The sequence below is a fragment of the Nicotiana sylvestris genome, chromosome 1 (assembly GCF_000393655.2).
Source record: "Nicotiana sylvestris chromosome 1, ASM39365v2, whole genome shotgun sequence".
NCBI classification, from domain to species: Eukaryota; Viridiplantae; Streptophyta; class Magnoliopsida; order Solanales; family Solanaceae; genus Nicotiana; species Nicotiana sylvestris.
Genome location: NC_091057.1, coordinates 144,224,105 through 144,285,052, shown reverse-complemented (window position 1 = coordinate 144,285,052; position 60,948 = coordinate 144,224,105). Strand labels below are relative to the sequence as shown.

The following is a 60,948-nucleotide window of genomic DNA, read 5'->3' as shown; positions in this document are numbered from 1 at the left end:
AGAAGCCGAACCTGGATCAGAACCAGAAACGGAACCAGAGATAGAATCAAATACAGAACCAAATCTGGAATCAGAACCTGAATCAAATTCGGATTCTGTTACTCATGAACCTACATTGAGGAGATCTAAAAGAGTCACGAATGCTCCAGATAGGTTAACTCTCTCTCTTCACTATTTACTTTTAACTGATGCTGGAGAACTAGAGCATTTTATTGAAGCAATGCAGGTAATAGACTTTGATAAGTGGAAGCTAGCCATGAAAGAAAAGATGAGTTCTCTTCAAAAGAATAAAACATGGATACTTACGGAGTTACCAAAAGGAAAGAAGGCATTGCAAAACAAGTGGGTGTACAAAGTCAAGGACTAGCATAATGGTAAGAAGATATACAAAGCACAATTAGTAGTAAAAGGGTTTCAGCAGAAGGAGGGAATTGACTACACCGAGATCTTCTCTCCTATAGTCAAATTAACTACTATCAGGTTGGTGCTAAGTATCGTAGCTGCAGAAAATTTGCATTTGGAGCAGCTAGATGTTAAAACTGCTTTCTTGCATGGTGACCTTGAAGAAGACATCTACATGAAGCAACCTGAAGGTTTTCAAGTTTCTGGTAAAGAAAACCTTGTGTGTAAGTTGAAGAAGAGTTTGTATGGTTTGAAACAAGCTCCCCGACAATGGTACAAGAAATTTGATGGATTCATGCATAAAAATGGTTTCACATGATGTAAGATGGACCATTGCTGTTATATCAAAAATTTTGATGAATCCTATATCATTTTACTGTGGTACGTTGATAATATGCTAATTGCAGGATCTAGCATAAATAAGATCAATTTGGTTAAGCAACAACTGGCGGAGGAGTTTGAAATGAAAGACTTAGGACCAACTAAGCAAATGCTTGGGATGAGGATTAGCAGAAACAGGTCGGAAGGAACCTTAAAGTTGTCTCAAGAAAAGTACATACAGAAGGTACTAAGCAGGTTCAGTCTTCATGATGCAAAGACCAGAAGCACTCCACTCGGAAGCCATCTAAATCTGTCAAAGGACCAATTACCTAAGACAGATGAAGAAAGGAAGTACATGTCCAAAGTTCCATATGCTTCAGCAGTAGGAAGTTTGATGTATGCTATGGTTTGCACTAGACCTGACATAGCCCATGTAGTTGGAGTTGTGAGTAGATACATGTCAGATCCAGGAAAGGAGCATGGGGAAGGTGTAAAGTGGATATTGCGATATCTCAAAGGCACCTCAGGTATGGCACTTTGTTTTAAAAAGAGCAATATTATCTTACAAGGTTTTGCTGATGCAAATTTAGGCGGCGATCTGGATAATCGAAAAAGTATCACGGGCCACGTGTTCACCTTGGGTGGTACTGCTATTAGTTGGATGTCCAGACTTCAGAAAAGTGTTGCTCTATCTACCACTGAAGCAGAGTATATGACAATCTCAGAAGCTGGAAAAGAGATGATTTGGCTTAAGAATTTTCTTAAAGAGCTAGGTAAAGAGCAGGACAATTGTGAGCTTTTCAGCGATAGCCAGAGTGCAATTCATCTTGCCAAGAATCCAGCGTTTCATGCAAGATCGAAGCATATCCAGTTGAGGTATCATCATATCCGAGAGTTGATAAATGATGGAACTCTTTCCCCGCAGAAGATACCAGGATCAAAGAACCCGTCAGATATGTTGACCAAAGTTGTCGGTGTTGACAAACTGAGGTTGTGCGCTGCCTCAGTTAGCCTTCAAGACTGATAGCGTGAAGGCACCACCAGAGAATAGCAATTTTTTTTCTTTCTTGATGTAACATAGGTTTGAGGGGGAGATTGATAGGAGCAAACCTATTGTTGTATGTGAAAGTAGACAAAACAAAAGAAAGAAAAATCAAAAAGAGATGAAAATATGATGTAAGCGTTTACATCGACATTCTTGTGTTGTAAGCACTTACCTCAGCATTCTTATGATGTAAGAGCTTACATTAGTATTCTTATGATGTAAGCTCTTACCTCGGCAGGGCATTCAAATGCCTATAAATAGGGGTCTACATTTTCATTTGTAGATCATCCCAAAACTTCTTCTTTCTCTCTTCAATTAATAAAAAACTATTCTTTGTGTGGCCATGGAGTAAGCAAAAATTTCCGAACCACGTAAATCTTGCCTTGTCTTGTGCAATTTATTGTTTTTCTATCTTAAATATTCTTTTTCTTCTATTAGCTTGACACGCTTCCTAACACCCTCTTCTTAAAGTATAGGTTCGCCTCTGAGTCTAAAAGAGTATAATTCTTGATGTCTCAATCTTTTGATTCTTGCATGTATCTTTATCTTTTCTCGCTTAGTAGTTAAAAGTAGAATCTCTTATTTGCAACATCACCAAATACTTGCACTTCAAAAGTTGAGCATTTCAGAGAAGTCACATTTCGCAGAAATCTAACGATTAGTCTATTGATAAGTTTATATAGTCGATTGAAGTTTTGATATATTAAAGAGCATCCAATTCACCCTCCACTCTTATGATTTTTATCACCAATAACCACCCCTTTTTCTGCAAACTGGTGCAGCTTCAATTAGCTTTGCACTTTAGATGTTGGCTCCTCAACATCTTCAGACAATCTTCTAGGAAGAGGACATCCTTGATAGAAATTGTTATCCTCACAATACCATAAAAGCTTCTGCCAGTAAATGTCCTGCAACAGTAAACAAGCAATACTTTTAAGTTTAGTAATGCTCTGAAGTGAAAAGATTAAAACTTTCCACTGTTGGGATCAAATCATAAGCAGAGATATCATTGCAAGGTCCCTAAAAACATACTGAAGACACTAAGATGTTATCTTCAGTAAAAACATAAAGTCGCGGGTTAACTCTAAAACAAAAGAATTTTCCTTCTTCAAGGATACTCTCAGGGTGTGTTTGGTACGAAGGAAAACATTTTCCGAAAAATATTTTCCAATTTTCCCATATTTGGTTGGCTTAAATATTTTGGAAAACATTTTCCTCCAATTGGAGGAAAATATTTTTCTTATCAAGTGAGGGAAAATATTTTCCAAAACTCCTTCTCAACCTTCCCCATCCTATTCCTCCCTCACCAACCCACCCCAAACCCACCCACCTCCTCTCTCCAAAAAGGATTTTTTTTAAAATTTTAGTTTTTTTTCGTCACCACCCACCCTGCTATCCCCCGCCAAAACCCCACCCTTACTGCCCCCCACCTCCCTCCCAACGATTTTTTTTTATATTTTCAGTTTTATTCTTTTTATCTTTCGATTTACAGGTTCGAAATTTTACAAGTTCCAAAATTATGAGTTCGTGTATGTGTTTGGAAGTCTACGAGTTTAGAAATTATAAAATTTATGGGTTCGAAAATTCACGGTTCGTAAAAAAGTAAAGCATCACATTAGTTCCTTTGGGTTGTGTCAATTTTTAGAGACTTCGGGAAGGGGTAGGGGAGGGGAGGGGTGGGGGGAGGTGGGAAGGGGAGGAGGAAAGGGAGGGGTGAGGAGAGTTGCATAAAAAATATTTTCTACTCTCTAACCAAACAATAGAAAATATTTTCCACTTACCAACCAAACAAGAGAAAATAAGTGATAAAACCACTCATTTTCCATGAAAATATTTTCTATAATGTAACACAATTCATTCTTCAAGAATCAATTTGACCGAGTTTCAGATCAAGTGTGGGAACATTGAGTGGATCTTATTTATGTGCAGATACTGGACTTAGCTTCATGCAGGAACAAAGATTACTTCCAAACTCCAAGAGAAAATAGTACTCAAGGATGCAGCAATATGGGAATAGTAGGAGAAAGCGAAGTAGCTACTTCATTTTTGGAGTGGGGTGTTAAAGAAGAACATACCTTACAGATTATGTGTGGATTGCCAACAATAATGAACAATGATTTGGGCCGTGTAATTGCAACGTTGAACCTCCTGGGATTACTGACGAAACCAATGGAGTAAGTTCTGTCAAACTCATTGTGCTTGACTGTGGATCGGACAATAGACACAATAATAACATCTCTTTCTTGTCTTAGAAACGGCTCAACACTTCCAACTTTAATATCAAATATCTCTAATGTCTCAAGGACCTTAGATATCTTCAGTACTTGTTGTCGATAGGGGGCTATAAAACCTATATCAGTTTCTTTAACATCTGCACTTGCTGTGAGCTTTTTAATAAGATCAACTACCTTGCTTACTTCTATTATGTTAAACCAGGATGGGTTATTTCCTTCTCTCTCGTCACATCCTTGAATGCCAACAAAGAGTATCCGAAAATCTTCATTGGGAAGAAAGTTGTAGCAATGATTTCTGATACGACTGTAGACACCTGATTTTTGTCCCTCCCCGAGAATTTTCACATTTTTTAGCATAAATATGTAATTTAGGTCTAATATAGCTATTTTTGACTATTTTACTTTATTTCGTTGCAAAAAGAAAAATTACAAAAGTATATATATAAATTTTAGTTTATGTATTTCTCATAAACTTGAAAAAATACAAAAATTGTACTTTATTTTGGTACTTTATATAAATTCGAAAATTACAAAAAATATATAATTCTATTAATGTTTTGTAGTCATTTTAATTTTGAAAATTACAAAAAATATATAATTCTATTAATGTTTTGTAGTCATTTTAATTTTGAAAAATACAAAAAATATTACTTTATATTTTATCTTTATATAAAAAACGAAAATTACAAAAATAGTTTTATCAATGTTTTGGAGCTATTTTAATCTTGAAAAAATATTAAAAAAAAGATATAGTTTTGTTTAAATATTAGTCTTATTTTGGTAGTTACTTTGCTTACATAGGATTAGTCGAACAACGTCGTGTTCTTATTCTCGAGTCCGGGCAAAAGAATAATATTTGGGTTTTAACTTACCTGCTTTTAGGCCTAATTTTCGGACCTAGCCCATAATAATCCGAGTCCACCATGCGTGGGGAACATGGACGGAACACCGTACACGGGGAACCCCACCACGCGTGGGGACACAAACCTTGAACCCCACCACGCGTGGGGCTCATTTTTCTTGGCATGGGGTATCAAATACACGGACTTGGAAATTTTGGAAAGGAGGCTTTTGAAAAACCAACTGGGCACTATTCATCTTCTTCCAAAAAGAAGAAGAAGAACGAAAAACCAACGGAGAACTTGAAAAATTTGGGAAGGAGAGGAACTGTTCATCTTCTTCATTCTTTGAAGAAGATAGAAAACCTAACGAAACCGGACTGTCCAAAAACTCACGTCCGAAACAGCCCAGCTACCCCATGAAACCACCTGCACCACGACCCTTCCACCCCTGTTAACGACCCCGACGCCATAACCACCACCCTTCGACGAAAAAAAACCAGTCGCTACCAGCCCCTCGTCGTCCAGTCCTCGACCCTACTGTCCAAACCACCTACTGCCTGCAGGTCCAGCCATGAACGACCACCCCTCCTCCTCCTAGCTCCAACAAACCAGTCTGGCACTCCTCCATTGAAGCCGACGACCACAGCTGTTGCTGCTGCGTCGTCACTAGCCATTAATCACTGCCCCCTACTCCCTCACATCCAAAACGCCACCACCAATGTCCGTCGACCACCAGCTTCCCCCCCTCGTTGTCACTGTCCCCCAGCCTACGTCCGAACGCCACCACAAACGACGCCCAGCTCCTGCTGCGTCGTCACTGTCCAAACGATCCCTTCTGCTCCATCTCCTCGTATCAGTCGGACGCGTCGAAAAATACAGCAGCAACCAACAATCTCTGGTCGTTGATAGCTTTGGGTCCGAGCTTTCTGTTTCCATCGAGGTCGTCTCTAGTGCGTCGAGGTCCGGTACGTCGAGGTGTTTGTCCGAGGTTTCGTCATTGTTCCTCGTCGAGTGAGGTCAGGTTCGAGTTCCGTCGGAGGCACTGTTTGTCGTTCTAGGATTGTCGAGGTTCGAAGGTTAGTGTTCTTCGTCCTTTGTTTCATTTCATTCGTTTTGCATATTATGGTTCAAGGCAAATGAGAATATTCGATATTGATGAATGTCAACAATACAATTTTTTGTTGTTGTGTTAAAAATGTTTATTATATGTTTAGTTACTGCATGCTTAAAGTAAATGTGAGCATATGAACGGTTTATGTGTCGTCTTTGTTAAATTTCTTTGTTTTTTTTTTCATTTTTACCATGGATATTATTACCTGTTAGAATCGTTGTTTTTTTTGTTTAACCTCGGACGACTTCATTGGTAGAAAATCGTAGTTGTCTTAAGTTTGCCCTCAAATAATAAAAACGAGACGAGCTTCGCCACGTAAAAAATGTACAAATTGCGGGGCCCTCACAAAAATATATGTATTAAATACTTAGATTCCGGGACGGGCCGTTTAGCAAATTTCATGGCCCTACCCAAAATAAATGATACGCTAGTCGCTTTAGGCGCGCCTTTAATAATTTAATTTTCTTAAACTCGGGTGCACATTTATGTGACCCAAATCCAAATCTCAACGGAATCGAAATGTGTCTCTAATCACGGGTATATTGATTATGGCGTGACCCGAGATGCATTTCCATGACGTTGCAAATTCTTTAATAATAAATGAGACGAGCCTCGACAAACAAATGTACAAGTCGCGAGGCCCTCTAAATGTATGTATTAAAATACTTAGAATTCGAGGACAAGCCGTTTAGCGAATTTTACGGCCTTCCCAAAATAATAACACGATAGTCGCTTTAGGCGCGTGTTTAATAATCTTACCTTCTTAAACTCGGGTGTGCATTTCATGCGACCCAAATCCAAATCCTAAAACATTGAATAAAAATATGTTCCGGATCGCGGTGCATTTCATGTGACGTGGTTCGAGATATATTTTCACGACGTTGCAATTCTCGTAAAAAATAATAATAAAAGCGGTCAAGAGTTTAAAACTTGCACATAGGTTTAACATGTATAAAATCAGATAATCAAGCCAAATATAACAGTTGAGCGACCGTGCTAGAACCACGGAACTCGGGAATGCCTAACACCTTCTCCCGGGTTAACAGAATTCCTTATCCGGATTTCTGGTACGCAGACTGTAATATGGAGTCATTTTTTCCTCGATTCGAGATTAAAATTGGTGACTTGGGACACCCTAAATCTCCCAAGTGGCGACTCTGAAATAAATAAATAAATCCTGTTTCGATTGTCCTTTAATTGGAAAAACTCCCTTGTGCCTCGCGGGTGCGGAAAAAGGAGGTGTGACAGCTCTGGCGACTCCGCTGGGGATAAATGACCCAGAACCACTGGTTCAGGGTTAAGAATTCGAGCTTAGAATAATTGTTATTATTTGGCTTTAATTATTATCTAATTTTGTTACATGTTTTAAACTCAATGTGCTAAATGATGTTTTTACCGCTTTGATATTATTTGAACTGTATATAAACTGTGCCGAAACCCTTCTCTTCTTACCTCCGGGGAGAAGCTCTCTGGTCGAGACTCCCTATTCTGTTAGTGTCATACCTTGAAATAAGAAAGAGGTCGGACAAGTTACAAAGTCGGACGACCCCGCGGGTCCCCGATACGTAGCCCTCTCCTCGGCTCGAGCTGTCCGCTCGGGTAAGCCAGGTCTAGAACAAACACCTAGGTTCTGAACCTAGTATAACAAAGCCACATGCCGGATCCCTAGTAGGAACGTTTATTTGCATCATGTGCATTTGACTTAGGAGACTCAACACAGGGGTTGAGTCCGTCTAGGACAAGCAACCTGAAAATAATAGACCATTTTTTGGCATCTTATGTGCTACATGTTGTACTTATTCAAGGGTGAATTGTTATGTTGATCACGTTTAATAAGAAGGCCGCACGTTTTTCCAGCATGGTCTTATTTTAATCAAAAGCATGGGGAACATTTGTGGAATTCAAGAGTCCTTGGTATTCCATATGTCCCCCACGCTTTACATTTTGGGAAAAGCACATGGGGAACATTTGTGGAATCCAAGAAGTCTTGGAATTCCCTATGTCCCCCATGCTTCATTTTTGGGAAAAGCACAGTGGGAACATTTGTGGAATCCAAGAAGTCTTGGAATTCCCTATGTCCTCCATGCCACATTTTTGAAAAAATACAATAAATATATTTTAAAAAAAATAAATAAATATATATATATATATATAAAGAGCATGAAAATTCAAAAGATTTTGTATGTTGTCATCATTTTCCATAAATTAGAAAATCGTGAAAAAGAGGAGAAAATAATAGTGTAGAGATATAACTACTTATTTTTAGAAGAAAAAAAAAACCAATGTCCGAATAGTATCGAAACTCTGCCGAAATTTTAAGAAAATGAAAATAAAATGTCTTATTAGTTTGTTATATTAAAAGCAAAGGAAAAATAGAAAAAAAAAGCATCATTGTTCTGTCTTGTTTTTTCAGAAATATAGAAAAGAAAATAGTTTGTTTTGCCATTAAATGAAAATGAAAAAAAAAAGTCTGGTTTTTAAATTGTTTTTTTGGTTTGTCTATGAAAATGGTTAAATAAAAATAAAAAGAGTCGGGCGTTGAACGTGATTTATTATCTGTTCCAAAATAAATATATATATAATCCAAAAAAAAAATCAAAAGAAAATTCAAAATTCAAAAAATATTTTTTTTAAGCATTTCTTGTATTAAAGGTAAAAATTCCAAAAAAAAAACATTTTTCTTTTTTCTTTAGAATAAGAAAAACAAATGAAAAAGAAAGGAATGTTTTATGTTTTACGTTAGTTAGTTTGTTTGTTACGAATGAAAAATAATAGTTTGTTTGTTTGCTATAAAAAAAAGGAATAGAAAATGGAAAAGGGTCTTCTCAAAAATAGTTTATTGGCCCGAACTATGCGGGTTTGATTCTCACCGGATGTGAGATACGTAGGCAACCCTCATCGGGTCCAACCCCCATTTTGCTAAAAAAAAGCCAAAAATAAATAAATAACAAAAAATATATGTCAAATTTTAATTTTGGTGATGTTGTTTTGTCATAAATAGCCGAATGTCCCCGAAAGGGACGCCGAAAGGCTGACTTTGCATAAACAGCCACCTTCGGGTCATTTTTTTAAGATTTGGTCCGGTTGACCCACATAGCCTTAAAAACCTTCATCCCCGAGACGTTGAAAGGCCGTATTTGCAAAATTGAGTTTTCTAATTTGGAAAACGATAAAAAGAGTCATGAATAAGTCAGGTGACACTATTTTATCAAGACATAGCCGAATGTTCCCGAAAGGGACGCCGGAAGGCTGACTTTGCATAAACAGCCACCTTTGGGTCATTTTAGGATTTTGATCCAGTTGACCCACTCAGCCTTAAAAATCTTCGTCCCCGAGGCGATGAAGGGTCGTGTTTGCAACACCAGTTTTTTGTAATTTTGAAAAGAAAAAAAACAAAGAGTCAACGGTCAGGTGAATACCGTTTGGATTTTTGGTCAAAATAAGCCGAGCCAACTTCGGCCGCGTTTTAAACCGTTCTTGCCGAAATAGCCTTAGAGTATCTTTCAATTGTCAAAAGGTTATTTTCGTAAAAGAATAGACAGGTTTGTAAAGTGTCATAAAATAATCCTCCCCGGCCTCAAAATTTATATGAAATTTGGAAGGGGCCACATTTGCAAAAATAACCGTTTGGTTGCATTTGGCAAACGGGGAAAGGAACTCGCTGTCTGTTTTGAGTTTGTAATTCTTTGATTAAAGTATGCGAGTTATTTGATTTTCGAGGCCGTTTGTTGTCTCTTGTCAAAAGTCTGTTAGTATGGTTAGTTTTTAAACTTTTGCAATCAAGTTTGTTTAAATTTGAAAGTTGGAAATTCAAAAAAAAAATGTTTACTTACTGTTTATCTTTTATTGGTACGAACTACGCAAGGTCTGATTCATGCGGGGTCATGATACGTAGGCAATCTCCATAAGATTCGACCATAACGAAAAAAGAGAATGAAAAAAAAAGAAATGAAAAAAGGGAAAAGAAAAGAAAAAAAATGAAAAAAAACCGAAGAAAAATGAAAAAAAAAGAGAAGAAAAAAAAATCGAAAAAAAGAAAGAAAAAAAAAAGAAAGGATGTTGTTAATAATGGGGACCGACTGAGTCCATTCTAATCTGTTTGTTTTGCAAATAAAGTTAAGGTGGTTGGTTTGTGGTAAGCCAGACAATGACACCTAGAATCCTTTACGAGCATCTCGTGATACACACTCTGCGGGGATCAGGCCTGATAACAGAAGCACTCAAATCCTATTGGGTACTTGTTGACAGAGGTTGATGATATTGAAGTTGGCAATGGTCTGGCAATACTGATGCAAAGCTCAGCGGCTAAGACGCCAGTTTCGCTAAAGTGAAAGGACGCTCCGTTCCTTGGTTAACAAGAAAGAAGCATTTGGTGGCTTATTTTGTTGTCATTTTTGTTGTCCAAATTATTAAGGTTGTAACTTGGATTTTGTCCTGTGTCAAACCTTCTTATCTTTCTATTTTTGTCATAGCAGTTTGTTCTAAATTTTGTCCAGTTTGTGTTAGGATTTTATTCTGGTAGTTTTGTTTGTTTTATTATTCAAACCATTTCGCTGATAGTCTAATACAAAGCCAGTCTTTTGTTATTTCCGGTCATCTTTTGTTTAGCCCTTTTATCAGTTTTGTTCGATGCCGATTCTAGGGATATGACGTGCGCACCCAGTTTGGGGCCTAATCTTAAAAGTTAATCATAAAACCCTGGGAAGGTGATCAAAGCATTTAAAAGAAATAAGAATGGTTTGAGATTATTTGGATCCCGAGTCATGTGGAACTGGAGCAAGTTAAACACAAAGAAAACCGTTAAGAAGCAAAGATTCGCCAAATTGGCATGAGGGTCATTCATGATAATGAGGGTCATTCATGATAATGAGGGTGTCGCCCAACGGTGCTTTAGAAATGACAAAGGAAAAATAAAAGGTTTAACATAATTGTCAAGTCCAGCACCATCGGAAGAGACTATAAATCTATGTTCAATTGTGTTGTTTGCACTTGGCATGTTTTGAAGACTGGAATGACGAAGGCATTTTGTTCTGCTACCTAAACACTTTATCCTTCGTTACCCCTTTTGAGCCTTATTTATTTCTCTTTCATACCCCTCGTTCGGAATCAGTAGCAACGACTAGGAGATACGAACATGGAAGATAAATAAGAAAGAGAATAGAAAAACAACAAAAACAAGAAGAAAAAAAACAAGAAGAAAAAAAAAGCAAAAGAAAAGAAAAGAAAGATAAGAAATGAGTGAAAAGAAAGTCACAAGAAAAAAAAAAGAGGAATTAGGAACTACATTTGACCTGATTCCTCAAAGAGGATACGTAGGCGCTTCACGGCTTGGTCATAATTTTGAAAAATGAAAAAAATCAATTAAAATATCCCCAAGCAAGAAAACTGGGGTAGAGGTTGCGTTTGTCGTAAATAAATCTAGTTCCGAAGGTTGTAATTAATAACCCAAAATCGATTCATTTTTGAGCCTTTAATACCCTTTTTTTCTAGCCCTATCCAAAAACCCACATTACGGTCCAAAGAAAGACCTTCTGATCAGTCTTCAAAAGATGTCAAGTCAGACAAATGAGAGTCTCACCGGTGAGCATAACATTCTGTTCCACAGCAGAAAAGACTCTAATCCCCGGCAGAAAGAGTCATACCGGCGGCACTCCAAATCCCCAGCCGGAAAGTGATACAAATGAGAGAGTCTTATCGGTGAAAACCTTCACAGGCACCATAAGGCGATGCAAGCTGAGAGAAAAAAAAACAAAATGAGAGAGACTTGATAGTGAAAACCTTTTGGGCACTACAAGTCGAATAAGATTGAGAATCAGATGGGGAATTGCCAATTGAAGATCTCGAAAGATGATTGACAACGGAAGATAGGCCACATGTGCATGTCATGACCATTAGAGTCGGTATCTTCATTTGATAGGTTTTTATTTATAGTTTCTTTTGTTAAAGAGTCATTTTTTCCTTTGTCCTTTTATTCTGTTCCCTTTTATCTTTTTCCTTTCATAGAAAAATCCCCAATAGAGTCTGTCTGGTCAGAACAAGTGTGAATTGACTTCAAAATATGCCATCAGCTTTCTAATTATGCAAGACCGAATCCGATTAGAACATCCAAATGGTCTAAGTCAGTAAGGAACAAGCGCTAGGCCAATATCAAGAAAGATATCCCCAACAAAAGGGAATTGACAAAAGAATTGACGAATGTCAAGAAGGATATCCTTGCCAAAATCAAAGGTTATAAACCTAAAGGCCAAGGCCCATGAACAGAGTAAGGAAAGCAGTGAGCATGATTTGGCGAAATCCATACTAGACTAAAAGGTCGGGGAAATGCCAGTTTCCGAGCTATGCCACAAAAGAAGAGGGATATCCCCAGCAGAAAGGGATTGTACCCAATAGGAGTATCACAACCAACCACCGCGTTTTAAATTAATAAATTTTGTTTGATTTGAAACAGGTAAAGGAAATGGCATTGATGACAAAAATGCATGCCACAAGGGATTGTCAAATTGGGGCAGAAAATTTTCATTTCATTTAGAAAATTTTCTGAAAATCAGATACCCATTCGGGGAAGAATAGAGATAACGTCAGTCTCAAGGGAAATGGTCTTAGAACCAGTGTTGCCCCCAACATAATAAGTTTCAAAGGGAGGAAGTTGTCCCCCGGCAAATGGATGAAACTTGGGCTCAGTGAAGCACTATCCCCGGTAGTGTTATCCTCGACAGCGTTATCCCCGGCTGATAACATTTTACCCCCCAACAGGTAAGTAAATAATCCCAACAGTATTATCCCTAGCAGGTTTGAGGAGTCCAACACAAGTTTGGTGAAAATCGGTATCCTCAGCGGTTCCTTTCAGGTTAAGGCAAAACGAGTCTCAAAGGAGTTAGTCTTCAAAGGAAGAAGCTAATAATAATAATAATAATAAATAATAAAAAAAAATAAAAAAATGGGGAAGGTAGAAAGGGAAAACTCATCCCAATCCCCAGCAAGTATTCGAGGTAAGACATTTTCAAGTCTTAAGGATAAGTCGGGTTCATCCGCCCTCAAATAGGATAAGTCGGGTTCATCCGCTCTCAAATAGGATATGTCGGGTTCATCCGCCCTCAAACAGGATATGTCGGGTTCATCCGCCCTCAAATAGGATATGTCGGGTTCATCCGCCCTCAAACAGGAGATGTTGGGTTCATCCGCCCTCAAATAGGATATGTCGGGTTCATCCGCCCTCAAATAGGATATGTCGGATTCATCCGCCCTCAAACAGGATATGTTGGGTTCATCCGCCCTCAAATAGGATATGCCGGGTTCATCCGCCCTCAAATAGGATATGTTGGGATCATCCGCCCTCAAACAGGATATGTTGGGTTCATCCGCCCTCAAATAGGATATGTTGGGATCATCCGCCCTCAAATAGGATCTTATTTTTAAAGTTATTGTTGAAGACAGGCGCCCACCTGAATAACGAGAGGAATACATTCTGTCTTTTCATTTCTGTTCTAGGTCACCCACCAGTATAATGCGGGGATATCATTTTTCATATCTTTACCACCAGGTGCCCACCTGAATAACGAGAGGAATACTTTCCAGTCTTAGTTTAGACAGGCGCCCACCTGAATAACGAGAGGAATACTTTTTGTCTGTTCATTTCACATTTTAGGCGCCCACCTGTATAACAAGGGAATACATTTCATGTCTTTACCGACAGGCGCCCACCTGAATAACGAGATGAATACTTTTTGTCTGTTCATTTCACATTCCAGGCGCCCACCTGTATAACGAGAGGAATACTTTTTGTCTGTTCATTTCATATTTTAGGCGCCCACTTGTATAACAAGGGAATACATTTCGTGTCTTTACCATTAGGCGCCCACCTGTATAACAAGGGAATACATCTCACGTCTTTACCCATAGGGGAGGCATTTCCTCCTAAGTTTAGTTTTACCCCATAGGAGATGCACTTCCTAAGTTTAGTTCTACCAATAGGAGACACACTTCCTAAGTTTAGATCATTCAGATTATATTTTATTTCAGGAGATGTACTTCCGGAATTGAGATTTCACCCTTAGGAGATGCACTTCTTAGTTTGATTCATTTTAAGTTCGACCATAGGAGACACACTTCCTAGTCTTGTTTATTGAAGTTTTACCTGTAGGAGACGCACTTCCTAATTAAGGTCTTTCGAGTTTTTTTAGGAGACGCACTTCCTAAATTGAGATTTTATTCATAGGAGACGCATTTCCTAGTTTTAGCCACCGAAGTTTTTACCCCTAGGAGACGCACTTCCTAGAGGAAATTTCCCCTTCATTGCATCAGTAATATCAGTGGGTTACGATTTTGCTAACGACTCACAAATCTCCCCAGTGGAAACTGGGTTAGGAAATTTCCTTTGTTTTGTTTGTTTTGGTTGTCAGGGACCCGCCTGTAGAACGGAGGTTGTTATATGTCAAAGAAAAAGAAGTAATCAGGCGTCCACCTGGAAAACAAGGACAAAGAAAGGAAGCAATCAGGCGTCCACCTGGAAAACAAGGACAAAGAAAAGAAGTAATCAGGCGTCCACCTGGAAAACAAGGACAAAGAAAAGAAGTAATCAGGCGTCCACCTGGAAAACAAGGACAAATGAAAGAAGAAACCAGGCGCCCACCTGAATAACGAGAGGAATACTTTTATGTCTTAGTTTAACCAGGCGCCCACCTGTATAACGAGAGGAATACATTTCAGTCTTTAAATTTCATACCAGGCGCCCACCTGTATAACGAGAGGAATACTTTTTCAGTCTTTAAATTTCTTACCAGGCACCCACCTGTATAACGAGAGGAATACTTTTCAGTCTTTAAATTTCTTGCCAGGCGCCCACCTGTATAACGAGAGGAATACTTTTCAGTCTTTAAATTTCTTGTCAGGCGCCCACCTGTATAACGAGAGGAATACTTTTCAGTCTTTACATTTCATGCCAGGCGCCCACCTGTATAACGAGAGGAATACTTTTCAGTCTTTACATTTCATAACACGCGCCCACTTGTATAACGAGAGGAATACTTTTCAGTCTTTACATTTCATGTTTCAGGCGCCCACCTGTATAATAAGAGGAATACTTTTTAGTCTTATACTGCAGATTTTGGAAATCAGTAACCCCACCGGAAGGTAGAAGGTTACAACAAGAATCCCCAGCAGGAAACAATAAAAATCCCCAGCACTGGGAAGCAGAAGGCTACAGCTAAAATCCCCAGCATTCAACCAAGTTATAAATAGCAGAAGCTCGCCTCAAGAATGCGAGTCAACATTCTGAGATGGTCAACAAAAGCTGGACACAACAAAAAGAAAAAAAAACAAGAAAAGAAAAAAAAAAGAGAGAGAAATACGGAAGTGGAGAACAAATGTGGTCTACTCAAGAACTAGCGCCTACAACTAGCAAGTATCAAGGTTCAAATCCAAAGTCTGTATGAAGCACCATTCAAGACTCAAGACCAAGTTTCAGAAGACTTAAAGATAGGAATCCTTGTAACTAGTAGCTGATAGGCTTAGTTAGTCTTTTTCAGTTTTCATTTTTGTTGTAATGACAGGACCGCGGACCGGAACCTCAACGGAACGGCACCTCGATCGGCTCTTCACCTCGGTACACTTCACTATCTCTCTCATTCCCGAACTACACGTGGCCTGATTCCTGTATAACCAAGGATATGTAGGCAGCTCAGATACCAGGGCTCGGTCACATTCCCTCCCTTTCCTTAAGTGTAGTCCGTCCAAGTAATGGTCGGGTCAAAAACACGTCTAGTCGTTCTTTGTCGGAAAACTCTTCGTGTTTCCAGTCAAAGAGGGGCAGCTGTAAGCACGTGATTTTTGACCCTCCCCGAGAATTTTCACATTTTTAGCGTGAATATGTGAAATTGGGTCTAGTATAGCTATTTTAACTATTTTACCTTATTTTGTTGCAAAAAGAAAAAATCACAAAATATATATATAAATTTTAGTTTATGTATTTCTCATAAACTTGAAAAAATACAAAAATTGTACTTTATTTTGGTACTTTATATAAATTCGAAAATTACAAAAAATATATAATTCTATTAATGTTTTGTAGTCATTTTAATTTTGAAAAATACAAAAAATATTACTTTATATTTTATCTTTATATAAAAAACAAAAATTACAAAAATAGTTTTATCAATGTTTTGGAGCTATTTTAATCTTGAAAAAATATTAAAAAAAAGATATAGTTTTGTTTAAATATTAGTCTTATTTTGGTAGTTACTTTGCTTACATAGGATTAGTCGAACAACGTCGTGTTCTTATTCTCGAGTCCGGGCAAAAGAATAATATTTGGGTTTTAACTTACCCGCTTTTAGGCTTAATTTTCGGACCTAGCACATAATAATCCGAGTCCATCACGCGTGGGGAACACGGACGGAACACCGTACACGGGGAACCCCACCACACGTGGGGGACACAAACCTTGAACCCCACCACGCGTGGGGCTCATTTTTCTTGGCATGGGGTATCAAATACATGGACTTGGAAATTTTGGAAAGGAGGCTTTTGAAAAACCAACTGGGCACTATTCATCTTCTTCCCAAAAAGAAGAAGAAGAACGAAAAACCAACGGAGAACTTGAAAAATTTGGGAAGGAGAGGAACTGTTCATCTTCTTCATTCTTTGAAGAAGATAGAAAAACCTAACAAAACCGGACTGTCCAAAAACTCACGTCCGAAACAGCCCAGCTACCCCATGAAACCACCTGCACCACGACCCTTCCACCCCCGTTAACGACCCCGACGCCATAACCACCACCCTTCGACGAAAAAAAAACCAGTCGCTACCAGCCCCTCGTCGTCCAGTCCTCGACCCTACTGTCCAAACCACCTACTGCCTGCAGGTCCAGCCATGAACGACCACCCCTCCTCCTCCTAGCTCCAACAAACCAGTCCGGCACTCCTCCATTGAAGCCGACGACCACAGCTGTTGCTGCTGCGTCGTCACTAGCCATTAATCACTGCCCCCTACTCCCTCACATCCAAAACGCCACCACCAACGTCCGTCGACCACCAGCTTCCCCCCCTCGTTGTCACTATCCCCCAGCCTACGTCCGAACGCCACCACAAACGACGCCCAGCTCCTGCTGCGTCGTCACTGTCCAAACGATCCCTTCTGCTTTATCTCCTCGTATCAGTCGGACGCGTCGAAAAATACAGCAGCAACCAACAATCTCTGGTCGTTGATAGCTTTGGGTCCGAGCTTTCTGTTTCCATCGAGGTCGTCTCTGGTGCATCGAGGTCCGGTACGTTGAGGTGTTTGTCCGAGGTTTCATCATTGTTCCTCGTCGAGTGAGGTCAGGTTCGAGTTCCGTAGGAGGCACTGTTTGTCGTTCTAGGATTGTCGAGGTTCGAAGGTTAGTGTTCTTCGTCCTTTGTTTCATTTCATTCGTTTTGCATATTATGGTTCAAGGCAAATGAGAATATTTGATATTGATGAATGTCAACAATACAATTTTTTGTTGTTGTGTTAAAAATGTTTATTCTATGTTTAGTTACTGCATGCTTAAAGTAAATGTGAGCATATGAACGGTTTGTGTGTCGTCTTTGTTAAATTGCTTTGTTTTTTTTTTCATTTTTACCATGGATATTATTACCTGTTAGAATCGTTGTTTTTTTTGTTTAACCTCGGACGACTTCATTGGTAGAAAATCGTAGTTGTCTTAAGTTTGCCCTCAAATAATAAAAACGAGACGAGCTTCGCCACGTAAAAAATGTACAAATTGCGGGGCCCTCACAAAAATATATGTATTAAATACTTAGATTCCGGGACGGGCCGTTTAGCAAATTTCATGGCCCTACCCAAAATAAATGATACGCTAGTCGCTTTAGGCGCGCCTTTAATAATTTAATTTTCTTAAACTCGGGTGCACATTTATGTGACCCAAATCCAAATCTCAACGGAATCGAAATGTGTCTCTAATCACGGGTATATTGATTATGGCGTGACCCGAGATGCATTTCCATGACGTTGCAAATTCTTTAATAATAAATGAGACGAGCCTCGACAAACAAATGTACAAGTCGCGAGGCCCTCTAAATGTATGTATTAAAATACTTAGAATTCGAGGACAGGTCGTTTAGCGAATTTTACGGCTTTCCCAAAATAATAACACGATAGTCGCTTTAGGCGCGTGTTTAATAATCTTACCTTCTTAAACTCGTGTGCATTTCATGCGACCCAAATCCAAATCCTAAAACATTGAATAAAAATATGTTCCGGATCGCGGGTGTATTTCATGTGACGCAAGCCAAAGACATGTTTTAAAACGATGTTCACATTCCTTCAAAAAATAATAATAAAAGCGGTCAAGAGTTTAAAACTTGCACATAGGTTTAATATGTATAAAATCAGATAATCAAGCCAAATATAACAGTTGAGCGACCGTGCTAGAACCACGGAACTCGGGAATGCCTAACACCTTCTCCCGGGTTAACAGAATTCCTTACCCGAATTTTTGGTACGCAGACTGTAATATGGAGTCATTTTTTCCTCGATTCGAGATTAAAATTGGTGACTTGGGACACCCTAAATCTCCCAAGTGGTGACTCTGAAATAAATAAATAAATCCCGTTTCGATTGTCCTTTAATTGTAAAAACTCCCTTGCGCCTCGCGGGTGCGGAAAAAGGAGGTGTGACAACGACGTATCCTCTTTAGATGCAATAAGCTCTCCACTATAAACTAGCCTGGAGGGGAGGTGTAGAATAGTAGTGTGACATCGATAATTATTAACAAGCTTCGTCATGAAATTTTTATCCCCATTGCTGTAGTGTTCACATGTCATTAGCCTCTCCAAATACGATACTCCTAACCCAAATTTCATTGCATCTTCAGAGTATACAACTGGACCTAATTGCTTAGGATCTCCAGCAAGTACGACTACTGTGTCCTGACGGCAAAGATTAGCTATAGGGACCATAGTTTCTGGTTCTGGTGCTTGGCCAGCTTCATCCAAGAAGATATGGGAGAAGTGTCCAGGTTTAATCCTTTTTGCTAAAAGTAGATATGAACTCATATAGGTAGAGATAATGACCCTATAACACAACAATGCATTGAGTGGAGGACATCTAAAAATGGAGTTCTCAAAATAGCAAAAACGAAGAAAATCATGCTTAACATCTTCATATTGATGACTAGAAGCAGTTAGCCTGAAAACTTCGTTATCTTTCAGTTCAGCAGTTTTATCATTAACAATCTTCTGTAGTATGTGATCTGATGCACTACTGGAAGCTGCACAGGCGAGAATGCATGCATTTTTCCTTCTAGTGTAAAGTTGTAAGATTGCTTCCACTACTGTCATCGTCTTACCCGTACCTGGAGGCCCATGGATCATATAAGGAGGTGCACACTTACAACCAAGAATCATTTCAACAGATAGCAGCTGCTTCTGATTGAAAGATGCAAATGGAACTAAGGGAGTCCCTTTATTCGACCGTTCTATTACTTCTGAAGGAAAGAGAAGATTCAGGTCTAGACCTTCAGCTGCTTGGACAGCTTGGTATAGTCTCCTCATGTTAACTCTGTTGCATGAAAATTGAATGTCATACAAGTTCCTGGGATGATGTTGCATATGAAAGTCCTCACGAAATTTCAAAATAACTTCATCTGTTCTCTCGATACTGAATATATAACCCTGGAAATTATCACTTGTTGTTAGATACTTATATTTTTAGTGGATCGTCCGCTAAGGTATGCTAAATTACATGATAATCCTACTTCGAACTTATTAATTTTTACTTGGTCTCATGTTAGATACAGCAAGTTCAAACCCAACTGTTTGAATGAAGGTTAGAAAAAGGCCCAAAAGATAAGATTTATTTGCAAAGTCGTTTCACCAATGCTGAGAGGCAAGAAAGGTAACATGCCATGTGAGTATAAGTAAAAGTAATTCTCTTAACTGCTTTCCTCCAAATTGCAAGTCAAAGAAACAAAATACATAGAATATGGAAACATAACAATTAAATAATTTTTGACCTCAAAGCATGTTAGTTATGTAAACTTATAATTTGGTCAGAAAGTAAAGCAAGTGTATCAGTAGGCATGTCTGTCTCTATTTGTTTAGTCAACTTATGTGGTTCATATTTGGCATTACTTTGTGAGATTAAAGAAAGATGCCTACTCTCTTGAGTCCTGTTCATTGCATTATTACTCTGTGCTCAAGAAAATATTCGGAGAAGATAATGATATTTGTACTAAGAACATTATCCTAGCAAAGATGTAATCTATTGTTATCCTCTGACAATCCTTGTGTTACTCATTTAAGAGACTAAATCAGAAACTTTATATGCTTCTTTTAGAAATGTGGTTTCTTTGAGTATATTAGCTACAAATGTGAAATCTAGATCCGATTTGAGTCGTTAATATGGTCTTTAAGACGAAACTACGAAAATAATTTGTAAATTTGGCTTAAACTGATTCCTCCAGTAAAGTAACTCATTTTTTCCCTTAAAATTAAAATATAAAGGTTAACCTGATGAGTAGGAGTTGAGTGATTTGGGTCTTCAAAGGAAAATCTGGCAAAAACAATATCTCCATGCACAAGGGATGGCCTTCGCTCAACCAGGGTCTGGGAGTTCAAGAGCCAATAAGCGATTCCTTCTAGTTTTTATTTTGGCATTCAGTGTATCATAGTTTCTCATTTCCTTCTGAAATAAAATAACATACCATTTTTATAAACCACAATACAGATAAACTATCAACCACAACCTAAATAATCAAAGGACCACAATATACTCTCATGCATACTATAGATAGAGACTAATTTTACCTCCAAATGTAGTTCTTCCATGATAAGTAGAGTGCTGAAGTAATCGGCATATTTCTCCCTCTTCAAACCTTCTCGAACAATTTCAGAAATTTTCTTGTTTGTCAATAAGTTTCTAACTTCCTCAGGATTTCAAATTGAGGGAGCATAAAATTGAACCCTTTACTCACCGCTTTAACATTATGTGCAGCAGCCACAGAGAACTCATGGGCAGCTTGTCCGCGTCTTGGAATTCTTGAATATGGTTTCCTGGTAGACAACGACTGAGAAACTTTATCCTCAACCAATAGAAAAACCACGCATTCAATCCTGTCGTCTCCAACATCAAGTTCCACAATAGACGTGTGCAAACCGATTTCCTTAGGTTTGCAAGTTAACCAAATAGTTAGAGGCCGCTGTGGCTGGAGTGTTCTATCATCAAGGGAAAATCCCTCTAAAAACCTTTGAATATAATCTGCATCTGAATCAACTAAAGGGGGTTTAAGTAATATAAAGTGAAAGAATCATCAGGATTTGAACAGAAAATCTTCACTCCCCAAAGTGGCACCGACTCTCTTGTTGTATTCTCCAAAGAAATGGGGTATGAAAATGTTTCTCCTACAAAAACCGATTGAGGCTTTCCACGTACGAAAGGAAATGGATTTGAGATAACAACCGGTTCATCTTCATTTGATTGATAGTTGCATACTGACTCTTCATCCTCAAAATCAATAAAACTAAACTCCTGCTTGTCTCCAGTGATAGAATATCCGTCATCTCCATGGTCCCTCCCAAATTTATCCATCTGTTCAGAAACAAGAGACGATGAACTACTAAAATTTTGAAAGAAAAATCTAGGCAAAAGAAAAAATGGAATGAAACTAAAATCTATCTATTGTTTTACCAAGTTTAAGAGGTTTGAACATTGTCTTTCGCAATGTTAATGAAAACTTGGTAAATACAAGTACAATCATGTTTCCTTATTTCTTCTTCCTCTCTTCTTATCACTCCATTTCTTGCTTTCTCGTGGTAGAAAGCCTATTGATCAAACAACAAGGAGAAAAGGGTACCAAGCATAACAGTGGATCTGTTTTTGGATCCAGTTTCTAACTATATCAAATTAGCTATAATTCAATCCTAAAAATGGGTGTCAACTCAGGAGTTAGGGTCCAGCCTAATCATAAACTATATCAACTAACTAAGCTATGATCTGATAGATACTGAAAAACCAAACTATCTTTTTCCTGCTCAGGGCAGTCCAGTGCACGAAAAATCCCGTGTTTACGCACACCTCCAAGGGGTGTGATGTAGGCAGCCTACCCTAATGCAAGCATCAATGGTTGATTCCACGGCCTGAATCCGTAACCTATAGGTCACATAGAGGTAACTTTACCGTTGCTCCAAGGCTCCCCTTCATCTTTTTCCTGCTCCAATGGAAAAAAAATGTCATGACTGAATTGTTTATCTATCTTACCACTAATCCTGTGCTATCAATTGCATGTTGGCTAAACTAAAGGAAAAACATAGCAATGTCAAATGGTATACACACGTTATGATCAACAACAAAGCAAGAACCTCCCAGTTACAAATTGGGCATATGCTAAACGATGCATTTCACCTAAGTCCTCAAGCGGTCTTCCTTCATTGACATAAAATCAACATATTCAGGGGTCAAAGACAAGTATTCACATCTAACAGAGATGTGTGAAAACTTTACCAAGATAACTAATGAAGTGACATTTTTATGATTACCCACAAGTGCAACATGTTCAGTTGTAAGAACCTTAAAAATTGAATTCATCAACTTTAAATTCTAAATCCACCTCTACACAAGAGAACATCATTTCAAGATTACCAGCTAGCAGCAAACCCAAATTATTTACGCTTCTTCAAGATCAAGAAAATGGAAAGTTAGCACCAGTCTTAAATTGCATGTATCATATTCACGTTCAAAATCAGTATTGAATTAATCAGAATGAAGAAACAAAAAGATCCAAGAAAAAAAAAAGTGTACCCACTGCTGCTGTGGTCTGATAAAAACTCCAGACACTTGAAGGAGGAGACTTTTATGGTTTGTAGTTGTACTTTGCTAAAGCACCATTAATAGTAGAATTGAATCCATATAGTTAAATATGAGCTCTTGATTGTAAAACCATTGTACAAATAATCGCATTTCTCAAGTGGAGAAGTTTTTGTTAAACTTTAGAAGTTTCTATGAAGTCCAATACAAGTTTTATGAGCTTTTGTAGTGTTAAGGAACAAGACTCTTTGTAGCAATTTAGCTCTTGTTTTACCATAGATTTGGTCTTTATTTTTTCAAAAGAAATTTGAAGACATGGTTTGTTTATTAAATATGATCATGTTTTTTAAAAAGAAAATTCAATATTTTTTTATGTTCCTAAAAACTGGTTTAGGGTAATTTTTGGGTGAAAATTCTGCTTCCACTCACAAAACTTCAAGCTTTTTTCAAATAAAATGTATGTCTAAACACAACTTCTAACTTTCAAAAATTATTTTTCAACACAATTTCAAAAACTCTTTTTTCAAGTTTAAATCAAATATATGTCTAGCTTAGAATAAATCCTTATGGTAAAAAGAAGTTTACCCGCTCTCACTACACATATCCAAGTGTGCCAAGCTTAAAATAACACATATTTATTTTGCAGATGATTTGATCATGTGTTGCAGAGCTGACAGAATATCAATATAGCTAATTCTCAAGGCATTTCATCACTTCTCTGTTGTCATAGGGTTAAAAGCAAATATGGAAAAAAGCTCTTCTCTATGGCGGGAGTAAATGAGGAATTCCAAGACTTCAATACTCTCTGAAATGCACATTACTCTAGGGGAGTTCCCATTCAAGTATTTGGGAGTGCCACTGTGAACAAAAAAGTTATCAACAATTCAATATATGCCACTGGTGGAAATAATTATAGCAAGAATCAAGTGTTGGACCACCAAATGTTTATCATATAGTGGCAAGTTGCAGTTGATAAAAAGTGCCTTGTTCGAAATGCAAACGTATTGGGCACAGGTGTTTTTACTACCAAAGAAGATAATTCGCACGGTTACTACTGCATATAGGACATTCTTATGGACGGGCAACAATGAACCATCAAGAAGAGCTCTAGTGTCATGGGAGAAACTTTGTATGCTAGATTCAACTGGGGGCTAGGTATTTTGGACTTCTACTCATGGAACAAGGCTAGGCTGCCTTATGCAAGATACTATGGGCCATCAATACAAAAAAGACATCTTATGGGTAAAATGGATCCATAACTTTTATATAAAGAGAAGAAATTTCAACACAATGTCAGCTCCAACGCAAGCTTGTTAGATCATTCGAAAAGTGTTTGATATAAGAGAATGGTTTGGGGTTGTAAGTACAACAGCAGATACCAATAAGTTTTGTAAACAAGTGAAATTTAGCATCAAGACAGTGTATACAGCAGCAAAGCCTCAATTTCAGAAAACTACATGGAAGAATCTTGTACTGGGAGCTGATACTATACCAAGGCATCGATTTATTTTGTGGTTAACTCTTAACCAAAGATTGGCAACAGTGGATAGATTGGCAAAATATAAGATTGATGTGCCAAAAGACTGTGCGATGTGTACTAGCCAAAAAGAAGAAACGCTTGGTCGTCTCTTCTTTGAGTGTGTTTATGCAAAATCAATATGGGCTACATTATTAGGCTTGTTTGGAGAAAAACATTCCATTGGAAGTTGGGAAAAAGAAGTATAGTGGCTAATCAAGAGGACTAACAACAGTAGACCAAGAGCTCAAATTCTCACATTTGTGTTTGCAACAACAGTGTACTATACATGGCTGGAAAGGAACAGAAGAAGGTTTTAGAATCAGTATGTTACATATGCAGGAAGAGTTCCAGAAATTATTATGCGGCTGCATATCAAAGGCCATCACAGGAGTAAATGGATGACAATATTTGAACAGTTAAATAGATTTTCTACTTGCAACAATGTATAGATCAATAGAATGTTAGGAAAGATACATAATTGCAATTATGAAAATAGGAATACGGTAAAGGATCTAGCTCTAGAGTCCCATGGGCTAGCGGATGTAAAAATTTCCATTGGTTAAATACAAAATTTTGAATTGACAAAAAAAAAAAAAAAACTACACGTATCAAAAATTGAGTCAATTAACTTTGGAAATTAAATTTTGATAAATTAATTACTCGTTGACACACAAATGTATGCTAGTCTAGCATATATTTTAATATAAATGACACGAATACTCCCGATCAAGAATCCATACATGTCTTCTGCTTGTTCTTGTTAAATACAAAATAAAATAGAATAGAGATCAAATACATATAATTCACCTTGAGGTATATAAAATAATTTTTATTCAGAGTTACATTTAAAAAATTGTACTGAACCTACCTCTAAATACAAGTAACCCTTTGAGGTATTTATATTCTTTACAAATTTTAAGACTGGGTTATTTGAAAATTAACTTGTTACAAGCAAATCACATTCTGTAAAACTTAAATCAAATAGTACTACTCCTCATTAAAAAAAATTCCAAAATTCAAACCCAAAACCACCACTGCAAACACTTCATACTGGGACGTTAAACCCTCGCGCCCCATTCTTTCCTCCTTGGGATCTCATTGTTTCATCTTCAATACATATTCTGTACAAGAAATGAGACGAAGCTTGAGCAAGCTTTCTCACTGCTCCATCGGCAGACCCCCTACCACCCCACCCTCTTCCATTTCCTCCGCCTTTTCCACTTTCTCCGGCGGCGGCGGTAGAGGCAGGGGAAGAGGTTCTGATTCCCCAAACTTCGGATTCAGTCCGGGAAAACCCGAATCCAAACCCGAATCATCCCCTCCTACGGCTACCCCTACTGGAATCGGACATGGACGAGGCCGAGGTAAACCATTCCCGTCCTCCCCAATTCTCCCCTCATTTTCTTCCTTCGTCGATAAACCCAACCCTAACCCTAATCCCCCGGCTGGACGTGGCCGAGGTGGGCCCGGCCAATTTACCCCACCACAACCTCAGCCGCAACAGCATCAGCAGCAGCCGTCGCCGCTGAAGAAACCTATTTTCTTCGCTAAAGAAGAAGAAACATCTGATTCAAATCCTAGCTCTTCTGATGCTCCGAAACAAAGAGAAGATAGTAATCTTGCGTCTAGTTTAACATCGCTTTTGTCCGGTGCGGGACGAGGGAAGCCCCTGCAAACAGCTTCTTCTCCTGTATCTGAGAAGCCTAAGGAAGAGAATCGCCATCTCCGGGTTCGGCAGCAGCAGCAGAGAGCTGATGCTGATTCAGGGAAGAGGGAGAGCAGTCCACCTCCCCAGAGGTTGAGTAGGGAGGATGCTGTAAAGAAGGCTGTAGGGATATTGTCGAGACACAGTGATGGTGATGGAGGCGGTGATGGTGGTGGTGGGAGAGGGGTAGGAGGGTTTGGAGGGAGGGGTGGACGTGGTGCAATGAGAGGCAGAGGGGGAAGGGGAAGGGGAAGAGGACGAGGTTATGGTCGTCGTGACGAGAATGAGGATGATAGTTTAGAGAGTGGGTTTTATCTAGGTGATAATGCTGATGGGGAGAAATTGGCTAACAAGCTTGGACCTGAAACTATGAACACATTGGCTGAAGCCTTTGAAGAAATGAGTGCTAGAGTGTTGCCTTCTCCCATGGATGATGCTTACGTGGAGGCCCTCCACACTAACATGATGGTAATACATTTAGTTTGTTGAGAGATTCGTTTATTGAAGCAACTTCAGTTGCTTTATATTGTTCATGTTACTTTTGTCTACAGATAGAGTGTGAACCAGAGTACCTGATGGGAGACTTTGAAAGCAATCCTGATATTGATGAGAAGCCTCCAATTTCCCTTCGGGATGCTCTTGAAAAGATGAAGCCATTCCTCATGGCATATGAAGGGATTAAGGATCAAGAAGAGTGGGAGGTAAATTGAGATCCGACTTGCTTCTGCTTTTGTCATATTGCATACTGCTGTATAAACTGTTTGCTGTCTTTCTGTTGCCTCAACTATGTTCTGGAATATTCAATATTTGCTGATTTCATTTCTAGTTTTTCATGGATTCATGATACTCGGTTTTGTCTCCACGGTGAATCTTCATTCTGTAAAACCACATTGGAAGGGTCCAATTACTTATACCGATAACCTTATCTGATATAATATTAGATTCTTAAACCATGCCGCCATTTCCTCTATCTGTGATTTGACCTATTGTTTGAACTATGTGCTTGTAAGATCTTCATATTTCTATGTCTCTTTCTGCTTTAATTTGCTTTTACTCTTTATGCTTCACGGATAGCTAAAATGTTTGAGCAATTATGTATGGTACTTTATTGCCTCTACTCACGTTTATTTCTTAAACCTACCTAGAGGACTTCACTGATTCCTACTTGGAAATTTATCGAGTATACTATCGCCTACAACAAATCTGATCTGTCTCATCTGTCTTTTGAGTGCTTCTATATCATTTCCAGTATTAAAAGTTCAGCTGTCAATCTCTTCTTAAAGTAATTTGCCCTATATGCAAAAAGAAGCCTATGTGATGCCTTTTTGGTTAGTGAAGATCTTTTGAAATTGTTTCCTGCCTTACCTCTCGAAGAAAAAAAGATCTTTGGGAATTGCATAAAAGCCAGATTCTCCCAACTAAGCATGTTCATAAAGAAATATTGCTATGTCTGGACCCCTCTGCAACAAAATAGTAAATTCCACGACAATGGGAGAAAATGAGAGAGGCTGGTGCACCTAATGTATGAACTACACTAGTATTGATGTGGTGGTATGAATATTAGGCTGACAAACTCACAAGTTCTTTAGGGTATTGGTACAGCAATGCGCAGCTACAATTGGAATCTAGAGTAGTACACAAATTTATGTGTAGACTAGTAGCGTGAAAGAAGGATTTAAGGCACATGTGGTTATAGTGATTATGCAGTGGACTCTAGATTCCCGAACATTGGGAGATTCTAGTGGCAGTTTGCAAAAGTCTCGGGTTTTTCAATCAAGCCTTCTGAAAAAGAAGTCTTTGTGGAAGTTTCCTACAAAGAAGGATCAATTAAAAAAGTCAACTTGGCTATATGAATCTCACTGACCACGTTCCCCTTTTAAGTTCATCTTAGACCGTGTTCCATGAACAAAACACGAAGGATAAACCAAATTGAGGACATAATAGTAATTCTGCATCGCCAGATTCCAAGTGGAAATAAAGCAATAAAAGCATATTCGAAAATCCTTGAGGGGGCAGTATCTGGCTAGACCGCGAGCCCAAATCACAATCAACTAGTAAAAGAAAGGTAAAAGAGCAGAAATGTCTGAATTGCCCAATAATGTGGCTGAATGGCAAGACAAATAGGATGAAACCTCTCACTTAATGTACATTAGATTAGGTTATCTGATTATTTCTTGCTTATTTTGCATGTAGTCCTTAATATTCCGATTGGTGATTTTCACTTTTGCTCTACAATATTATGTCTGTGACGCTTATAGATTATCATCTACTTTTGCGTGGTCTCATTTTATCCCCAATTCTATTTTCAACTGTGGAATCTCCTAAGAAGCCATGTCTTGCAAGGCTCATGAGTTTAAACCTCAAAACATTTCCCAATGTTTTGTCCATTAATGGAAAATTGCATCTGTTTGACGTAATGGTCTTATTGCTTATTGTGAACTCAATTAAGCGGCTATTCTTTTGGCACCTTCTTCTTTGATGATCATCTTCTTCAGCTGGCATTACATTTGTTGTTTCCCCTCTCAGAAAGTCATCGAAGAAACTATGGAGACAGTCCCACTTATGAAAGAGATTGTTGATTACTACAGTGGACCTGATAGAGTCACGGCAAAACAACAGCAACAAGAGCTGGAAAGAGTGGCAAAAACTCTTCCACAAAGTGCACCTAATTCAGTAAAGCGGTTCACGGAGCGTGCTGTTCTGTCTCTACAGGTCAAGTATTATCAACTGGTTATTTGCTTTCAGTAATAGCTTAAGCCTAATAAGAATGAAACAGTACGGAACTTCATTTTTTGAAAGTCCAGAATAGCAAATTGGTCTAAGAATGAAAGACACCTCTCTGAGCATAAAAGAAAAGAAAAACTAACTTATTATACAAGAAATCAACTATTTTCTTTATTTAGTATAATATTCCTGCCAAGAACTGTTATCGTCTTTTAATTATAAAAGAATAACTGTCTTCCCTTATTAGTAGTAGTTTTAAAATAGACTAGCACAACCACCCGTTTTTTCTAATATACTCAGTGGAGTTTTGTAGACACGTTGCTGTTGTGGGAGGAAGTATATCATTGAATGTTGAGGGACTAGACATTGCTTTTGTGGATGCCTACCTTTTTTGTGGTGTTCAATTTGACTATAATCAGTTTATCATAATTTTTCTTATTTCTTTTTTCTTTTTTTTTTTTATATTGAAGATTTTTTTTCCTTTGAAAGTTCTTATTACAGTTGATCTATTTATTTCTTTTCGTCAAGTAATCATGAATCTAGAAATAAAGATATCTTGAACTGTTTCATCTTTTACCTGGACGCTCGCTTCTTAAGTTTCTACTATGGCGCAATATCTGACAGTTATCTATCTAAACAGAGCAACCCAGGGTGGGGATTTGACAAGAAATGCCAGTTCATGGATAAGGCTGTATGGGAGGTTTCTCAGCATTACAAGTAGATCACTTCATTCTCTATAATCTTTAACGTTGAATTTGAGCAAGAGGTGCTTAAACAGCAGCATTATGATCAGGGTGGTGTTTAGGAACTACTGCAGTTCACGTTTGTTTATTAGAAATGCTGAGCATTTGGCTTCTGTTACGGACGTTTTTGATTTTTTGAGTTGTGACATATAACGGTAGTTTTGTTTTAAGGCTCTCCACCGGCATTGAGACATCTCAGTTTTCAATAATTTGAAGATGATTTCTGGTACCTTCTTAGAGCTCAGGGATTTTTTGGATTTGCTTAATACTAATGTAATGAAATAGATGGCCTACCTTCAGACATCTGTCTTGGCCGCAAGATACTAGGAGCATACTTCTGGAAATAATGATTTTCAACCCTCGATTTGGGGAGGTTAAATTTCTTGCAATTGTTCCTTTTGAATCACATGATTATTGTAAACCAAATTTCTTGCGACAGTAATCTTTTACGGGACATTGAGGATTACTGTAATGTTAGGTATAAATTTGAAAGTTTGGATTTATTATCCTGGGATGATCCTATTGAATTCCTTAGTTTTTTTCTAGCAAACTCAAATAAGTTAGAATGTTTATCCTTGTGGGATAACTGTACACAAGCAATTCACTCATTTCTTGTTTCCTTTTTGGTTTGTCGCAACATGTTCAGTATTTTATTTTTCAAGAAATCCACTTCTACATCAAACTAATTTAGAAAGTTAAAATTGTTTTAGTTGACAATCAGTATTGTGTAGGCTCTCGGTTGAATTCTATTCTAAGGTTAAAGCAATGAAGTACCTTCTCGTTTTTGTCGAGTTCTTTCTCATATATGTACTCCCTGTTATGTCTCTCTTTTCCACTGAGCCTTTTACTCTGATCTAAAATTAAGGACAGTGCCTGGGCTCAAAAGTTTGGGAACAAAATTCAATATATAGTAGAACTCAAGAAAGGTGAGCTGAGCTGGTAAGGAAAGTTATCTTAAGCTCCACTTGACAGGTGAAAATGTCACTTGTAACAAAATAGGAGACTCGCGACAAGTGAATAGTTGTCTTGGTGTACGACCTTGTTAGCTAGTCGACTTAAAAAGTTAATTTTGCTCTTTGGGCTCTATATTCTAATTATTCTCATTGCACAAAATTTAGTTGTCAGTACTTTAGATTTCAAAGAGTAAAAAATAGCATGGGCTAGCCAGTTGTCGTACTAGTCATTGAAAAATAGCCAGCGTTTGCAAAGTAATTGAAAAATAGCTACTATTTTGCTGCAATACGGAAAGTTCCAGCATAATATATTGGAGATTGGTGCACCTGTGTATGAACTTCTAGCATATTATGTTGAAACTCCAACACACGGAAAATTCTAGCAAAATATACTGGAGACTGGGGCACCTATGTATGAACTTCCAGCATATTATGCTGGACCAGTATATTATACTGGAACTCCAGTATACTGTGCTGGAATATTTTCCGGATTTTGAACAGTGTTTTCGTTCAGATTTATCTTTACATAAAAAGTGACTAAATTTCGATTACTTTTGTAACTGTGGCTATTTTTTCGTTACCACTTGTAAATCTGGCTATTTTTGCATTTCATCAATGTTCAATGTTAGATTGCAAAGTAATCAAGTGACCCATACTAGAAGATGGAAACTTAATCAAGTCACCACTGAAACAAACTAATTCCTGCAGTTTTGGAGAGAAAAAATTCAGTTTATGAAAGTCTCAAAGAGTAGAGAGGTGCTCAAACCACCAACCATCAATATCCTTTAAGTTGAAATCTCATTTGTACAAGTAGTTCTATCCAATTGCATAGAATCAAAATGTTGATGTTCTCTATCGTGAGTAATACCACTTTCATCAGCAAAAAGGGTTCAAGTTTCCCCAAAAGGTTATCAACTGCCTGAATGTAGAGCTACAAATGCCCCCACGAAGGGAAAGAATTTAGAATTTTTTGAAGAAGGTTGTGTGTATGCGCGAGCGTACTGATATATGAGATTGAAATAAGATGTATCCTTGTGCTAGCTTTTTGGAGTAGGGTGACAGATGTACCTGAAGCGGAGTAGAATTCCTTAGTTCGCAAAGGCAGATCCAGGATTTTTTATTCATGGGTGCTCAAGTGTCGTAAATGAACTTTTGATTTCTATGATGGGATGCTCAATCAATAATATTGTATATAATCACTAGTTTCCAATATAAAAGTGTATAATGTTTGGCTAAAATACAATGGGTGCTTAAGCACCCATGAGGTTGAATGTAGTTATAGTTCGTTACATGTACAGAAGGGACTGAGTTTTTGTACTTTCATAATGCAAATCTTCTCCGGCTATCACTTGAAGGGGGGAAATGATTTATACCTCATTCATTAAAAGAATTCCAAACTGCATTAAACAAAATCTAGAAGCAAGACTAACAACTAACAAGTAGAGCGCATGCTACATAAGTCATTAAATAATGCACAAATAGCAGATGATAAAAAAAACTGCTACAACTAGATGTTCAATATAGTGCGAAGATTACAAACTCGGGTATGGTAACATATCATAACCTCGTCTCATAAGTCAGCTTTACTGCAACAAATCATTTCTTCTTCACGTGGTCAGCGGCTATAGCTAAAACTCGATTCTTCAAGGTTAGGATCCGACAATGATGATCCACCTCCAAGCAGGAAACTGAAGCATCTCTTACACAGAAAACGACAAAGATGGATTTCGTGCCAGACATTGCATAAAAGAATGTACATGATGAAAGCGTGCTTTCAGGCGCAGCCTGATAGATGTTGGCATAAGAATATTAGGTCTTCAAACAACTCTCTACACGAATTCAAGCTCTGACTCGCCTAAATCCAAACCAAATCTCATAGTGATTGAATAGCAAACTATCATGGGTAAACTTGCCAATATACTCCAGCCCTAAATTCTTCAGCCTCTTTGTACATTCTTCTCCTCCCAATCGTGAACAAAACTTTATATTATGTGACACAAAGATTCGACCTTCTAAAGGTTTCAATTTACCAGCTAACCTCTCCAAACCAACCCAAACAAGTTTATCAGGCATATGAAGAAACACAGCGCTTGCATATATCAAATCATACATGGTTCCGGATCCAAATTTACTGAAATCCATGTCTTCACCTCTAACAATAAGAGGGCGCTTGTTTAATAAACCTTGAGCGGGAAGCTCATACCTGAATGCAGCCATTAAAGAAAGTTCATCTCTCTCGAGACAGTGGAAGTGTTCTGGGTTCAAATACCGGATGAAATGTAATCCAACACGAAGAGTCCCACATCCAATCTCAAGAACTTGGGAATCTGGAGTTAGATGGGCTGACTCCGCAAGGAATTCAAAAACATCCCGCCCTCCTGCCCATGGCTCTCCATAATTGCTATGGTGCTCTTCTACAAGGAGTTCACCAGGACAAGGAAGGGCAGTGTGATTATTTGCTTGTTCTCCTTCATAGTGTGATATGCCCTTGAACCTGAAAAAAACAGAGAAGTTCCATTAACATGCCAAGTTACAACTTACTAGCCACTAACGCTAGCACTTGATGAACACTTCAGACTGGAACCCGACTTGGGAAAAGGTAAATGATGGTTCATCAGGAAGTTGCAATAATACATATGTGAATGTAGAGTGAAAAGAAGATGAATAAAATTACAGAAAAAGAAGTAGTGAACATAAGTAAAGAAGAAACTAAAAAAAGGGTAGCCATTAGAGTCTTAAACGATTGAATATCCCAATAATTTTACTTTGATTTTGCCAAGCCATAGATTGTTCTTCATGCAAAAAAGAGGAAAGCACCTATTAAAGAATTCCCATTGCCTATCTGTGATTTGAACTACAGACATGTACGCATTATCTTTCAAAAAGAAAGGAAAGAAAGAGACAGAGAAAGAGGGCGGTGAAACCATAAGAGAGAAGAAGTTCCATTAAAATAGATATATGTTACTCGTTAGAGCTATGTTTCATGTTTTACCAATACTTCAAAAAGTTCAATCTCTTCTTAATCATCTATTTCTCCTTCTACAAATCAAAAACTAGCTGAAGGAAAAGAATAAGATGGAGCTCTTTCTTTTAGAGAGAAAATTAATATGGAACTTTCTGACTCATTGCCTTCTTGCTCATTTTCGATTCCCTTGCACATAGCCTTTGAAAAACACAAATGCTTATTACCATATAAGCCACTTATTATCTTTCTTTAAATATAGATCAAAGATTAAGTTAATCATATAATTTCGTCTACATTGTTTATCAATTTCCACCTATATTATTTTAAATAGATTATTGAAACTCTCACGAAGATCTAATTCAATAGTAAAAATCTAGAACACTTGAAACAAAACCGCCAAGTAGTAATTATACTAAAAAAGCATGAACTCGCAGATGCTTCGACTGGATATCTTTCTAACTTAATCTGCAGTCACTTAGTACTTCCTAAGAATAAACAAATTCCAATAAAACCACAAAACTATCATGAAGTTCAACAAAATTACAGAATTTACGAGCAATCACACTAAAGGCATGATCTTTTTAACTGCTAAATCAAATGAAACATAAATTGGAAAAGTTTCATACTGAAGTAGATCCTGGAGCTGTTGTTGGCGAGTACGAGGGTTGATCCCTTTGCGCAGCACATTGTCCGCCATATGGAGTCCATTTCCCTCGATCTGTTTCTTCACCCATTCTATATCCTCTATTGTCGTCGAGATCCTCTCTCCGGCGCCGGATCTGGATCCACCAACGGCGGCGACAGTGGTGGTTGTTGGAGTGACGAGGCAATTACACGGAGCTGGAGGTGGTGGTGAGGAGAAAAGAAAGAAGAGGAGTACTGCGGAAAAGGCGGCGCCGGTGAGAACCAGCACCGGCAGAGATATTACCACTCCTTTCGATGATGATGATAGTAGAGCCATGAGAGCAAGTGGTGAGATATCTCTGCCTTACTGTATTTTGTTGTAGATTTTGTAGTTCAATAATGGCAGAGAGTGCTACGAGCTTTGCATCTATTATACCACGTGTTTAACAGATTGTACTCTTACCTTTTATTTTCTCCACGATACGATTGTACTCTTTACATTGACAGGATAATTTTGGGCGTGTTTTACTAGGTTCATTACTTTGTACTATAATATTTATCTGAGAAAATTAAATGTAAAATATGGTGGTATGGGTCGAAATCTGACCAAGAATTTGCGTGAAGAGGAGCGGCAAAACGTCACTTGGGCCGAAATCGTATTCGTACAATGTTATAGCGACAAACACCTCGGCTCGTGTACTCAGAATGTTTGTACGATGAATTGGATGTTACGGCATTTCATAGGGTCAATCTGTAATATAGATAAATGACGTAGGTACTCTGGCTAATGACCGTTGTGTAAATGAAAATACCTAGTATATATACCAGGTGAGAGAACAAAAGGGGAGTGTTTTCAGAAATTATACACTTCTTCGCTAACAAGGAATGAGAATTGGAGAATCCATCTCGAAAATGAGAGAAGGTTCACAACTTTGCTATTCATTTTGTGTAGCCATCGTTATGGAATAAATAAAACATACCTTGTGGTCATTAATGGCGAATTCTTTCTTTTTTCTTTATTTTACATTGTGGAGTAACAATGTCGAGAATGAATATAAGCTCATCATATACATTAGATTTCTTCCATTATTTTAATGAGTTCATGAGCTTAACCTTACTCAACTTTTCTTACTTATCATTCATTAATCTAGAGTTAATTATTTTTGGCTAGGATATAATCCTTATCTATTCATTAAATTGATTTAGCTAAAAAGGGCTCTTAACACTTTTTGGTCAAACATTTATTGAACTTTTATATAGGCTTATAAAATCATCAAACTAATTTTTATAGCAAAAGAATTACCACGGTGAGATCTACTCATTGATTTTATATAAGATGAGCGGTCGTACTATGATTGTTCCGGAGGATTCAAAAGAAAGGCGAAGGGTTTGGCAACAAGCAAACGGCTTTCTATCATAGTTGCAGGGGTTCCAAGCCCTTCCCCTAGAATAAAGGGTAATAAAAATCTTTCTCCACCCGTTCAAGGAAGCAAAAATAAAAGCCCACTTTTACGCGAATCTAGAGAGGAAAAAAAGCAAAAAGCTATTTTCGTTCGATCGACGGAATCAATCGTACTTTCACTGTTGTGGACCGGCTTTCATAAAGCACCGGGACGCTAAAGAGATGGCTATGAGACTAGTGCAATCAGGTAATCCTTCCTAACCGACCCTTGCATGCGTGGAAACTTAAACAGGGCTTGAAGGGAGAAAGTACAGTCTCCTCTTCTGTTCCGCTTTCTTCTGCTCACCAAATCGTGCATGAAATCAAAGACCCTTGATACGTATTCTCCGCCGGAGTTCAGACCTCAACCTCTTGATCTGGAGAGTCTCGTACCCTTCTAATCGGAGAAGGTGCATTTCCTTCAACCTTTATGCTTTTCAACTTGATCAGCTTTTCCACAGCAAGGAATTCTTTATTTTGGCCCATTGCCGATCATGTGGTCAGTTTCCCTGCTTTCGATTCAGACCAAGATTGACTTATTATTCCTCCTCGTCCATCCTTCTCACGGAGCCGTACGTGGACGTTACCGCTCCAAGTCTCCATGGTCGTTCTTTTTAACATCTCTCTCCTAGCCAACAAGCAATTAGCCTTCCTCTACAAGGAATGGAAGTGTACTTTCACAATGTATAGCTTAGAATATCAATTAGTCAAAGCCAACCTTCATAGTAAGGGAGAAATTATAAAATAGCCAGATTTACAACTGGTCGTTCAAAAATAGCCCAATTTTAAAAGTAATCGAAATTTAACCACTTTTCATGTAAAGATAAATCTGGGCGAAAACACTGTTCAAAACCCGGAAAATACGCCAGTATATTATACTGGAGTTCCAGCATAAGTATGCTTGAACTCCAACATATTATACTGGAGTTCCAGGATAAGTATGCTGGAACTCCAACATAATATAATGGAGTTCCAGCATAAGTATGCTGGAATTCCAGCATAAGTATACTGGAACTCCAGCATAATATACTGGAGTTCCAGTAAGTATAATTGTCCAGTATAATATACTGGAGTTTGGAGTACCGGTGCTCCAGTCTCCAGTATATTATACTGGAGTCAGCAAAGTATACCGGTCCAGCATAATATGCTGGAGTTCATACACAGGTGCACCAAACTCCAGTATATTATGCTGGACCGGTCTCTGTTACAGCAAAATAGTGGCTATTTTTCATTGACTTCGTAAACGCTGACTATTTTTAAATAACCAATCCGAAATCTGGCTATACCGTGCTATTTTTACTCATAGTAACTCACCCAAAATCATGAATTCATAGAGATTTCAAAGTCTTATTAGGAATTGGAAATTAGGAAGTTAAAATAAAGCTTCGATCCTTTCAATAGTAGGATTTAAGTTGGGCTTTAAAATTACACGTCTTGCAAATTTGTGAGGACAAAAAATCTTTTGCAAATACCCACTCGCCACAAACTATTTTTTCGTCCTTACTCATAAAGTTTTCCTCTTACCCATTTTTTTAATGTCCAACCCGTCCAATTAAATAAAGTCAAACTAAGCTACTAAAATTAAGACAAACAAAGTCAAGCCAATTCAATTCAAATCAAGCTAAACCGATCCAAGCCAAATCAAGCTATGTTAAGTCAAATGAGTAAGAAAAGTGGAATGAGTAAGTAGGTTGGGTAATTAGTTTTAATTGGATAGATATATATTGTAACTAGTTTTCAAATAATTAGAGATGGGTAATTAGTTTAAGCTGATTTTGCATAAATTGTTGAGCCGAAGCATCTCTTTCATTGGCGAAGTGCACAAAGAACTATTCTTAAGAATGCTATGCAAGAATTAGCCAATACTTATTTTGTCTTGAAATTTTGAATTGAAAATTTTAATTTCAGAATAATTCAAACTATTTGTGTTCCGAAAAATTGAATTGAAAAACTAAAATTCATGACGTATTAACTAATTCCTATATAACATGTCGTTAGAGTTGCTACCTGATTTCACGTTTACCTTTTTATGTGATCAACCGCTGATTTTTCGATATAGAATTGGAAATAAAAAATTGCATCTTATTTTATTTTGCAACAGATCCAAAAAGACAAGAAACGAATGATCTGTGTTCACGAATACTTTGTCTTATTTTTCGAGCAAGTTTAGGCTTGGAGAAGCCTTAAATTAGAGGCATTTGTAAATTGAAATACCTAAAAAATCTAGATTATATTATAAATTCAATATATATATATATATATATATATATATATATATATATATATATATATTGATCCAAATAATTATTACGTGACTAAGCTAGCGTTTGGCCATAGATTCCCAAATTTGTTTTGAAAAATCTGATTTGGGTGAAGTTTGATTTGAAGATGAAAATGTGTTTGGACATCAGTTTTCAAGATGAAATTATCAAATTTATTTTGAAAAAACATGAAACATGACTGTTTACCCTAAAAATTGGATAACAATTAAACTTATAATGTGATTTTAAGGATACGTGGTTTCACCTAATATCAATTGATAAATGTAAAGATAAATGATGAAAATTGACAATATATGGCAAACCAACATTTGGAAAGAACCCTCGAGCTTGAATACCCTTGAGCTAGTTATGCAAGAACGATAAAAACGCAACAAACTGATAACAAGAGAATGTAAATTAAAGAGAGAATATTGTATTGCTTTTATCTGTGTGAACGTAAGGTGTCTACAAATGATGAGGACTCCTCTTTATATAGTAGAGGAATCCTAATTATGGTATAACTTTAATTACATAATTAAATATCATGATTAGCCTAACACAACCACCCTTGATTTGATCTGTTCTGGGATTTCCACCGAAATCCTCGATCGGTTGCGGATATCTCGCATTTCCGTTATTGCGCTCTGTTCAAAGTCGGTCATATATGGTTTCAATCGTTGTTGGCCTCGATCTCGATGAGTACCTCAATTCTCGAGCTTGATATTTTATCTTCGTGCTCTGACCTGATCTCGATTAAATGGCAAAATCGGGCAAGCCTTATTTTAACCGTATACAGATAGTCCCCTTATTTCTTGGAGTGTAATGAGAAGAAACGAACTAAGCCTTCAATTTTATACCTCGACCAGTTATGATGTCACCCTTGTGACGTAAGTGACAGAAGCGATCGAAGCGTCGCATCAGTACAATTTCCAAGATCATTAATGAGCGTCAGTTGATGGTCGGCCACTAGTGCCTTTGAACCGTCACCGTGAATCCTTAAATAGGTCTTCTTCTCACTTCTTTAACCTTTACTTTGAATTTTTCTTGCACTAATCTTCAAAATCCTTTTAAGTTTTTCAAGTCTTTCTACAACCCTTCAAATTTCTTCACATCTAATTAAGCCTCTCCGTTATTGCACAGTTTATAGGCCTCGTTACCAACCTTTCTTCAAAACTACAAATCTCATCTTCTTCTTTCTCTGAATCCATATAAAAATGGCAAAAATATCAAAAACCATTCCTCAAAAGGAGAAAGCTTCTTCATCGCGGCCGACCGGCGATAAAATGCCAGTAGAGCCACGCATTGAGGAGTGTATTCTCGGGGTGTGCGATATTACTTCCGATTTCAAAAATGAGAAACCCTCGTATGTCCCTGGCCGATGTGAGCCAATGTCGAGGTATATATGCTCGATAACTGAGGGAGATCTTAAGCAGGTAAAGAAAGATTGCCATTGGGAAGGCAAGGAGGTGGTGATTCCGACCCCTGAAGAGGACATCACTACTTACGTGAAAAGGTTCTTAAGTGTTTACACTTACCCTTTTATGTTGGATCCCGTCGATCCTGTTATCCTCGATTTCTGCCGCCAATATTGAATAACCCTAGGCCAGATCCATCCTTCTTTCTGGCGCATTGTCATTTTTCTTCGATTCTTCGTGAGTAAGGCGAAGGGATGCCTTTTAACCTCGACCATCTAATTAGACTGTACAGCCCTCGTCTTTATTGACGCGGATTTGTTACATCTCACATTTTCGTGCGTTAAAGTTTCGTCTTCAGTTAACCGATGTAGACTCAGGGATGAGATTATCTTGAGGTTAACGTATTTACGCTATTCATAACAAGCGATAAGCAAGTGTCAAGAAGGATAAAAGATACACAAATTAAAAGAAACGAGTTTCATTGAAGGTTGCCGATTTGGGATAAAATACGGGTTGAGCGATAATACTCAATAATTATGGACTAGTACCCTGCAAGGCACCATATGACCACGATAGTATGATGTATAAAGTATCTTAAAAATAAATAGAATTTTAAGTAATTTGAAATAATTTTGAATTATGCGGGTAATTGGTTATTATCGGGTAACAGAACATTACCTAATTAACTAATAAATGGATAAAAAATAATAATTACCTAGAAAAAACGTGGCAACTAGCCACATTATAAGCAAATGACTAAGGGTCCTATGTCTCTAGGTGTCAAACTAAGACTTAGCCACTTTTATAAAAGCTTTTAACAAATTCCTTTCCATGTCTTGAATATAAAAGACAAAAATCAAAACATTAGTCATTTCCTACAATTAGCACTTAGGATTGAATAAATAGTTAAGAGATTCTCCAAAAAGCAGAACGTGCAATTCATGTAAAAATCTTCAACATAATTCCTACAAAAATTCCTACTTCCTTGGACATTTGTTAGGGCATTTGTTCTTTTTCTGTTAAAAATTGCACTTGTTGGATTTTGGCTTTTGTATCTCAATTGAGCTCCATTAAGTAGAACGCTATGTTAACTTCTGTTGGATGATAATTGAGGATTTTGAAGGATCTATTATGCTCGTGAACTGCTAAAACAATAAAAAAAAAAATAGTTGTTTTGTTAGCCATTCTTAAGGCTTTCAACAAAAACGTGAATTCTTGTAACTAAAAGAAATCCAACGAGAATTGTTAGCAACGTAAAGTTTTGTGGTTCTAAAGGAGTACGATGCAACCTGTTCCAAGAGTATCATGCGGATTTTTCCTATTCTAGGTATGTTAAGGTTATCCCTTCTTTCTTTTTGACATGATCTATGCGACACAAACGAAACGAGTAAATGCACAGCTTTCATAAATTACTCTATTCGTAGAAATGCTAGAGATGTGTATATTCTTATTCTCCCATATGTCTTATTATTCTATCGTCTGTTCATGGGTCTCAGAAAAATGCGTATTTGATAAAGTTTATCCGAAAGGCATATTGAGTTCTATGGAATTCCGAGAAAAATCTTATTAATGTATTTCTTATGCATTTCATGCATTTATACATGTACATTGACCCATGACCAGATGGCATTATATATGCGTATATATGTATATATGTATATTATATTTATATGGGATACGGAAAAAAGGTTATGACGTTATATACCCACCACCACCTGATCAGTTGGTATATGTTGATGATGTTGCCTACAGTGGCCAAAACAATATGATGGGATGCCGTCAGTGGCTTGATGATGTTACGTACACATATACTATGCATGACACGACATTTATATGCACGCGCATGACATTATAAATATTTCAGAATTTACAAAGTTATTCAGATTTACAGATGGATTTCGTTATTCCATGTTTCATTTATGTCTTTTACGTACTGATTTTCATGCCTTACATACTCAGTACATTTTTCGTACTGATGCCCTATTTCACGGGGCCTGCGTTTCATGCCCGCAGGTACAGGTAGGCAAACCGATGGTCCCCTTCTTAGGATCCTTAGTTAGCAAGAGTTGGCGTGCTCCACTTGATCTGGAGCTGTTTTTGATTTTGGTACGATATGCTTGTGTATATATATATATATATATATATATATATATATATATATATATATATATATATATGGGTTTGACATGGTTTAGTCCCGTCTTTGTACAATTCCATTTCTACTAGAGGTCTATAGACAGTTATGTATAGTTGGATAGTATGTGGCCTTGTCGGCTTTCAATTTTGGGTATATAGTTGTCTATAGCGGCCTTGCCGGCTCGTCCACTGCAATCAGCCCGTATATGTACATATGCCTCTTGCGCAGGTTTCCTTCATTTATGTTATTCTTGTAATTCAGCAGATGTTATTTAGGTCAATAGCTTATATGCATGCTTAGGGGTGTTTGACAGGTAGGACTCGGACACCCGTCGCGGCCCTTTGGTTTGGGTCGTGACAGGATTAATAAGGCTTCAGCATCGGGCTACCAAGGTGTTGTTCTCAAGCATAGACGAGGACAAGGATCAAGGATGGATGGTCCGGTTTGTCCGAGTGGGCACTTCCGACATAATCCTTGTCGAGAAGATGCCATTCCCCGAAGAATGAAACATGAAGTGTGAGTACAAATCCACCTATAGCTTTTGTTTATTGTTTTATTTCTTTTGCCTTTTCTTATTGATATCTTTTCTTATGATACAACGGTTTCTTGGGTGTCTGGTGCAATCCCGAACCTTCAAGACTAGGTTCAGAAACTGGCCTCGAACTCTTTGTATGTTGAGCGCTCGTGATGCAATTTGGCAAAGGGCCGATGGGAGGCCAAAAATCACGGTAAGCTTCTTACTCGTGTTTTATACTCTTCTCTGAAATTTTTCTTTTGTAATTTCTACTTGATTTCCTTTCATACAGGTCTCGAAGAAAATACTGTCATGAGGCCCTCATCCGGGGAGGAGGAGGAGGCCCCGAAGCCAGCCAAGGATAAGAAGAGGAAAAGGGTCTTGCCCTCCGATACTCCAAAGCCCAAGAAGAGCAAGGTTTGCAGGCCGAAGAAAGATACCACTGCCCTACCTGCGAATGTAGTTAAGTAGCCACAAGATGAAGAAGAGAATGAAGATGCCGCCTTCGAGCTGGTGGCTCGAAAGAGGAGCGCCGAGGTCCCAAAGGCTGCTGAGCCGGTGATGACCAAAGAGTTCAGCCTCGGACTGAAAGAATCTTGGAAGATGGCCCGAGCAAAGTCCCCGATTCGTTGGAGGCTGAATATGCCTCCCGTCGTGATGGGGCAATCGGTGGACGTACCTGAAGGGGCCAGTTCTGAGGCCCTTCGAAATGAAGAGAACGCCCCCAAGTGACTCGCTTGGGGCAATAGATATTAGTGATTCGCTGCTCCTCCCCATATTTTCTAAGGGGAAAATTCAGGAAGCCCAGGCCATGGGGACCCCCGATGTGGGAATGACCCACGAAGGGGAGGACCTTTTCTGTGGTTGTTTGACGGGGGTCAAAGATGCTTCCAATCTGGGTGATGTATCGAGTATCTTTGATGAGGCTCATCGACTCCTGAGTCAGGTAAGCCTTAGCTCCCTTTATCAATACTACTTTTGCCTTTATTTCCTCTTGCCTGATTTCTTTTCTTTCTTCATAGGCCTTGATGCTTCATTGTGTAGCGTTTTATAAATCCTAGGCAGAGTTGAACCGGTGTGAGGCCGATCTTAAAAGGCTTATGGAGGAGAGAGATGCCCTAAAACTTCTCAGTGGGCAATAAGAAGAGGAGATGAAGGACCTCCGAGATGAATTGGCAACAACTCATAAAGGATAAACCGACCTGATTGAGCAGGTAATGTAAATTTTTAGAAGTTTTTTATATCGATTCGGGAATGGCGACTAACACTTCGATCCTGCAGGTTCAGCAGAAGGCTGAAAAGATCGAGCAACTTCGCAAAGAGGCCAATATGAAGGAGGCAGAGACTTTTGGGTGGAAACAAAACATAGACCGCCTTGCCTCAGAGAAAGATACTGCTCGGGCCCAAGTGTCTTTGGCCGAACGTCAACTCTAAAGCATGAAAGAGGAAAGCTTGGCCCGAGCTAAGAAAATTGTGGAGCTCGAGGCTCGGTTGTCTGCTGAGCTTGCAAAAGTCATATCTGAAGGAGAAAAAACAAAAGTTGGCGTGGAGGCGGTCGTGGCCGTCTACCGAGCTGTTGCTAAAGCTGTTCACGCTTGAGCAAAGGGAATTTCTGATGCCGCTCAGGCTCGAGCATTCTGCATTGCCGAGCATACCAAATGTCAGTCTCGAAGAGAGACTCTCGAGGAGATCCATGCTCGTGGCTTCGACCTTGCTATTGATATCGAGAACGCGAAAGTACTCGAGGTCAAAGCTAGAGGGCTACTTTATTCTGATGATGATGACTCCGGAAGCGCGAGTGGATCCGAGAGTGGAGAAGATGAAGATGAGGTTCCTGGGGAAGATTAGGCACTTAGAATATTTTTCTTTTTTGGATTTTTTGTGTAAGACCCTGAGTGGTTTTCGTAAATATTATTGCATATATGAAAGATCCTTTTTCTTTCTGACTCTTCTCCAATTTCTATTTTGTGAAAACTCTGTTTTACTTTTCGCCTTATGATAATTTTGATATACTTTGTATCTTGTGAGAATTTTGACTTGCTTCGTTGCCTTGAATTTTTTTTGTTGAAGTTAGATTAGTACGGTCTTTATAATCGAGTGAGTACTTGCTCGAACTCGGAGTATGAAAAACCCTTAGGTTTTAGTTGAGCAAGGGTGGATTCTCGAACTCATGTATAATGTCCCTTAGACTCTTAAATTGGGCCAATATGACCTTAAAAGAGTGGTTATTTCCCTTTTCAGGCTTAAAAAGTTTAATCATATAAAAATTTGTTATGCCTTAATATAAGTTTGTTCGAGAGTCAAAAAATTTGGTACCCCTTAAGGTTTTTGAGGGTTGACATCATCGAGACCCTTTGTATCTTTGCCGAGGGTAGCCTTTTTTAACCGGTTTTACGAAAATATTTGAAGGCCTATTTTTGTTATAGTATTGAACGTCTCCGACCCATGTTAGTTTGGCCGTAACCTTTAATTTTGAGATTTACCCTGTGGGTTTATTTCTCAAGTATACTTCAAGCTTTGTTCGAAGCGTCAGTCCCCGAGTGGGGTGGCCTTGGCCTAAAAATTCGAGGATTGCCTTTTTAAGGCAATCTGTTCCAATTCATCAATGTGCATTACCTCTTCATCAAGGAAATAGGTCTTCAAAGGTTCGTACTCTTCATCCACAGGATTCTCAGTCAAATGGTCGACCAATGCTTGTGCTTTCATCGCAGTCCGAGTCACGTAGACAATGCCAAATTCTGTGAGAAAAATCTGCCACTTTGCGAGCCTCCCTGTAGGCATAGGCTTCTGAAAGATATACTTTAACGGATCCAAACGATAGATGAGGTAAGTAGTGTAAGATAACAAATAGTGCTTCAACTTCTTGCCACCCAAGTGAGGGCGCAACACGTCCTCTCAAGATGAGTGCACTTAACCTCGTAAGATATGAACTTTTTGCTGAGATAATAGATGGCTTGCACCTTCCTGCCGGTAATGTTATGCTGACCCAATACACAACCAAATGAATTGTCCAAGACCGTCAAATACAGAATCAAATGTCTCCCTAGTTCTGGCGGGACCAGCACAGGTGGGTTTGACAAGTACCCATTTATCTTATCAAATGCTTCCTGACATTCATCTGTCCACTTGAACGCAACATCTTTCTTTAACAGTTTGAAGATAGGCTCGCAAGTCGTCATGAGCTGAGCAATAAACTTGCTGATGTAATTCAATCTCCCCAACAGACTCATTACCTCAGTTTTGTTCTTTGGGGGTGAAAATTCCTGGATAGCTTTGATCTTTAACGGGTCTAATTCATTACCTCGGCGTCTGACTATGAATCCCAACAACTTTCCAGACAGAACACCGAACGCGCATTTTGCAGGATTGAGCTTGAGATTGTACCTGCGAAGCCTTTGGAAGAACTTTCTCAGATCTCTGACATGGTCAGACTGCTTTCTAGACTTTACAATCACATCATCCACATAAACCTCGATCTCCCTATGTATCATGTCATGGAATATGGTCGACATTGCCCTCATGTAGGTTGCCCCAGCATTTTTCAAACCAAATAGCATGACCCGATAGCAGTACGTTCCCCATGGCGCGATGAATGCCGTCTTTTCTGCGTCCTCCTCATCCATTAAGATTTGGTGGTATCCCGCATAACAATCCATAAAAGAACCAATCTCATGTTTGGCACAATTATCGATCAATATATGGATGTTCAGTAATGGGAAGTTATCCTTGGGACTTGCCTTGTTGAGATCTCGATAATCAACACACACCCTGGTCTTGCTATCCTTCTTCGGCACAGGCACACCAATGGCTAACCAGGTGGGATACCTGGTGACTGGAATGACCTTGGCCTCAAACTGTTTGGTGACCTCTTCCTTAATCTTCACACTCATATCAGTTTAAATTTCCTCAGCTTCTGCTTGACAGGGGGAAATGCCGGGTCAGTGGGCAATTTATGAACCACCAAGTCAGTGCTTAGACCCGGCATGTTGTCATAGGACCATGCAAAAACATCTTTATACTCGAATAATGCTTTAATTATCTCCTCTATGAGTTGTGGTTCAAGATGGACACTTATTTTAGTTTTCCGGACATTATCTTGGTCCCCTAAATTGATTGCTTCTATATCACTTAGGTTAGGCTTGAGTTTTTCTTCAAAATGGCTTAATTCGTTACTAATCTCTTCAAAGGCTTCATCCTCGTAATATTCCGATTCACCATCACACTCTATTTCTTGAATTACTATTTCAGAATTAGATTGGCTTTTAAGACGGGGCCGGAGATTCTTCATGCATGTCATATCATTGAAGCCAGCATAAAAAGAACTGTACAAAGAAGAAAAGAAAAACAAAAATAAAACTATCAGGAAGGAAGAAAAAGGGAAATTGCATTTCATTGAAATTTAAAGATAACAAGGTTTATACATCCAAACGGACGAAACATAGAATCTGAATTACAACCCTAGAGTAATCCAGATAAACTGAAAGAAAATCAAAGCAAACTACCAAAACTCCTTCCTAGTGGGGAGAGGAGTAGCTTCCCAATTGTTAATCTTTGCACTAGGCCCAATAAACTGCACATCCACTTTACTCGAGCCCTCTCCAACTTCCAACATGTTCACATCGGCGAATAACCTCTTGAATATTTCAATCAAATCTCTATCTACATCAACCACTGAACTGGGAACTGTTGCCACTGGGCATTTCTTGGTGTCAGGCCTAACAAATGATCTAAAGAGCCGTGGGATGGGCTTTGGGAGGACCTAGGCCCTCTGTTTCAACTTTCTAGCTCTTTTCACGTCCGCAGTTGTGGGCTTGAACCCCAAACCAAACGTATCCAAGTTTTTGGGGAGAGACACTGACTGTACGATACCTTGCAGAGATGCACCCAAACCCTTGCCTGGTACAAAACCATTTTTTAACATTTCGGTAGCTACCATGACTGATGCGGCAGCTACCCTCGGGGTTGGAACGCACTTCCCTTCTGGAATTTTCTCTACTGATACCGTGTCAAAAACCTGATAAACCCATGACCCCTTGTCGTCCTCGAACTCTATGAACGGAACAATGGCATCGCTAGGAACACACCAATTATCTTCGCCATGCACAACGATTTCCTGTCTATCCCATTCAAACTTGACCATTTGTTGCAGAGTAGACGGGACCGTTTTGGCAGCATGAATCCAGGGTCGACCTAACAGCAGATTGTAAGAAATAGCCACATCGAGCACCTGGAACTCCATGGTAAATTCAACTGGCCCTATTGTAAGCTCAAGCACTATGTCCCCGACTGAATCTTTCCCTCCACCGTCGAATCCCCGAATGCAGATATTGTTCTTGTTAATTCTTTCATCATCCACCTTCAACTTGTTTAGAGTGGAGAGAGGGAAAATGTTTGCACTGGAACCATTGTCAACCAGCACCCGAGTAACCACGGAGTCTTCGCATTTCACTGTCAGATAGAGGGCTCTATTGTGCTCGATACCTTCCATGGGCAACTCATCATCAGAAAAAGTGATTCCGTTCACCTCAAATATCTTGTTAGCTATCTTTTCCAAGTGGTTTACTAAAATTTTGTCAGGAACGTGGGCCTCATTCAGGATCTTCATCAAAGCCCGATGGTGCTCGTCTGAATGGATCAATAATGACAATAATGAAATCTGAGCTGGTGTCTTCCTCAACTGCTCCATAATGGAATAATCCTGCATTTTCATCTTTCTCAAGAACTCCTCTGCTTCTTCCTTAGTCATAGCTTTCTTCACCAATACCGGGTTGTCTTTGGAACTTTTAGTTTTTCTCAAGTCTTCGGGGGCAAAGCATCTTCCCGATCGAGTCAAACCATGGGTCTCACATACTTCTTCTTTAACTTCTTTCCCCTTGTAAGTCACTGTCACTCGTTCATAATTCCACAGGACCGCCCTGCTGTTGACTATTGGTAATTGAGTTACTGGATTGATGATGACAGGGTACCTTCCACAATTACAACAAGCTTGTTCGCCACTCCCGACACAACCACTTTCACTCTTTCATGTTTCCCTGCAACGTCACTTGAGGGCCCCTTCTTGACCACCACAGATGGTTCACTATTTTCCCCATTCAGCTTGATCGTAAACTTCTCACTTGTTGACTTCTCGAATGACCTGGATTCACTGGACCGAATCATCATGACAGTTTGTGAAGGCTTCTTAGGCTCCCCTTCCTTATGCACTATCTCAATCATATTCGTTTCTTGATGAGCTGGCAATGGGTTCTGGTTGATATTAGGTGCCTCCGAAGCTTAGACCTCAATCCGATTAGTATCAATGAGCTCTTAAATAGTTGTTTTCAATTGCCAGCACTTCTCTATGTCGTGCCCCGGGGCACCAAAACAATATTTGCAACTCACGGAGTGATCAAGATTCCTCGGGGGAGGATTTGGAAATTTTGGTTCAATCGGACTCAGCATACCCAATTGTCTCAACCTGTGGAACAAACTGGTATATGATTCTCCCAATGGAGTGAAAGTCTTCTGCTTCTGCAACCTCTCATTCTTGGTGGCCTAATTGGGCCGGAAACCTTTTCTAGGGGGATTTTTGTAGGCTCTTGGGGGTGGATAGGCATTTTGTGGAGCTGGGTGGATACTTTGTGGAGCTGGCGCATGCCATTACGCGTGAGCGGGAGGTTGAGTGTATGTTTGTGCATGATGGACAGAAAAATGGGGATCTGGCGGTGGGTAGTAGTGTCGTGGTGGGCTATATGGAGTGTGGTGGTAAGTTTGGTGATAGGGTTGAAGCTGGTTGTAGTAATGTGAAAGGCCTCTGGATCCGACCCAAGCTCCCGCCTTAATTGTCGCAACATCCTCTTTCTTTTTCTTTCCGAGTACACACCTAGTACCGTTTTGAATGGCTTGGATAGTTGCTTGAGTAGCTCATGATTTTATTAGACTTGAGTCCCTCTTCTACCATGCCTCCCATTGTTAAAACCTCATTAAAGGACTTACCCGCTGCTGATACCAAATGACCAAAATAAGTGGGCTCCAAGGCCTACAAGAAATAATCAACCATCTCGCTTTCTTTCATCGGAAGGCCAACCCTCGCTGCTTGCTCCCTCCAACGGAATCCACATTCCTTGAAACTCTCACCAGGCTTTTTCTCAATCTTCGTCAATGATAGATGGTTTGGGATAATTTCAAGATTCTACTGAAAATGATAGGCGAAGGCTTGGGTCAAATCGTCCCATGTGTACCACCTATTGTGATCTTGTCTGGTATACCATTCCAATTCCGATCCGCTCAGACTTTGGATGAAATATGCTATCAATAATTCATCTCTTCCGTCTGCCCCTCTCATCTTGCTACAAAATGCTCTCAAGCGTGCTACAGGGTCACCATGCCCATCGTACAGGTCAAACTTGGGCATCTTGAATCCTACTGGTAACTGAACATCCGGGAATAGACATAAATCCTTATAGGCCACACTTACTTGACCTCCCAACCCCCTCATATCTCTGAACGATTGTTCTAAGCTATTGACCTTTCTGATCATCTCCTCATGTTCGGGATTTTTGGGTAGCTTCTCGGTCTCTGCCAGGATATCAAGATGAGGGGTGTAAGAATATGGTTTCGGGACTTTGAAGGTGGGCTCAAGGGGATAATACTGGTTATCGTGAGTCTGGAACAGTGGCTCACTAGAAGAACGATGTAATGCAGCAGGTGGAGGTGCCACAAAAATGGGAGTGACTGGTAGAGGGGGGTATGGGACTTGTCTGGGTGGTGGAGCTTGAGAAGTATGGGAAGTGGTGCCATAGCACTGTTGGTGGAGAGGAAAGGCCGGAGACGAGTTCACAGTGGGAGGTTCCTGAGGTTGAGCCAATGGTGGGAAATAAGTAGGGTTGGCGGGATAGACCGGTGGTGGATGCCCCTTTGCCCAGGCCTGGTACATTTCAACCATTTGCTGCTTTAACTTATACATCTCTTCCTTCATCGCATTAACATCCAATTCTTCCACCTCTTTTGATGGATCAACAATACTTGCCTCCGGTTCTTGGTTGGCCATATTCAGCTTGTCTTTTGATCGGGTATTGTAGGGGTGAGTTGCCAGAATGCCAATCGACTAACCACATACCTGAACTCAGTATATCAACAACAACCTTGTTAGTGATTAGGGCTTTAACAAATTAGTAACCGCACATTTGGGGAATGAATGCACCTAAGCAGTTAACCATTTCTATTATGCATTTAATCGGCTGCTTGTGTCATCTCGGCCTTTCCTTATTTCCATTTGCAATTTCTCTTTTTCCCCTTTTTCTCTTTTTCATTCTGGCCTTTGCTTTTTCTTTGTTTTTATCCTCTCATTTCCTTCTTGTTTTTCCATTGTTTCTTTCTCTTGGTTTTCTTATTCTTCTCTCTTTTCTTTTCTTTTTCTCTCTTGTTTTTCCTCTCTTTTTTCTTTTTCTTCTCTTTTTTTTTTCTTTTGGTTATGGTCGAATCCTATGGAGATTGCCTACGTATCATGACCCTGCATGAATCAGACCGAGTGTAGTTCTGGGAGATAAGTGTGAAAGTAAATAATAAAACATTTTGGGATTTTCAATTTTCATAAAAAGCAAATGCTTTGATTACAAAGACTCAAAACCAACAGACTCCAAAAGAAACTAACAGACTCTGATACAAAGACGAAATACAGATTCCAAATATAATCTATCATACTCCAACAAAGAAAATACAGACTCGAAAACAACTAACAGACTCCAGCAGAAAGAAAATACAGACTCAAAACAACTGACAGACTCTAACAGACTCAAATGAAAAATCATGAATACATTAATGCTCCTGGTGCCCGCGGGACATCACTCGATCTCGCAGCGGGCCTATAGTCAAGATCCCTTTGAAGTCGATCCAAGTCACTCATTATCTGTTTAACAAATTTCATCATGGCCGTAAAGAAGGTGGTGCGAGTCATATCCTCATAGGCTTGGCACTTCACAACAATGTAATCGGCGATGTTTCTAATTCTCTCTCTTATGACACCTTTTTCCTGCAACAAAAGCCCGATCTGTTGGGCCCTGGCTTCCAAAGTTTGCTCGGCCACATGATTCTGCTCCTGAAGTTGTTGCAAATCTATTTCTAATTGTGCCAATGCTGTATAACAATGTTCCCTTTCAACCTTGAAGTCTTTCGCCTGTTTGATCATTTTGTTTTCCGTGGCGATGACCCTTTTCTTTAATCTCGCGACCTCATTGTCGTACTTTTCTTTCAACTGCTTAACCAAGTGTGCTCGTTCATCCGCATTTTTAGCCAATTGCTTTCGAATCCTGGCTAGTTCACTTTCTTCTTTGTTCAAAACAAAACTATAGTCACTCACTTTTTGCCTCATGTTACCTATAAGTTTTTCATCCTTGGCACTTTGGGCGGGGTTTTCTGCCGCTACTTTCATTTTCTGAATTTGGACTCGGAGGGCCTCGTTTTCTTTGGCTAGCTTTTTCTTTTCACCTTCGTCCGTCGCGGCTTGCAAGCTATTCTCGAATTGAAGTTCTTTGACTTGTTTCTCCAACTTTCCTATTGTGGCCCTGTACTCATTCTTCTTGGCCAACCAAGCCCACTGTTCTTGCGACGCCTCAACGAATTCCTGAATGTGAGGTCTTTTGGTTGGTCTTTCTGGTTCGGCCCTTGTAGTGTTCTTCTTTCTATACCAGGCAAGATAGGTGGGTGAGACTTCGCCTCTAGATAGGCCACGCACTCGAGTGTTCACTGTCAAATACTGGCATTCGTTCCAAATAGAACGAACTATTTCTTCATAAAATTGGCCGTCGGAACTAACCTCGACCGCATAAACACTAAGATCTTCATCTGGGTGCATCACCTGACACCTTCCCAACTGTCTCATCACCCGGTAAGAAGCGTAGGGCTGAATACCTCACAGACCCATTAGAAGGAAGTAAGGACCAATGGCGGGTATATACACAATTTCTTCAACAAGAAGCCAACCTAGTGTCCATTCTATTTTTTCCGCAGTGATGGAACGAAGGCGGGATACCCAATCTCCAAACCCTTATGGCAGCTTGAACCCTGAAATCCTTGTGTCAAACTCTTCAATGCAACTTTTCTCTGTGGATCCGTAACTCATGTACTGAGGGCGATGACACAGGTGCTCGATCATCCACATCTGTAATAGCAAATTGCATCCCTCGAAAAAATCTGCCCCGGCTTTACAAGTTGTGAGAGCTCGGTATATCTCAGACACTATCATAGGGGCAAGATTGCTCTTGGCGTTGGTAATCAGGACCTTGACGACTCCAGCCACCCGCAAATCAATATTCCCGTCTTTTCGGGGAAACACCACAAGGCCTAAGAAAGCTACCATGAAGGCGAAACGCCTATGCTCATCCCATTTTGTTCGGTTCCCTTTGGTACAAACCCCACTTTCCGGATCATTGAACCCTCCTACATGCCCGTACCTCCGGTATATAAAACGTAGAGTGGAAAAACCACCCTCCAACTCGGAGTACAGGACTCCCTTACTTACCTTTAGCAAATCCATGAATTTGTGAGAGTTAACGGCTCTTGGAGCGATCAGATACTTATGCCTCAGCCCTTCAGTAATTTCCATATAACCTGCTATCTCTTCCAAGGTTGGGGTGAGTACAAAATCCGAGAAGTGAAACACGTTATGGGTCGGGTCCCAAAATGTAACCAAAGCCTTTATGATGTCTCCTCTAGGTTTGATCTTTAACAACCCGGTGAGACCTCCCAAATGTAGATTGACCTTATCTGCTCCGATTTTCCCAGATCCTCCCACCACATATGCAACTCCAAAGGGATCTTGTTCCTGACTGTTATCGGCAAACTTGGACTCGTGCTCAATCTACACATTTATTATGGTGATTAAGCAAAGATCAAGACTCATTTGACTCAAAGACAAAGTTGACATTTTTTTCTTTTTTTTTTCAAATTAAAAATAATATCCGATTTTGCAAATACGGCCTTTCAGCACCTCGAAGACGAAGATTTTAAGGCTGTGTTCGCCAACTGGCAAAAACCTTGAAAAATGACCACAGGCGGTTGTTCTTGCAAAAGCAGCCTTCCGGCGCCTTTTTAGGGACATTCGGCTATTTTTGACAAGAATGGCATCACCCTAATTATTTTCAAATAAAAGTAAAATTTTGGTTCTTTTGGGCTATTTTTGCAAAAGGAAAGTTGGATCCGATGAGGGTTGCCTACGTATCCCATACCATGTGGGAATCAAACTGGCGTAGTTCGGGCAATTTTAAAACAAAAACCAACTTTTTTTTCCTCTTCTCTTTTTTTTTTCAAAATAAAACATTTTTTTCTTTTCAAAATTTCGGCAGAGTTTTAGTACATTGGTTTTTTCAAAACAGGTGATTATCTTACTTAGCCCTCACACTGTTGTTCTCTTTTTGTCAACTTTCTCCTATTATTCAAAAGCCGGTCAGCAAGCGACTCCGAAGCAAATAAATGCACAAATAGCAAGTAAGATGCATCAAGATGGTCTTTTCATTTCAGGTACACCTGTCCTAGACAGACCCAACCCCTGTGTTGAGTCTCCAAAGTCAAAATGCACATGATGCAAACAAACATTCTTACTAGGGATCCGGCATGAGGTATTGTTATACAAGGTTTTAAAAAAACCTGGGTTTATTTGTTCTAGAGCTGGCTTACCCGAGCGGACAACTCGAGCTGGGAGGGGGGGGGCTGCGTACCAGTAACCAAAAGATCATCTGGCTTTGCAACTTGTCCGAACCTCGTTCTATTTGGGATATGACACTAACAAAAAGAAGTCACGACTAGCGTGAACTCCTCGGGAGAGAGAAGAGAGGGGTTTCGTAGCAGTTCATATATACAGTTCAGATAATATCAAAGCGGTAAAAAGCAACATTTAGCACATTAGGCTCAAACATGTAATAAAATCAGATAATAAATAAAACCAAATGTAACAATTCATCTAAGCTCGAATTCTTGAACCCTGAACCAGAGATTCTGGGTTCGATCCCCAGCAGAGTCGCCAGAGTTGTCACACCTCCTTTTTTACCTACACCCCCAGAAGGGTATAAGGGAGTTTTTCCAATTAAAGGACAATCGAAACGGGATTATTTCATTTAAAGATTCAGAGTCGCCACTTGAGATAATTTTATGGTGTCCCAAGTCACCGGTTCAAATCCCGAATCGAGGAAAGGATTGACTTTGTTTTACAGTCCGCGAGCACAAAAATCCGGGTAAGGAATTCTGTTAACTTGGGAGAAGGTGTTAGGCATTCCCGAGTTCCGTGGTTCCAGCACGGTCGCTCAACTGTTATTTTTGGCACAATTATCTGATTTAAAACATTTTGAACCTATGTGCAATTTTAACTTTTTAACCGCTTTTATTTAATTAATTAAAGGAAGATTGTAACGTTATTTAAAATATGTTTCAAACTACGTCACATAAATGCACCCGCAGTCCGCAACACATTTTATCTGACGTTGAGATTTGGATTTGGGTCACATAAATGTGCACCCGAGTTTAGGAAGATAATATTATTAAAATAATGCGCCTAAAGCAACTACGCATTTATAAGGTTTGCGAGGGCCATAGAAAATTCGCTAAATGGCACGCCTCGATTTCTAAGGATAAAAACATTTATTAAGTGAAGGCCATAACCTATTTACGTTATATAATAAGGCTCGCCTCAATTATTAAAGGGCTTGGCTAATTGATTTAAATGCGGAGGAAATTATCGAATCAAGTTCATGAAACCAGATTAATCTAATTCGTGACGATGAGGAATTGGGCTAGTTATTGGAACGAGTTGGCCCAACAACAAACATCAGCGAGAAAGTATTCATGTGGCGAGACCTGCCACTTTCTATTTTTCACAATGCTTTCAAGGCTTTTGGGCCCAAATTAACAAAAAGGATGGGCACCCGCATGTATTGTCCGGAGATCGAATCTCTGAGGAGCCAAGCCAACCTAAGCTAACAAAATTACATGGCATTCATTAATACAAGCAAGGACAACATGAATTAATTGAAATACAAAATGCATGAAAATTTAGAACACCTTATAGTTACACACTTAAAAAAAACTCTTGAAGGGAGACTTTGAAACCTATTGACTAAGTACAATACCTAACAATTATCAAGTGAACCAATAAGCTTAATGAGTTATGAAATTAAATCACCTGCCTAAGAAAGATCAAATTTTTTGACTTCCAGACAAAACAACATTATTTGGCCTTGTGTCCTAGTTACAAGTGAGAGAGACTATCTAGTTAGGAGTTAGACTAGGAATGTCAGTGGTCGTCTATTGATGCAGGGCTTTACCTTCTAGTTGTACTATACCAGCCATCTATTTCGTATTTCATATTTCATATCCTGTATTTCATATTTCGTATATCTTATATATTGTTGTTATTTTTATTACGCATTTTTATAGTACTAATATATCATCTCCTATTGCTTTTTTGAGCCGAGGGTCTCCTGGAAACAGCCTCTCTACCCTTCGGGGTAGGGGTAAGGTCTGCGTACATATTACCCTCCCCAGACCCCACTTGTGGGATTATATTGGGTCGTTGTTGTTGTTGTTGTTGTTGTTGTTGTGTCCTATTCAAATCCCTATACCAAATTATGAACAGACATGCTAGGACTTAAGCCTTAAACAATGGTTTCTCGACAGACTACAAGCTCAAACCTAAATTACATAGCATTCGAATACTAGAAAAATCATGCAAACCCACCTAAATGTTACAGCTATTACAAATCGAGGCACTTCTTTCACTTGTAGCCATTTTTAAACAAAATTGATACTAAAAAGAAGAATTGAATTACTTCAAAGCTTCAATTTCATGCTATAATATACTAGCCAAAACATTTCTAGCATTGAATATTGTAGGTGTTCATGAGATTGAAAAAAAAACAAGATCCAATTCAAATGACATCAGTTCTCAATTATATTTCAGATCCAAACTTCATACTACACTTAAGTGATGTCCATAGTGCTGAAAATATTTGGAAATCAAAGGGAAAGTAAGTGTAGAATCAGTAGACAGCAATAGCAGAATAAACCCAGCAAGCAATAAAACAGTAACCCCAAATCCAAACTAGCTTGAACCAACTCTTAAAAAATAATTTCAAAAACTCAAACAATCTTCAAATCAAGTGCAGGGCTCCATAATTTTCAAGAGTTCTAGCTAATGAGAAGATCAGAAAACCCAGCAAACAAACCAAATTTGAGCAGTTTCCATCAAAAAAGTGTAAGAAAATCCAGTATTATTTTTCAGATTTAGCTGTTTTTTTTAAATTTTTGGATTTTTCTTTTCTTTTTTTCTCTTGGGTTTGACTTGAAAGTCAAGTTATCATGCCTTTATAGGCAAGGCTCTAGGGAAGCCTTAAGAAATCAACTTTTGCACCTAAAACCTTTTTCCAATTTTGGTTTTTGCTATCATACCCTCAAGATAAACTTCAGAAATTCAAATTAGTCCCAAACCCCCTTTTCTGGAAGCTTCCTAAAGCTGTTACACTCAGATTCCCTTAGAAATTACCCAGAATAACCCTCTGAGCCCTGTTAATTACCCTTCAAAATGTGGGTCAAATTGACCCAACTAGATTTGGTATGGGTCTGTGAATCCAAATTAAACCCACTTGGGCTCTTGACTTTCAGAACCCAATTCAATTTAAGCAAAGATTTCCAAATTTAAAAACTAACCAAAATTCCCAAAAGAAGAAATCCGGAAACCCTTTTAAAATGCAATCAAACAAAGACGAGGGTGAATGAATTAATTAGCTTAACTACATCGCAAGAAATTAACTAAGTTATAGGCCTAATTAACTAGGTTATTAACAGAAACACAAACCAGAAAATTAGGCATGCTTAACAAACTAAAGAAGTCAAAGAAACAGATTTCACAAAGAAGAAGAAAGAAAGAAGAAAAGGAAAACGAAATAATGAACCGAAGAACAGGTTTGAACTCAGAAGGCGAATCAAATTTCCAGTCAGATTATTATAAGAAAACTAGGCTTAAAGAAAGGGAAAGAGGAGGATAATAAAAGAAAACACAAAAGGGGAAAGGAACTTACCAAATTAAGCCTCGAAACCAGACGAAGACAAAGGACCCAATAAAACTAATGTCGGTCAATTGTTCTTTGTTAAGAACAAGCTGAACAACATCAGTCTTGTTGAGTCCGAATTTCAAAACTCGAAGAAACACCACCCGATGACCATGCATGCTACCAAATTTCAAAGAAAATGACTTTTGGATTTTTAGGGTTCACTTTCGATCTAAAATTCGAGAAGTTCTGGAAGGATTCGAAGCAAACGGAGTGGGGATTTGGAACGAGGGAGACTTGGTGGTCGTGGAGTGTATTTTTGGTAGTGAACGGAGGTGGCGCCGCCGGGTTAAGGCGGTGGGAATTAGGGCGGCGGGTTAGGGTTTATTTTTCTGAGGGGTGAGGAAGACGAGTGAGGGGGTGGAAAGCGTTTGGACAATAATATACTTAGGGACCCTGTGTTCCCAGTCGTTTGATCGAGAAACCTCGACGGCTGGGATTGAACACTGGTTAAACGGTGTCGTTTGGACACTAGACGGGGCGGAACGGGTTGGGGCGTGGGTTTGGTCCTATGTTTGGCGGGTCTCAAGGAAAATACACTTGAGCCTAGGGAGATTGAATTAAAAAAATAGCCCAAATATCAGACTTTGTATTCCTTTCCAATTTCTTTTTATTTTCAAATTCTTTTAATTAATTCCAAATAAAAATAAAACCTGAATAAAAATCTTAAAACTAGATTATCCTACCAATTAAAATAATTAACTCTAAATAATAATTACCACAACTAATTAAATACCAAATAAAAGAAAAACTACCAAAATTCGAACCAAAAAATTTAAAATGCAAAAATAAGTTATTTTTGTGATTTTTTCATTTTTATAAAATACTAAATTACTAATTAATTCAAGAATGCAAAATTAGATTTTAAATGCAAATGCAGTGTATTTTTGTATTTTCATGAATTAAATAAAATAAACATGCACAGGCAAATGCAAACAATAACAAAAAATACTACGAAAATCTACGAAATTGCAAATAATGGAAAATTTTATTTTTCTTGAATCTATGGGAATAACTCATATAGGGCAAAAATCACGTGCTCACAAGGAGTCACCACTCTATGTGCCACTTGGTATTGATTTATGAGATTCCCCTAAAACCAGCATAGCCCGCTATTTCCTCAAGCGTAGGGGTTAGCTCAAAATCAGAAAAATAAAACACATTATGCGTTGGGTCCCAAAAAGGTATCAAAGCCTCAATTATATCCAACATCGGCTTAATCTTCAACAGACCAATGAGACCGCCCTAAGCTTTTATCACAATATCTCTGCTGACCTTTCTAGATCATTCCACCACATATGGAGTTCAAACAGTATTTCCTCGAGGATTGTGAAAAGTTCATTTTCAATAGTGCTCATCCTGCACATTTATTTGAAGTGATTGATTAAAAGATCATGATTTATTTTGGCTCAAGAGAGAATTATCAATTTTCAAAAATTAAAACAAAACACCTTTGCAAAATACGGCCCTTCAGCACCTCAGGAAAGAAGACTTTAGGGATGTGTTTGCTAATCGGCAAAAAATTTGAAGAAGGACCATAGGTGGCTATTTTTGCAAAAAGCAACCTTCCGGTGCCCTTTTGGGGCACTTTTGGCTATTTTAGACAAAAACGACATCTAATTTTATTTATGACAAAATAACAACACTTCATATTTTTGCGTTATTTTTGCAAAATGGAGTTGGACCCGATGAGGGTTGCCTACGTATCTCACATCCGGTGAGAATCAAACTTGCATAGTTCGGTCAATTTTGATGCAACATAAAAACATAAACATTTGAAATAGCTTTTTTCCCTTTTTTTCAAAAATTTCGGCAGAGTTTCGAGATATTTGGACACCAAGTTTTTTCATAGGCGGGTGATCTCCTCTTTCTTACCTCAATTTGGTTTTTCTCAATTTTCTTCCCTATTCTAGAAGCCGGTCAACACGCAATCCGAGTCAAATAAATGTGCAAGTAGCAAGTAAAATGCATCAGGATGATCTTTTGATTTCGGGTACACCTGTACTAGACGGACCTAACCCATGTGTTGAGTCCCCAAAGTCAAATGCACGTAATGCAAACAAGCGTTCTTACTAGGAATCTGGTATGAGGCTATATTATACTATGTTTAAAAACCTGGGTTTATTTGTTCTAGACCTGGCTTACCCGAACGGACAACTCGAGTCGAGAGGGGGCAGCGTACCGGGAATACAGAAGCTTCACCGGCTTTGCAATTGTCCGAACCTCATTCTAAAATTAGGATATGACTCTAACAGAAGAGAAGCTACACTAAGTGCACCCTTCCAAGATGATTTAGAAGACTCAGAGAGAGGAGGGTTCATAATAGTTTATATACAGTTCAGCAATATCAAAGCGGTAAAAGAGAGGCATTTAGCATATTAGGTTCAAACATATTAAAAATTAGATAATAAAGCCAATTATAACAAATATTCTAAACTCGAATTCTGAACCCTGAACCAGAAGTTCTGGGTTCTTATCCTCAGCAGAGTCGCCAGAGCTGTCACACCTCCTTTTTACCACCCCCGAAGGGTATAAGGGAGTTTTTTTCCAATTAAAGTGACAATCAAAACGAGATTATTTTATTTAAAATTCAGAGTCGCCACTTGGGATAATTTATGGTGTCCCAAGTCACCGGTTTAAATCCCGAATCGAGGAAGTTTGACTCTATTTATGGTTCGCAAAATACAAAAATCTGGGTAAGGAATTCAGTTACCCCGAGAGAAGGTGTTAGGCATTTTCTGGTTCCGTAATTTTAGCATGGTCGCTCAACTATTATTATTGGCCTATTTATCTAATTAATTACACATTTTTAACCTGCGTGCATTTTTAACTTTCTAACCGCTTTAATATTTCAGAACAATTCAAGGTTATTTAAAACACATCGTAAGTCACGCTACATAAAATGCACCCGTGGTTCACGACACTTTCTAGTTAACCTTGTTAGAAATTAAAATCGGGTCACATGAAATGTACACCTGGGTTTTTGTAATTACAAATCACAACTACGTCACGGGAACCATACCCGTAGCCATGATAATTATTTAATTAACGCGCCTAAAGCAAACTACGAAATTCATTTTCTAGTATCTAAGTTATAAGATTAATCTGAGGGCCATAGGAAATTTAATTAAGATGGCACACCTCTTAAACAATTAAAAGAGTTACACTTAATTAGGCATAAGGGACATTGATACTTGTAAAAGATAAAATGCACAATTGTTATCAAGAAGGTTTTAGGGGTCCATGCTGGGGACTGGGCTGAAATCAAGCCCAAGAAAAAGGATGAATGGGGGAACATGGCCTAACTAATTCGGCTGATTCGATTGGGCCAGCATTGAGCCCAGCTCTTTTAAGACAAATGCCCAACATTTAAGGCTCGTTTTAACCAGATTAGAATTATGCATAACGAAATCCATCAATGGAATTGATTTAAACTTTGAATCAAACTCAAAATAGAGATTAAATTGACAAAAGAGTCCAAGGATGAACTCAGATCGGGCTGTCTCTGATGGGCCAATTCTAGGCCCAAATAAGACTCAAGTCTCTTTAGTCACGTACAGTCCAGGACATTGAGAACTTTAGCACAAATTAAAGGCTTGTTCTAAGTCTAGCTATTAACAAACTATCAGTATTAACCAGGAAAGATGTAACCTTACTTATCCATGAATCATATTGAATTAAGGATATAATCATTTTACTACTGCTGCAATTCGAGAAAGTATAATAAAATTCCTGACTCTAGACAAACACTGCATTATTTAACACGTATGGCCTATTCATATGAACCTGCTCATATATTTCCCCAAATCTAAATACATATTCATGCTAATAACATTAATTGTAACCATGCTGAGGGCATTAAACCACTTAAGCACATATGGACAGCTTATAATTGCAAGTTTTAAATGCAGTATCACATATTACACTTGTAGGGATAGCTGAAGTTGCCTAGTAAAATATAAAGAAACTTCTAAAACTAACTCAGGCTTTCAACACTCAAATACCATGATTGACAGCAGTGGACATCAAATTTAAGGGTAAACTAACTCAAATAAGTGGGAGGAACATTACAAACAAAGGAAAAATAAGGAAAAAAATATTAAACAAAAATAGATCTGGAGCTTTTTATTTTCCTGCCA

General features: G+C 38.7%; 3 protein-coding genes across 3 annotated transcripts; 1 reads left to right on the top strand and 2 right to left on the bottom strand.

Moving 5' to 3' along the window:
- Window positions 1-2,556: 2,556 nt before the first annotated feature.
- On the bottom strand, window positions 2,557-21,519 carry LOC104242782 (probable RNA helicase SDE3). The gene is given in 8 exon segments (XM_070154463.1): window positions 2,557-2,676; window positions 3,844-4,306; window positions 18,613-19,604; window positions 20,442-20,534; window positions 20,536-20,616; window positions 20,739-20,866; window positions 20,869-21,208; window positions 21,211-21,519. Coding segments are annotated over 8 exon segments (2,526 nt in total).
- A 3,662-nt stretch (window positions 21,520-25,181) lies between these two features.
- Window positions 25,182-29,947, top strand: LOC104242780 (uncharacterized). The gene is made up of 4 exons (XM_009797857.2): window positions 25,182-26,426; window positions 26,510-26,659; window positions 28,485-28,670; window positions 29,323-29,947. The coding sequence occupies exons 1-4, from the start codon at window positions 25,386-25,388 to the stop codon at window positions 29,401-29,403; spliced, it is 1,458 nt and encodes a 485-aa protein (XP_009796159.1). The 5' UTR covers window positions 25,182-25,385; the 3' UTR covers window positions 29,404-29,947.
- Window positions 29,948-31,830: 1,883 nt separating this feature from the next.
- LOC104242781 (uncharacterized) lies at window positions 31,831-34,379 on the bottom strand. Its single transcript, XM_009797858.2, has 2 exons — window positions 33,970-34,379; window positions 31,831-32,872 (listed from the first exon to the last, which is right to left on the bottom strand). The coding sequence occupies exons 1-2, from the start codon at window positions 34,302-34,304 to the stop codon at window positions 32,218-32,220; spliced, it is 990 nt and encodes a 329-aa protein (XP_009796160.1). The 5' UTR covers window positions 34,305-34,379; the 3' UTR covers window positions 31,831-32,217.
- Between the last annotated feature and the right edge of the window lie 26,569 nt (window positions 34,380-60,948).

Bases quoted from the DNA above. Each gene is read 5' to 3' on its own strand.
- LOC104242780 (XM_009797857.2), top strand. From the start codon at position 25,386: ATGAGACGAAGCTTGAGCAAGCTTTCTCACTGCTCCATCGGCAGACCC. The intron at 26,660-28,484 runs GTAAATTGAGAT...TTCCCCTCTCAG, and splicing joins AGGATCAAGAAGAGTGGGAG to AAAGTCATCGAAGAAACTAT. The intron at 28,671-29,322 runs GTCAAGTATTAT...CTATCTAAACAG, and splicing joins GTGCTGTTCTGTCTCTACAG to AGCAACCCAGGGTGGGGATT.
- LOC104242781 (XM_009797858.2), bottom strand. From the start codon at position 34,304: ATGGCTCTACTATCATCATCATCGAAAGGAGTGGTAATATCTCTGCCG. The intron at 32,873-33,969 runs GTATGAAACTTT...TGTTTTTTTCAG, and splicing joins CAGCTCCAGGATCTACTTCA to GTTCAAGGGCATATCACACT.